The sequence below is a fragment of the Choloepus didactylus genome, chromosome 22, assembly GCF_015220235.1.
Source record: "Choloepus didactylus isolate mChoDid1 chromosome 22, mChoDid1.pri, whole genome shotgun sequence".
Classification (NCBI taxonomy): domain Eukaryota; kingdom Metazoa; phylum Chordata; class Mammalia; order Pilosa; family Megalonychidae; genus Choloepus; species Choloepus didactylus.
In genome coordinates, this window is record NC_051328.1 from 10,502,912 (window position 1) to 10,575,000 (window position 72,089).

Genomic DNA, 72,089 nt, shown 5'->3' on the forward strand with positions numbered 1-72,089 from the left:
GCCAGAAGCTAAACTCTTTGAAAGAAGAAAACAGAAGCCAGGCATCTACAATTTTTGCATGCAATATCTGACATTCAATAAAAAACTACCAGATATTCCAGAAGGGAGAACCAAGAGAATAGGAAAGAGAATAAGAAAGAACAAAGATACACACAGGTAATCCAGATATTGGAGTTCTCAGTTGTGGACTTTAAAATGACTGTGATTCATATGTTTAATGAAAATAGAGTCTAAAAATGAAGACATTAACCAAAGAACTAGCATCTAAATTTAATAAATCAAATGGAAATTCTAGATCTGAAAAATACAACTGAAATTAACAACTCATCAAATGAATTTAATAGAAGATTAGACACAACTAAAGAGAGGATTGAAGGTTTGGAAGAGGGTCTATAGAAAATATCCAATCTGAAAATATTCCAAAGGGAGGAGAGGGAAACAGATAAAAATCAATATTTGAAAAGATGATGGCTGAGAAGTTGCCAAACTAATTGAAGACATCAAACCACATATTCAAGACATGCTGTGGATCCAAGCAGAATTACATATAAAGAAAAACACACATTATAAAATAATTGCTGAAAACAAAAGGCAAAGAGAAAAGTTATAAAAGTATCTGGCTATCTATATATCAACAGCATCTAAATCAAACTCTAAGACAGTTATATTTAACATATTAAATGAGACACGAGGGTGCCTTTTCATATGTTTGATATTATGTGGCCAAGGGTCCACCAGCTAGTAAAGAGCCCTAGTATCCTGCCAACATTCAAATCCAGGTGAGTTAACCCTGAGTCCAGTGCTCTCTCTAGTACTTTGTGCTGCCTTCTGCAGGTCACTTGGCCTGACTGGTCCCTATTGCCTTATCTGTAAATTGCAAGCATGTATCCCACCCCAGACCACAAGATCATCATGAAGATCAAATGAAATACTACATATGAAATTGCTTTGTAAACTATAGTTTCAGCTTTAAAGATCAGGTTCCTCTTCTCCAGGAAGCCCTCCCTGATACTGACCCCTCCACTGAGCTCCCATCCTACCTGTTCTTACTAGTCCTATGGCTCTGTATTAAAATTATCTATTTCTTTCACCAACTTTCCATTAACAGAGAGGCCCTGGAGACAGAGTATGGTCTTAAGTCTACATTCCCAGTGTCCAGAACATAGTTCTCAATTTAAGTATGTGTTGACTTGTTACACTGTGATGGCCCTAAATAATTTACAATTATCTGGCATATCTGTGTGGTTACTATGTGCCAGGCACTGTGCTAAAAATTTGTGGACAGATTCTCATAGTACTGTAACAGTAGCCTAAAGGATGTGCTATTATTACACCCACTTTATGGATGAGGAAGCTGAGGCTCAGAAAAGTGAGATAAGATATCCACTATCTTGCTAGTAACAAGTGGAGGAGCGAAGATTATAGTCCATGACCATTTTTCACCATAGCCCCACTCTCAGCCATTCTGGTCTTCCACCTGTCATGGGTCTGTGGTCCCTGGGACCTCCTGCGAAAAAGTAAATATTGTCACATCTTCACCTGGAGATGAGTCCCTGAACCTGCTGAGAGCTGCACACAATTCAGATATCCTAGAGAGGGACTGACCAGGCCTCTCCTGGCAGTGAGCTGCCCTTGCTGCAAAAACTACAAAGGAACTCAGAACCTGAGGCATGGGAAACAAGTTCCTCTTATGCCAACCCAAGAAAGCGAAATCAAAGGCTGCCTCTTGTCTCTAAAGCCTGGGGTTAAATAAAAAACTCCCCATCCACAGGTAGTTAAGTGACTATAAACTGTAAAAATAAATCAGCCTGATATAATTGCTCCAAGGAAAAAGATGACCAACATATTTAAAATGCCCATGGTGCCCTCTTTCCCATCTCCATGTGGCATCCTCTAATTACCTTCACATTTCATTTCCATCAGCAAGATGACCTGTATTCCCTTTGAGAAGTGCCGGGGAGGGGCCTGGCTGAGGAGCAGAGCCCCTGGTGATAAATCAGGCTCACCATTAGGAGTGAAGTGCTCATCTCAGCAGCGCTAAATGCAGGATTTATAAAGATGTCTCCACCATCCAGCCCAATTGTGGACACCATAATAAATTCATGAGCGGGTGCCAGGGTAGCGCAGTTCATTATGTGTGAGGCTCCTGGCCATTAATCTAGCTGGGCGGCGGGCGGGATTCCTGGGGAAGGGAGACAAATTTATGCGGCCCAAACTTACTCATTCCATTATGGATTTAATCGGCCCAGGCCCCAGGCAGCACAGAGACAAGGGGACCGTTTTTTATACTTTGGATCAAGTGTTTGTAACTCCCCATTGTGTCTTATTTCTTCTACAATAATGCCCTAATTTTATCCTTTCCTGCTGCTCTCAGAGAAAGACTTCCAGAGACCTTCTTGCTGCCACTTACTCCAGATAAAATATTTATACAATCAATTGACAGAGAGCATTTCCCTTTAAATGTTCTATTAACATGGAAATGCTCAGATGCAAAATGGGCCCAGGAGGCTCTCTGAACCCTTAACCCTTTTCTTTACCACAGAAAAAGTTGGCAAAGGGCATAGGAAGGGAAAGAAACACAGGTTACAAAGTTGAAGGCATTTTTTTTAACATCACATTGTGTGTTGTACGTATGCATGTGTTTGTGCAAGTGTGTTTGTACAGGTACACTTAGTCATCTCAACTATGAGGGATTAAGAAATCATTAAGTCTCTCCTGGGAGCTAAACTCCAGAAATTGTCTGGAAGCTGCCAGGTCAATGCACACTCCCACAGTATCCTGCATTAAAATAGAAAATTTTCAGATTGCTAATGCCTACAGCAAGTCCAGCAAATACTTGGTACTTGGGTCACACTTTTCCCTCTTGTGCTCTTGACAGCATATTTTTTCTAGCTGACCCTCAGAATCTTTCTCAACACAAGTTGATAATCAATCATTCCACATAGATAACAATAATGATAATTGTATCACATATCATGCTTACCATGAGCTGACATTGTACCAAGTGCTTTGCGTGTAATAACTCTTTCAGTCTCCACCACAACCCTTCAAGGAAGGTACTACTATTACCCCCATGTTAGATAAAGAGATTGAGGAACAGGGAGGTGAGTAAATATGACCATGATCACACCAACAGTAAGCAACACCATTCTTAGCCCACTCAAACTCCAGAGTTGGCATTCAAGGCCTTCCGTGGCCTGACCTTTTAATTCCCTAGACTCTCTCCCAAGCACACCATTGATGCTTCCAAACTAACCACTGTAAGAGAAAAGTAGCAGCCCTTCACGTCAGCAGACCACTGACATGTACACAAAGGCCTGACCTTGTGAAATTTGTGATCCTTTGGCCAGAGACCTGTTCCTTGCACCTAAGTGATCAGAGACTTTGGCAGTTTAGTTAATTGCTAGATTTAACAGAAGTAACAGCAATACCTTCAAACAATAATTATGTGACCCACTTTGTGTTGGGTCCTGTGCCAAACCTGGGCTTTTGCCAGGAGTGGGGACACAAAAGTGCCAACCTTCATCAAGGGGAACTCACCATCTTCCAGGGAGATACACAACCTCTAAACAGAAGCAGAAATACACACTGCAACAGGCTCTATAAAACCTGTGCAAGTGTCACAGTGCACAGAGCTGGGGTGAAAATGTGAGAGCAAAGTTTAAGGAGAGAAAGTAATGACATTTAACTGGGCCTTGAAAGACAGGCAGGGCTGTTTCAAGTTTCCTGTGTGTTGGGCATGAGAGAGAAAGGCTTTTCAGGCACAGGGAACAGCAGAAGCAAAGGTATGGAGAAGTGAAATAGTGTAAGTGTTGGAATGGGGAACATAAAGATAGTCACAAAAGCAGCCTAGAACCTTCATTGATAGTAAAGAGTTGTGGTATTTTTAATAAAGAGACAGGAATGGAATTTGCCTTTTATTAGCTCATGTTTACTCCTCTTCAGAGGAAGTGTCTTCATTTATTCAACAAACAACTGTCTATGCATTTCCCCAGTCTTAGAATTTGGTGTCTGCTGCTGAAATGAAGCTTTGAATGTTGTATGGGAAGGATTTAGAAACAAGAAGAGTCCTGCAAACCATTCAGGCCGAGAGAGAGACTCAGACAGAGGGAGGAGAAAATGCCCACATCTGGGTTTCTCAGAACCATAGAGATGAAGTCAGCTAGAGGCTGTGATTTAGGCCTGGCCAGGCTAAAATCAGGCATATCAACATGTCCTTCAGCTTGGATCAGGAATTGGATTTAACTGTGTGCTTGTGAACAGAGAACTGGACAACAATATTCAACACCCCCTGTGTCTGGAGAGACCTTTCCTTAAAAACAGAACAAAAAAAGCCAACTTTCTGAATTATCAAAACCTACTGAGGAGAAGGGGAAAAGAAGAAAATCCTGAAGGTGCAGTGGACAAGCAGGACTTTGAAAGTGCAATCTACAAGAAAGAAATAACAATTATAGAGAACTGTTATGGTATTTTCAAGAGTATCCAATAAGATATGGTTTCTTTGAAACTAGAGCACAAAATTCTAGGAGAATATGAGTTAAGACTAACAGAGTAAGATGTAAATAAACATAAATGAGATCAAGAAGAATTGTAAGAAACTAAAAATGCAATAGCAGAGGTAAAATCCATATTTCAGATAAAAAAGAGCAGAATCAACAGTACAAAAATCAAGTCAGTGAGTGGAGGAGAGGCTTAAGAAACTCTCACAATAGAGAAGAAAAGGGAAAAGAGATGAAAACAAGGTAAGGAAGACGATAAATGTGGAGAAAAGAGAAGTAACTGAGATTGTCACTACTTTTTTGTCACAATTTGTTAGAGGGTTTACTAGTACAGTGTTGTCTGATCTAAAGAGTTTTTACCAAAAATATTTGTCTGGGTTTTATGATGCCCATAGTACTTAGACATAAGTCTGTGCAGGGTTGAGCTAGAAGAGAAAAGTTAGTGATTGTGACCACTCAGAATCACTTGCCCTCAAAATTTTGGGGATCAAAAATTTGGTGTCGGTAATTTAATGCTGTGTAACAAACTACCCCCAAAATAAGTGGTTTTTAAAAATCACTTAATTTTGCTCATATTTCTGTAGAAAGAAATTCAGGAAGGGTTCAGCTGGGCAGTTCACCTCTAATTCACAGTGTGTGCCAGGGCAGCTGGGGCTGGAGGACCCACTCCCAAGATGGCTTCTTGACTTGCACAGTAGTGCCTTGGTGATCTGGCTGGAAGACTTGGCTCTGTGGTGACCCTTTCCCTCTCCATGTAGTTTCAGGGTTTCTCCACCTAGAACAGAGAAGTCATACTTCTAACATGGCAGTTTAGGGAGCCAAGAATGAGTGTTCCAGGAGACAGGAAGTAGAAATAGCCAGTCTTTTAAGGCCTGAGTTCAGAAACTGACACAGTGAAATTTCCACTATATTCCATCGGCCAAGCAATCACAGAGCCCACTCAGGTTCAAGAAGAGAGAACACAGAACTTTAGTTCTCAATGGGAGGTATGTCAAAATTTGTAGGCCATCTTTTAATCTGCACAGCTCTTTGTAGATCACTCTCTCTCCCATTCTTGATTTTTTCCTAGGAGATTTTTCAATCCCTCATGAAAATAGATACCTGGAAGATACCTCCTTGAAACTTGCCAGACTTTTGTCTGAATCCGTGAGGAGTCTGTGGCTCAAACACAAGCTACAGCCCATTCTTACTATGGTAAAAACCTAAAGGACCTTTTTTAAAGAAGTAAACATTCCAAATAACAAGAAAAGAGAAAAGGCACACGAAAAAACCCATGGGGCTTATAACAAAAGATCAAAAAAGTGCAAAGATCATTTAAAACAGAAAGCACAAAATAAAATGAAGGAAATGAGAACATGCACGCTAGGTCTGAAAATGAACTCATATTTCCCCAGGCAACACCAACCTATAAAAGTGCAAATAGGGTGCTAGACATAGTAATTACCCATGCCCTTGCTTTTGTCCCCACTTGCAAGGTCGTAGGTCCAAGGAAAGTACCTCTGAAGCTGCCAAGTTTTTCTTGAAGTCCTCTGGGGTATCTCTTGTGGTCTCTCCAGTCAGTTGCTGGGCGATATCCCCTGGGCTCCAATGCTCCTCCTGAGAACCCACCAGGTCCAGGTGATGCTACTACTACCTCTCCTAGGAACTACCAAGGCACAGAGGCTTAAGGTGCTTGAGCCACATGGGGGTGGGGGTAGGGGTTGTGGCACAGTTGGGGAGAAGCTTTTCCTATTCTCCTGTGGTTCAGAATGTGCTAGAACAATTCCAAGACCATGCTGCCCGTAGCCTATGCCCTGCAGAGCTGTTAGTGTTGTTGGCTTTACATTCCTCTCTCTCTCTCCCTCTCCCTTCCCATTCCTTCTGTCTCAGACTTGGATGTGACCCGTAGTAGGTGTCTTAGTCTGCCTGAGCTGCTATCACAAACAGCACAAACCTCTTTGGCTTAAACAACAGGGACTTATCGGCTCATGGTTTTGGGGCTAGCAGAAGTCCAAAATCAAGCCATCGGCAAAGCAATGCTTTCTCTCCCAAGTCCGTAGCATTCTGGTGCTGGCTGCTGACAATCATTGGGGTCCCTTGGCTTGTATATCAGCTTCTTGTCACATGGCAGTGTCCTGTCTTTTCTGGCTTCTGTGACTTCCAGAGCCTCTTCGTAAGGCCTCCAGTAATCCAGATTAAAGCCCACCCTGATTCATTTGGGTCACATCTTAACTAAAAATAACATCTTCAAGAAGTCCTAGGTATGATGGGCTCGTAACCCAGAGAATGCAGATTAAGATGAAGAACGTGCTCTTTTGGGGGTACATGACTCAACCTACTACAGCGGGCTAAGGTGGGGATACATGTGAGTAAAGGGCATCATACTGTCCTAAATGAGAATCACGCCCCCTCCCCAAACTCTAAGACTTTGCCTATAGGTAAAGTTTTTCACGGCAGGGAGTGTGTCCCCAGAGCAAGGCCCCTGCAGGCTTCTGGAGAGCTTGCACCAGAGCCAGCTGTGCCCAGACCCAGCGACAGCCAGCCCCGCTCCCCGGTATACGAGAACAGCTTCACGTCCCTAGTAAAAGGCTCGTGCTTCAGAATATAAGTAAAATTTGACTATATTCTACTTCCATGAATTATACCTAAAAGAAAATGAGCCAGAGGAGCTAAAAATGATATTATTGAGAGTAATAAGTTCAAACAAAAAGAAAGAAAATCATAGTGTAAGCCATTAAATTAACAAGAGGGTCATTTTATAATGATAAAAATTAAATCCTCAAGGAAGATATAATAGACCTCATAAACCCTCAAAATATCTAAATTGTTTGGGAATGTAAGGAGAAATTGGTAAAGATGCAGTTGTTGTGAGAAGGTTAACAAACTTCAGCTTTCAGAACATCAAATAAACTGAGAAAAATTGAATAATATAAAAATAAGACTAGAGGCGGGGCAAGATGGCAGACTGGTGAGCTGTAAGTTTTAGTTACTCCTCCAGGAAAGTAGGTAAAAAGCCAGGAACTGCGTGGACTGGACACCACAGAGCAATCTGTCTTTCGGCATACTTCATACAACACTCATGAAAACGTGGAACTGCTGAGATCAGCGAAATCTGTAAGTTTCTGCGGCCAGGGGACCCGCGCCCCTCCCTGCCAGGCTCAGTCCCGGGGGAGGAGGGGCTGTCAGCTCTGGGAAGGAGAAGGGAGAACTGCAGTGGCTGCTCTTATCGAAAACTCATTCTACTGATTCAAACTCCAACCATAGATAGACTGAGACCAGACATCAGAGACTCTGAGAGCAGCCAGCCCAGCAGAGAGGAGACAGGCATAGAAAAAAAACAACACGATAAATTCCAAAATAAAAGCAGAGGATTTTTGGAGTTCTGGTGAACACAGAAAGGGGAAGGGCGGAGCTCAGGCCTTGAGGCGCATATGCAAATCCCGAAGCAAAGCTGATCTCTCTGCCCTGTGCACCTTTCCTTAATGGCCCTGGTTGCTTTGTCTATTAGCATTTCAATAACCCATTAGATCTCTGAGGAGGGCCGTTTTTTTTTTTTTTTTTTTTTTTAAATCCTTTTTGCTTTTTCTAAAACAATTACTCTAAGAAGCTCAATACAGAAAGCTTCAAAGAATTGCAATTTGGGCACGTCAAGTCAAGAGCAGAACTAAGAGAGCTCTGAGACAAAAGGCAATAATCCAGTGGCTGAGAAAATTCACTAAACAACACAACTTCCCAAGAAAAGGGGGGTGTCCGCTCACAGCCACCATCCTGGTGGACAGGAAACACTCCTGCCCATCGCCAGCCCCATAGCCCAGAGCTGCCCCAGACAACCCAGTGTGACGGAAGTGCTTCAAATAACAGGCACACACCACAAAACTGGGTGTGGACATTAGCCTTCCCTGCAACCTCAGCTGAATGTCCCAGAGCTGGGAAGGTGGAGCAGTGTGAATTAACAAAGCCCCATTCAGCCATCATTTGAGCAGACTGGGAGCCTCCCTACACAGCCCAGCAGCCCAGAACTGCCCTGGGGGGACGGAACTCACCTGTGACATAGCACAGTCATCCCTCAACAGAGGACCCGGGGTGCACAGCCTGGAAGAGGGGCCCACTTGCAAGTCTCAGGAGCCATACGCCAATACCAAAGACTTGTTGGTCAGTGGCAGAGACAAACTGTGGCAGGACTGAACTGAAGGATTAGACTATTGCAGCAGCTTTAAAACTCTAGGATCATCAGGGAGATTTGATTGTTAGGGCCACCCCCCCTCCCCGACTGCCCAGAAACATGCCCCACATACAGGGCAGGCAACACCAACTACACATGCAAGCTTGGTACACCAATTGGGCCCCACAAGACTCACTCCCCCACTCACCAAAAAGGCTAAGCAGGGGAGATCTGGCTTGTGGAGAACAGGTGGCTCGTGGACGCCACCTGCTGGTTAGTTAGAGAAAGTGTACTCCACGAAGCTGTAGATCTGATAAATTAGAGATAAGGACTTCAATAGGTCTACAAACCCTAAAAGAACCCTATCAAGTTCAGCAAATGCCAAGAGGCCAAAAACAACAGAAAATTATAAAGCATATGAAAAAACCAGACGATATGGATAACCCAAGCCCAAGCACCCAAATCAAAAGACCAGAAGAGACGCAGCACCTAGAGCAGCTACTCAAAGAACTAAAGATGAACAATGAGACCATAGTACGGGATATGAAGGAAATCAAGAAGACCCTAGAAGAGCATAAAGAAGACATTGCAAGACTAAATAAAAAAATGGATGATCTTATGGAAATTAAAGAAACTGTTGACCAAATTAAAAAGATTCTGGACACTCATAGTACAAGACTAGAGGAAGTTGAACAACGAATCAGTGACCTGGAAGATGACAGAATGGAAAATGAAAGCATAAAAGAAAGAATGGGGAAAAAAATTGAAAAACTCGAAATGGACCTCAGGGATATGATAGATAATATGAAACGTCCGAATATAAGACTCATTGGTGTCCCAGAAGGGGAAGAAAAGGGTAAAGGTCTAGGAAGAGTATTCAAAGAAATTGTTGGGGAAAACTTCCCAAATCTTCTAAACAACATAAATACACAAATCATAAATGCTCAGCGAACTCCAAATAGAATAAATCCAAAAAAACCCACTCCGAGACATATACTGATCACACTGTCAAACATAGAAGAGAAGGAGCAAGTTCTGAAAGCAGCAAGAGAAAAGCAATTCACCACATACAAAGGAAACAGCATAAGACTAAGTAGTGACTACTCAGCAGCCACCATGGAGGCAAGAAGGCAGTGGTACGATATATTTAAAATTCTGAGTGAGAGGAATTTCCAGCCAAGAATACTTTATCCAGCAAAGCTCTCCTTCAAATTTGAGGGAGAACTTAAATTTTTCACAGACAAACAAATGCTGAGAGAATTTGCTAACAAGAGACCTGCCCTACTGGAGATACTCAAGGGAGCCCTACAGACAGAGAAACAAAGAAAGGACAGAGAGACTTGGAGAAAGGTTCAGTACTAAAGAGATTCGGTATGGGTACAATAAAGGATATTAATAGAGAGAGGGAAAAATATGGCAAACATAATCCAAAGGATAAGATGGCTGATTCAAGAAATGCCTTCACGGTTTTAAACGTTGAATGTAAATGGATTAAACTCCCCAATTAAAAGATATAGATTCGCAGAATGGATCAAAAAAAATGAACCATCAATATGTTGCATACAAGAGACTCATCTTAGACACAGGGACACAAAGAAACTGAAAGTGAAAGGATGGAAAAAAATATTTCATGCAAGCTACAGCCAAAAGAAAGCAGGTGTAGCAATATTAATCTCAGATAAAATAGACTTCAAATGCAGGGATGTTTTGAGAGACAAAGAAGGCCACTACATACTAATAAAAGGGGCAATTCAGCAAGAAGAAATAACAATCGTAAATGTCTATGCACCCAATCAAGGTGCCACAAAATACATGAGAGAAACACTGGCAAAACTAAAGGAAGCAATTGATGTTTCCACAATAATTGTGGGAGACTTCAACACATCACTCTCTCCTATAGATAGATCAACCAGACAGAAGACCAATAAGGAAATTGAAAACCTAAACAATCTGATAAATGAATTAGATTTAACAGACATCTACAGGACATTACATCCCAAATCACCAGGATACACATACTTTTCTAGTGCTCATGGAACTTTCTCCAGAATAGATCATATGCTGGGACATAAAACAAGCCTCAATAAATTTAAAAAGATTGAAATTATTCAAAGCACATTCTCTGACCACAATGGAATACAATTAGAAGTCAATAACCATCAGAGACTTAGAAAATTCACAAATACCTGGAGGTTAAACAACACACTCCTAAACAATCAGTGGGTTAAAGAAGAAATAGCAAGAGAAATTGCTAAATATATAGAGACGAATGAAAATGAGAACACAACATACCAAAACCTATGGGATGCAGCAAAAGCAGTGCTAAGGGGGAAATTTATAGCACTAAATGCATATATTAAAAAGGAAGAAAGAGCCAAAATCAAAGAACTAATGGATCAACTGAAGAAGCTAGAAAATGAACAGCAAACCAATCCTAAACCAAGTACAAGAAAAGAAATAACAAGGATTAAAGCAGAAATAAATGACATAGAGGACAAAAAAACAATAGAGAGGATAAATATCACCAAAGTTGGTTCTTTGAGAAGATCAACAAGATTGACAAGCCCCTAGCTAGACTGACAAAATCAAAAAGAGAGAAGACCCATATAAACAAATAATGAATGAAAAAGGTGACATAACTGCAGATCCTGAAGAAATTAAAAAAATTATAAGAGGATATTATGAACAACTGTATGGCAACAAACTGGATAATGTAGAAGAAATGGACAATTTCCTGGAAACATATGAACAACCTAGACTGACCAGAGAAGAAATAGAAGACCTCAACCAACCCATCACAAGCAAAGAGATCCAATCAGTCATCAAAAATCTTCCCACAAATAAATGCCCAGGGCCAGATGGCTTCACAGGGGAATTCTACCAAACTTTCCAGAAAGAACTGACACCAATCTTACTCAAACTCTTTCAAAACATTGAAAAAAATGGAACACTACCTAATTCATTTTATGAAGCTAACATCAATCTAATACCAAAACCAGGCAAAGATGCTACAAAAAAGGAAAACTACCGGCCAATCTCCCTAATGAATATAGATGCAAAAATCCTCAACAAAATACTTGCAAATCGAATCCAAAGACACATTAAAAAAATCATACACCATGACCAAGTGGGGTTCATTCCAGGCATGCAAGGATGGTTCAACATAAGAAAAACAATCAATGTATTACAACACATTAAAAACTCGAAAGGGAAAAATCAATTGATCATCTCAATAGATGCTGAAAAAGCATTTGACAAAATCCAACATCCCTTTTTGATAAAAACACTTCAAATGGTAGGAATTGAAGGAAACTTCCTCAACATGATAAAGAGCATATATGAAAAACCCACAGCCAGCATAGTACTCAATGGTGAGAGACTGAAAGCCTTCCCTCTAAGATCAGGAACAAGACAAGGATGCCCGCTGTCACCACTGTTATTCAACATTGTGCTGGAAGTGCTAGCCAGGGCAATCCGGCAAGACAAAGAAATAAAAGGCATCCAAATTGGAAAAGAAGAAGTAAAACTGTCATTGTTTGCAGATGATATGATCTTATATCTAGAAAACCCTGAGAAATCAACGATACACCTACTAGAGCTAATAAACAAATTTAGCAAAGTAGCGGGATACAAGATTAATGCACATAAGTCAGTCATGTTTCTATATGCTAGAAATGAACAAACTGAAGAGACACTCAAGAAAAAGATACCATTTTCAATAGCAACTAAAAAAATCAAGTACCTAGGAATCAACTTAACCAAAGATGTAAAAGACCTATACAAAGAAAACTACATAACTCTACTAAAAGAAATAGAAGGGGACCTTAAAAGATGGAAAAATATTCCATGTTCATGGATAGGAAGGCTAAATGTCATTAAGATGTCAATTCTACCCAAACTCATCTACAGATTCAATGCAATCCCAATCAAAATTCCAACAACCTACTTTGCAGACTTGGAAAAGCTAGTTATCAAATTTATTTGGAAAGGGAAGATGCCTCGAATTGCTAAAGACACTCTAAAAAAGAAAAACGAAGTGGGAGGACTTACACTCCCTGACTTTGAAGCTTATTATAAAGCCACAGTTGCCAAAACAGCATGGTACTGGCACAAAGATAGACATATAGATCAATGGAATCGAATTGAGAATTCAGAGATAGACCCTCAGATCTATGGCCGACTGATCTTTGATAAGGCCCCCAAAGTCACCGAACTGAGCCATAATGGTCTTTTCAACAAATGGGGCTGGGAGAGTTGGATATCCATATCCAAAAGAATGAAAGAGGACCCCTACCTCACCCCCTACACAAAAATTAACTCAAAATGGACCAAAGATCTCAATATAAAAGAAAGTACCATAAAACTCCTAGAAGATAATGTAGGAAAACATCTTCAAGACCTTGTATTAGGAGGCCACTTCCTAGACTTTACACCCAAAGCACAAGCAACAAAAGAGAAAATAGATAAATGGGAACTCCTCAAGCTTAGAAGTTTCTGCACCTCAAAGGAATTTCTCAAAAAGGTAAAGAGGCAGCCAACTCAATGGGAAAAAATTTTTGGAAACCATGTATCTGACAAAAGACTGATATCTTGCATATACAAAGAAATCCTACAACTCAATGACAATAGTACAGACAGCCCAATTATAAAATGGGCAGAAGATATGAAAGGACAGTTCTCTGAAGAGGAAATACAAATGGCCAAGAAACACATGAAAAAATGTTCAGCTTCACTAGCTATTAGAGAGATGCAAATTAAGACCACAATGAGATACCATCTAACACCGGTTAGAATGGCTGCCATTAAACAAACAGGAAACTACAAATGCTGGAGGGGATGTGGAGAAATTGGAACTCTTATTCATTGCTGGTGGGACTGTATAATGGTTCAGCCACTCTGGAAGTCAGTCTGGCAGTTCCTTAGAAAACTAGATATAGAGCTACCATTCGATCCAGCGATTGCACTCCTCGGTATATACCCGGAAGATCGGAAAGCAGTGACACGAACAGATATCTGCACGCCAATGTTCATAGCAGCATTATTCACAATTGCCAAGAGATGGAAACAACCCAAATGTCCTTCAACAGATGAGTGGATAAATAAAATGTGGTATATACACACGATGGAATACTACGCGGCAGTAAGAAGGAACGATCTGGTGAAACATATGACAACATGGATGAACCTTGAAGACATAATGCTGAGCGAAATAAGCCAGGCACAAAAAGAGAAATATTATATGCTACCACTAATGTGAACTTTGAAAAATGTAAAACAAATGGTTTATAATGTAGAATGTAGGGGAACTAGCAGTAGAGAGCAATTAAGGAAGGGGGAACAATAATCCAAGAAGAACAGATAAGCTATTTAACGCTCTGGGGATGCCCAGAAATGACTATGGTCTGTTAATTTCTGATGGTTGTAGTAGGAACAAGTTCACTGAAATGTTGCTATATTATGTAACTTTCTTGGGGTAAAGTAGGAACATGTTGGAAGTTAAGCAGTTATTTTAGGTTAGTTGTCTTTTTCTTACTCCCTTGCTATGGTCTCTTTGAAATGCTCTTTTATTGTATGTTTGTTTTCTTTTTAACTTTTTTTTTCATACAGGTGATTTGAAAAAAGAAGGGAAAGTTAAAAAAAAAAAAAAAAAGAAAAAAGAAAAAAAGACAAACAAGGGAAAAAAAAAAAAAAAGATGTAGTGCCCCCTTGGGGAGCCTGTGGAGAATGCAGGGGTATTCGCCTGCCCCACCTCCATGGTTGCTAACATGACCACAGACGTGGGGGACTGGTGGTTTGATGGGTTGAGCCCTCTACCATAAGTTTTACCCTTGGGAAGACGGTTGCTGCAGGGGAGAGGCTAGGCCTCCCTGTATTTGTGCCTAAGAGTCTCCTCCTGAATGCCTCTTTGTTGCTCAGATGTGGCCCTCTCTCTCTGGCTAAGCCAACTTGAAAGGTGAAATCACTGCCCTCCCCCCTACGTGGGATCAGACACCCAGGGAAGTGAATCTCCCTGGCAACGTGGAATATGACTCCCGGGGAGGAACGTAGACCCGGCATCGTGGGATGGAGAACATCTTCTTGACCAAAAGGGGGATGTGAAAGGAAATGAAATAAGCTTCAGTGGCAGAGAGATTCCAAAACGAGCCGAGAGATCACTCTGGTGGGCACTCTTACGCACACTTTAGACAACCTTTTTTAGGTTCTAAAGAATTGGGGTAGCTGGTGGTGGATACCTGAAACTATTAAACTACAACCCAGAACCCATGAATCTCGAAGACAGTTGTATAAAAATGTAGCTTATGAGGGGTGACAGTGGGATTGGGAATGCCATAAGGACCAAACTCCACTTTGTCTAGTTTATGGATGGATGTGTAGAAAAGTAGGGGAAGGAAACAAACAGACAAAGGTACCCAGTGTTCTTTTTTACTTCAATTGCTCTTTTTCACTCTAATTATTATTCTTGTTATTTTTGTGTGTGTGCTAATGAAGGTGTCAGGGATTGATTTAGGTGATGAATGTACAACTATGTAATGGTACTGTAAACAATCGAAAGTACAATTTGTTTTGTATGAATGCGTGGTATGTGAATATATCTCAATAAAATGATGATTAAAAAAAAATATTCATGGCCAATTAAATAGATGAGGCATTTGAAGTCCCATATACACTGAATATACATGCACATCGAATATTTATGAAGTCTTAATTCAACCACTCATTGGTGAAAACTGTTCTGGCCCATATGTTTTCTGACCAAAACACAGAAACCCATAACTGAAATAAAACCTATAACTGTTCAGCAGGCTAATGGGCTCATTTCTACAGCAAGGCTTTTGCCCATTTTTACATTGGGTTGTTTGTCATTTTTGTTGATAAGAGCAGCTCACTCTGCCTCAACTGTTTGTACAAACAATGTGCTTTATGCTGAACACCTGCTTCCCTCCTGGGAGTCTAGAATTTTGTATGTACCTGAGTCACTAGCCCCAGTAAAACCCTGGGTGCTGAGTCTGTGATGAGCTTCCCTGACTGTTACAACTGGTTGCTGGGGGAAGTAAGCAGGTCCTGTGTTACTCCACTGGGAGAGGACCCTTAGAAGCTTGCACCTGGTTTCCCCCATAATATGCCCTATGTGCCTTTTCCCTTTCCTTGTTTTTCTTTGTAAACTTCCTCTGTAATAAATGGTAGCTGTGGATACGACTAAAAAAAAAAAAAAAAAAAAAAAATAAGACTAAAGACATACACAATATCCATCTTTGCTCCCTATAAATACTTTTTCAAGTGTTAGAAGGTTTTCAAAAGCTTATCATGTACTGCACTACCAAGAAAACCCCAAAAAAGAAGAAAAGTTTACAAGCCAAATTCCCCTAAAGAACTAAAACAAATGGAAACATTTCTAACAACTACAAAGAAAATGATAGAAACCTGGATAATAAATAAATAAATAAATATTTTCCCATAAATGGCTATCGAGTCACAAGGAAATGAAAACTCCAGTTACAGACTATTTAGAAAATAATAAAACAGAAACAAAACAACGCTTTGTTAAACCTCATGGGCTGCTGCCAAAGCTACACTTAGAGGGAAAAAAAAGTAAAGTAATAAATTGTTTCATTATTAAACAAGAAAGAATAAAAATAAATGAATAGAAACTGCGGTTCAAGAAGTTATCAAATGAACAACAAAATAAAGTTGGATAAAATGTAAATAGATTTTTTTAATGATTGACTTTAGAAGGAGACGCATAGTATAAAAGTGTGCGCTGACTCTTTAAAGCTATAAGAAAACAGACTTTACTCTGGCAAATCTAACAATAAAAAGGAAAGCAAGAGTAAACCCAAATAAAACTAGAAATGAGGAAGGAAAAGTAACAACAGTCAAGAGTTTTAAAATGAAATAATGAAGTCCTTTCTAGGTGTAAAAGGAAAAGAGGGAAGCATAAAGGTGAAATTAATAGTTAGACTACATGAACAAGGTAAATTTCTGTACTTCCAATGAGTTAAAAATCATAAGCGTATGAGAATATGGAAAAATATTTTCAATACATGTGGTTGAACAAAAAATCATCTAAATTAGCAAGAATAATATGAACACTCAGTAGAAAATGGGAAAAGAATATGAGTAGGTAACTCAGAGTATAAGAACTATAAATGACCAACATATACACGAAAAAATGTTTAATCCTTAATAGTAATGAAAAAATAAAAAAATACAACACTGAGACAGGCATTTGTAATAGCCAGAGTTGGTGAAAGTATAGGAACATTAGCCTTTCTATACACTGCTTGTAGGGCTGTAAATTGATTCCAATTTTCTAGAAGGAAATTTGGAAGTAGGCCCAAAATGTTCCATTTCTAAAATGTATGCTAAGGAAATAATCACATATTATACATATGTATGTTTATAAAGATACATATCCCAGCATTAGTCACAAGAAAAAATGGAAGTAATTCAAATGCTTGACAATAGGATATCTCTATCTCAGAGCATATAATACTTTAAAGTTACAAAAACCAATGACAGAAAATTTTTCATGTTTTATTAAGCAAAATGGAGATCTAGTGAATCAAATAGATATAAAGTTTATATACTGAAATGTTAAAAGGAATTTGAAATGCATGCAATTTTTATTTTTTTAATTTCCTTTTCGATATTTTTCTAATGTTCTAAAAATGAATACACATTTATCTTTGTAATAAAAACTACTTTTTTAAAAAAACTTAAATGTTAAGTAAAGTTGTCTGGAAAATCTCAATGAAATGGACAACTTCTAAGAAAATATAAATGATCAAAAATTGACTTTAGACATTTCAATTCAATCAAAAAGTTGCCTCTGTAAAAGTCTCCAGGGCTAAACTGATTTTCTGTGAACACTTTCAAACTTCCAGTGGCCAAATTATTTTCACACTGAATAAGCTTTCTGAAGTTAGAAAAAGCTAGAATGCTTCCTGATTTATTTTTCAGCATAGCAAAACTAGACAAATGTAACACCAAAAACTATAACCCAATCTCATTTTTAAATATAGATGCAAACTTAAAAAAAAAAAAAAAAACACCTAACAACTTGAAAACAGCATTATGTTAAAACATATCAAACAAATAAAGTTTCAATTATTATTTATTTTAGGAATTAAAGGAAGGGTCAATATTAGTTACAGCTATTAAGACAGACATAGCATATCAATAAATTAAAGGGTAAAACCATATGATCATTTCAATAGCTGCCAAAAGAAAATTTTATCAAACTTACACCTACTTCTTAGTAAACTGGAAAGAGAAGCGTCCTTCTTTAGCATCTTCAAGTCTTGTGTAGTGGTTAAAAGCATGTGTCCAGGAACCAAAGTTCACAGATATGGCTTTTCCACTCATCAGGACAAACAGCTTAATTAGGATTAAGCTGGAAGTTCTAGCTTCAGTCAGAACAGGGTTGGATGGGGATGGGTGGAGAAGTGCAGCACATCTTTTGCAAGAGACCAGATATTTACCTAGAAAATCCAAGAGAAGAATATAAATCACAGTTTTGAGGAAAGAGTGCTTGAAACCTGGGATAAGAAGTCAACTTACTTTTCATTATATATCTATTTCTACTGCTTGAAAAATAACCTTTTAATCATGGACAGGTATTATTTGCTCAATTAAAAAGAAGGGTGGAACCAAAATGAGGCAGCCAATACAAGTTCTCAGGGCAACGTGCACAATTTGGAAAATTAAAATTAAAAAGGAAAAAATTATAATTAAGATTAAAAGTTAGAGTATATGAAATAATTCGATCTTCTACGATTTGCTTCAGAATGATTCAAAAGAAAATTGTATGTGTGTTGAAATGGAGAGGGGATTGGGTAGGAGTAGAGAAGAAACAAGATTGATTACGAGTGTTGAAAATTTTGAAAGCTGGGAATGGGTGTATGAAACTTCAATTACTATTCTTTATTAACAGGTAAAAATAAAAGTATGGCCTTAGAGAAAACTTAATATTGTATAAATTATAGTTCCAAATTAGGAAATACAAAATATTTTATATCTTACTCAATTTATTCAAAGAAGAATATAAAATTTAAATTGGAAAAACAAAGACTTTGAAAATAAATCCAGAACAACCAACTGAAAAATTATTAGAAATAGAGTCCAGTAAGGTTGCTGAAATCAGAACAAACACATAATATAAAATATATTCTTAAAAGCCAGCAAGAACCAGTTAGAAATGACATTGATACAATGACTTCCTCACAAAACAATAATATCTAAGAATAATGTTTATTATAAATATATAGAATTCTATATAATAGTCTATGTAATAAAAAGAACATAGAAACAAAATGAAGAAAATGTCATGTTCTGAATGGTAAGATGAAATATAGAATTGATGTCAATTATTTCTGAATTTAATAATATATTCAGATGATGCAAATCAAATCCCATTGAGATTCATCTGGGAGTGCATGGAGAAGTAATACTTGACACGATGAATCAAAGGTTTCTCTGGAAGAACAGATGAGCAAAATTATTCAGAGTATTTTGGGGAAGGAGTGGGGAACAATGAGGACTAGCTGACTTGACCAGGCATCATAAGGCAACATAATTAAAATAGTAGCATATTGTTCAGTGAGGACACAGTGGTTTATGCTGCAGTAAACAAACAATAAAAAAATATAAGTGGCTTATAAACAAAGATTTCTTTATTGTTTGTGATGCATGGTCATTACAGGTTGACTTGGGACTCTGCTTCATATCTCCTTATTCCAGCTGATGGAGTCAGTGGCAGAGGAGAGCAGAGCTCTGGAAGGTCTCCCACTGGCAAATAAAGGCTCCAGCCCTGAAAAGAACCTCATCACTTCTGCTCAAAACTCACTGGCCAGCACTAGTCGCATGATGTCACACAACCAACAGTAAGGAGGCCCAGCAGAGCAAAACAACCACATGCCTGTAAATCAACATCAGAAATTTTGGTGATTTGCAGTAATGACTACTACAGATTTTACTGGCATAAAAAAGCAATGGAGAAGCTAAACCAGAAGCATAACCTACTAAACATAAGAATATTGTGTGTGATCACTACTCATCACAAGAAGAAGGCAAATTTGCCAAAAACGCCACTGGAAAAGCTGGTTAAATATTTGGAATGAAAAAAATAGTTCCTTATCACACCCCATAAACAAACTTCAGATGCTAAACATGCAAAAAACAGTCTTAAAAATGTGGAAGAAACTATGCACATACATATGTATATACTGAACACGTATATATACATACATATATAAATACATAAAAGTCAAACAGTAGACTGGGGAAAATATTTATCACAAATATACAAATCTTAGCAAAGACTAGTATAATCTAAAGAGCTTATACAAAAGAAAAGCGTAAACTATCCCTCGCCCCCAAATTGGATAAAGGACAGGAACAGATAACTCACAGTAGAGAAACATGCAAATAACTACAAACATTTTTTAAAAGTCAATTTCACTAATAACTAAAAATTTAAAAACAAGGTGCTATTCTTTTACTTTAAAAAAGAGAAATTATTTACAATTGTCGCTATTGATGAAAATTCAGAGAAACTGGCCCTCATGTTCATTCCTAATTGAAGTATAAACCAGAGTCATTTTTCTGAAAAAAAATCTGACAATATGCATCAATGACCTTGATAATTCTTAAAAATTTAAGTCAGTTATTATCCCACTTATAGAAATTAATTCTAGGGAAATAATAATCTAGGTACTAAATATTATGTACATGGTACTTATCATGACACGAAAGCAAAATGACTGAAAAAAACCCCAAGTTTTCAACTACAGAATATTTATTAAATAAAAGCACACATCCATTGTGAGACAAACCATTACAATCCTGAAACAATGATACTTAGAAAAATATTTAATGCCATAGATAACACTTTTTCATGTTAAAAAGATCAACAAATCATCATCATTCAATTTGTGGAAAATTTAGGAGAAGAATAGAATAAAAATCCAAAGGAAACTATCAAAATATACATTGTGGCTTTCTCTGGAATAAAGAAAATTTTTATTTCCTTTTCTTTATTTGTCTTGGTTTTCCATGATGAGGATATTGAAAGAAGCTTTTTGTTAAGCTTAACAAGATTATAAATAAATTTTAAATGTCCTTAAATGTGTTTGTCTATGGATGATTGGGGATAAGAAAAATAGTGAAGTGGGCGGATGGTAAATATGTTGCTCAAGTGCTACCACAGCTCTGTCTTGTGCCTGTGGCAGACATTGCAAATCAATCCCAGGCTCTTCCACACACAGCCCTGCCCCCAGGCTCGGATGCTCATAGACACAGTGCACTGGACAGCCACTACCGGTCAATCACTTTAAGTGATTTCCTAGCTCTGGTGTTGAAAATAGCTCTGCAATACTAATTAAGAGATAAAAATTCCGTCCCAAATGTGCCATCAACTCCAGTCAGTTGGTCCTCTCTCTGATTCTCATAACCCATCTCTGTAAACTGAAGATTATTGAAGACTGCCCCAACTGCATGAAGTTCTGAGCACCCAAACTCATGCCATTCCCCAAGTGGTCTTGTAACAATCATCAAATGCTCTGTGGAAATTGCTATGAGTTGCCTAATACCCAAGTATGCTTAGCTTCTCTCTTTCCTGAGATCTAGGTTTCTCAATAATGGCACTATGGACATTTGGGGATGGATAATCCTTTGTTGTGGAGGAACGTCCTGTGCATGCAGGATGTTTAGCAACATCCCTGGCCTCTACCCTCTAGCAGCCAGGGGCACCCCATCCCAGTCATGACAATCAAAGACATTTCCAGACATTGCCAAATGTCCCCTGGGAGGCAAAACCACCTCTGGTTGCAGACCACAGCTATAGATCCTCCTCTGAAGGAAGAGATTAGTTCCTTTAGATTCTGAGATTTGCTGAAGGCCACCCTCTCAGCAGAGTAGGGGTGGAAAGGGGATCTGAGAATACTTCCCACCTTTTAGTCAGACTTCTCTTTGTAAACAAGACATGTCCCTGGAGGCCTGGAGGGTAGACCCTGGGGATGCAACCTGCCGTGCCCTGCTCAGCCGCCAGGAGGACCAGACCCTTCTGTGAACGAGTGTAAATCACCGTCTGGGGCTGGCTGGGCACTTAGCTAAATGGAGTGATTGACAGGTGGATATTTATACTCAGCTGACTAAATGGACAAATCAATCAACTGGTGGCAGTACAGGAAGAGGATGATGGGAGGAATGAATGGAAAAGAATGAGCTGGCTCAAGGACCATGTGGTCACGCCTTGTGGGCACCAGGGAAGATTCTGGTAGGTTTTCATACAGATTCCTGCCAGATTCCCACTTTGAGGCATTTATAAGGCTCCCTTGCAGCTTCAAGGCTTTCTCATCTCTTCCCTTACAGAAAACCTGCCCCATGGACAAAGTGACCATTCCCCCATCTCCAGGGAAGAAAACCAAGGTGCAGAGAGGTGAAGGGTTGAAGACAACCACTGGTGACGAAGTCAGGCTCTCTGACTTATGCTCAAATGGTTTAGTTCTTCAAATTAAAAGGGGGGTGGATAAACCCTGTTTTATCATCATTTTGGGCTGAGGGGGATGTAACTCAATTAAAGACAGAAACATTAAATACACAGTAAAACCATCACATACTGAGGATTTATAGGGGTATTGATTAACACCATCAGTAAAGTATTTACCTTAATCAATAGGAAGAGGTGATTTAAATGTTTAGGTGTCTTCTGTACTTCTGTCAGCCAATGCTCCCATAAAAGCATTTTATGTGATCCACTCCTCGGTTTCCCTGTTGTACACCCCTTTGCAAAATTAACTACCATGGCTGAAGTTCCTGCCCACACACCTACTCCCACCCCCTACCACTCACTCACACTCCCACTCCCATCCCCAAGCCTTTGACTTCTGTCATGGGTTGGATTTTGCTAAGGGAATCACTGAGATGGAAACTGGGGTGTAAGATGTATTTAATGATCAGCACCTGTGAAGGGAATGAGGGCAAACAGGGTTGAGCACAGGAAGAAGGTGAACTCTGATGCAGCCTGACAAAGACACAGCCAACCCAGAAGGGCGCTCTGGAGGGCAGGTTGCCCCACAGCATCCCACATCAGGCCAAGATGGCCAGCCCCTTGTATTTCTCACTCTGTCCCTTATTGCTCACCACCCCATGAAGGGCATAACCTTGGATGAGGTGGCTCTCTCCAGCTCAGGCAGTCCCTAAGGGAGCTGACAGCTGGAGGGGATCTGCTGACCACACTCCCAACAGCTGGGCAACAAAGCCTTCCTGAAAGGGGTCTGGGTGGCACATTTCTGAACCTACCACAAGGTTCAAAGCATCATGAGAAAGTATCCATATGCCATTGTATGTTAAACCTTGGTCACTGGGGACTTTGTTCAAAAAGGAGGGTGAATCAAGAGACTGCAAGAGCAGGGCCACTGTAAACCAGTTTGAGATGTTAAAATAGGGCTTTTCTTTTCTTTTCCAAGACAGTCTGCATCCCACCTGGATTCTGCAGTGACAGGGTTGAGGAGTAGGAACTTTTCTAGTCATTTTGGTATACTGGAAAAGACTCTTGGCCAGGAAGGAGCTAGGTCACTTGAATTCTAGTCTCAGGTGGAAACTTCACTTTCTGGATGGCTTTTATCAAGCCACTTCCTCTTTCTGGGTAGCAGTTTTAATATCTAAAATAGGCATCTGTTACATTGGAAGAGTGTTTCCCAAATTCCCCAATCACTAGAATTTTCTTGTGGGGGCACTTATCCACAAGATTCCAGGGATCTACTCAAAATCTCCAGGGAGCAGCCTGGGAATCTGATTCCCCAACCCCACCCCAGAGTCACAGGTGACCCTCATGTTCCACTGAGTGTGAAACTAGAGTAGGACACCCTAAGCCAAACCAGCCACATCAGAATAACCTCGGAAAACTTGTAAAGTGGAGATTCTCCAGCCCCAGCCTGGAAGCTTCTGATTCGGTGGGTCTGAGATGGGGCCCCAAATTCTGTAGTTAAATATAAACAGTATTAATAACAATCAATTGTATTATTGACCCTAATTCTTCTAATTCTCTGTATCCAAGCTCATGTGATTTGTTGTTCAGTAGAAGAGGTGGAAGAAACTGAATATTGGTTCCCATCCTTGGCTTTGCATGTTTCCCCTCACTGTCTTAGACTCCTGCCTTGGTCCCAGGGGCAGGACAAGAGACACAGGAAGCAGAGCTGCCCCAGCTAGGGGGTCCCAGCCAAGCCCCGCCTGGAGTAGAACCTGGCAGACCGGCAGACACATGAGCGAGCCAGCCTAGACCAGCCAGCCTCCAGCCAGCCCCACGATGAATTTGAAATAAAGTATTGCAGTATGCCACTGAAGTTATGGGATTGTCATTTATCCAGCATTACCGTGGTTCTGGTTAATTGATATAATCAGTACAACAGTAACTAGTATATATTGAGCACTTCTAAATTGCCAGCTACTTTGTTAAATGTTATATCTGTCCGTATTAGGTGTTTCTTCCTCACAATAACCATAAGATGTGGGAATTATTATTAACCCCATTTTGCAGATGAGGAAACCAAGGTACAAATTCCTGAAGAAACTCACTAGGTACCACAAAGCCAGTTTGTTCTGAGCTCTAGGAACCTGAGAAGCCCTGGGATGGGGGGCGGTGTGTTGAGAGATCATCCACAGGGCTGAGAAGGGAAAACAAAGGAGGAGAGAAAGAAAAATGGGAAGTAGTTTTTTCTGCTATACATCTGAGTGCAGAGAGAAAAAGGAATTTTTTTATGATAATAATTATGCCATACTCTCATAAAAAGCACACCATTGGCAAAGTCCTTCTCTCATTGATGGAAAGACAAGGAAACCCAAAGCATCTATGGTTACAATGGAACAAAGCTCTTCCTGCTTTTTCCTTTTTTCAGGTAGAGATTGTGAAAACAGCAGGATGGAGCAGGATAGCTGGGGACAGCTGGGCCCTTCACTCACCTGCACCTGGAAAAATATAGCCAGAGGGTGAAGACAAACTCTCCCCACTAGCAAAATCAGAATGCAGCTTTGGAGAAGGAAGGTCAACAGACAGGAAATGTCAAGCATCAGTGCAAGGAGTTGGGATTCTGAAGTGCACCCCCATGACCATAGGGGGCCTTGGAAGTCTTCACATCCTTAGACCTCAAAGATCTGTACCTCCCACCCCCTAGCATTGCTCCTCTAACCCAGCTTCACAGAAGAGGCTGTGGTGTCATCTTGATCTCTCTTTTCTATAAAATCCATTCTCTCTATTTGAAATGGGTCTTTAATGTAAGCCACATCAAATCCTTTTGGGAAGTAGGAAGCATAGACATCATAAATAAACACATTTGGATTAACTGGGGAGCAGGCCAGGGAGAAGGCAGAATTACAGAATATTCTTTAAGTGGTTGCAGCTTTATTACTCTCAAGTATTTACAGTGAATCTTCTGGCACTGCCATTCTAAGAATCTAACTGCTGACAAATTATTTCTAAGTTGAGGTCCTACTGGGACTGCTTTGTTGACTAAATTAGAAGACAGGCTTTCTCACTAATTGTAGGCCAGCGGTTGCTGCTAATTACAAAGGAATCCTTGCCATTCATCATAAGTAGGTTGAAGCAGGACCGGTTCACACAGTGAGCGGAGAACGGGGCTCAGGGAACCCTGACTTCAAGGCTCTGCAAAGGCCCTTCTCAGCCGAGGCAGCCCCAGGAGCCTGGGCTCTGAACCCAGATTTGGCATCCGTGGCTGTAGTCAACACCCTGAGAGAGTGCCCTCTGCTCCTTTCCTCTTGTTTCTGAGAACTTCCCACCAGTGCAGGATGGGGAGGTGGGTGGAAAGTGGGGGTCTGAGCCATGCTGGACTATGTTCACTCAGCACTGAGCATTTCTGTTCAACAGTCATACTTGACTACTAGGCACTGGTTGACACTAAACAAAATAGACGAGGTCCTGAGTCCTTGTGGGGTTTACCTTCCATCGGGAGAGGACAAATAAAAGCAAGCATCCAGATAAGATGAATTCAGGTAGTGGCAAGTGCTGTGGAGAAAATGAGGCAGGACAATGAGATTGAAAGTGACGGGGAATGGGGGAGGATCACTGTGGACATCCAAAGAGAGGGGATGGGGACTTTGACACCGATGGAGGTGGGGTGGAGATGGGGAGAAGTGAATGGATTGGATTGATACTTTGGCTGTAGAATTTGCTGGATTTGGTGATGGGTTGGACAAAAGGTTGGGGGAAAAAGCAGGAACGTGGGTGATGGTGCCACTGACCAAGTCGGGGAAGAAGGAGAAAGAACAGGCTTAAGAGAAGAATCAAGATTCCTGTTGTGGGGCACAATTCCAGAGGCTGAGGCAGGCTAATCACTCATCTCTCCCAGGAATTTGAGGTTGAAACACCCCCTATGGGGACAGTTGATGTGGATGGCTGTGAAAAGCCAGGGTGACGTGCCAGCCCCTGGGCAAAGGCAGCAGGGAGAGAAAAGAATGAAGAAGATGCTTAGAGAGCTTTAGAGAGGTAAGAAACCATGTGGGCCACAGGGGACAGCAGCTGCCTGGGTTTACGATGCCTTCAGTTCTGCCTCCTGGTCCTCAGAGGCCCAATTCACTTTCCTACTTTGGGGTTCTAGGATCAGTCAATTGTATCAGTGGCCCCTCTCTGTGTTCACACCCTTTGCCAAGCAACTTTGTAGTGTCCCTCTATTCTGGGTGGGGGTTTCTGCCCCACCCCTTGGCTTCTGGGGTCAGTCATGAAACTGGTTTTGGCCAATGGATGGCAGCAAACATTGCACAGAAGGAACCTGGAAAAGCACTTGGATGTTTTGGCTCTGGTGATGCTTCTCAACTTTCACCATGAGGACACGCCCAGGCCAGTCTGCTGTAGGGTAAGACGCACGGAGCAGAGCTGGAGCCATCCCAGGCTCCCCTGCCCAGGCCCTCCTCCATCACCTGACCCCAGACACTGTAAGTGAGCTGAGCTGACACCAGAAGGACAGCCTGGCTGGACCTAAGCCTAAATCGCTAATCCACAGACCGACTCATCAGGCAAAATCACGCTTTTTGTTTTAAATTAAATAATGTTTTAGGTGGTGGCTTACTTTACAAATGCCATACACTGGTTGGCTGAAGAACAGGAATCTATTGTCTCTTGAGGTTCAAATTCAAGGCATCAGTAAAACCTTGTTTCTTCCAGAGACAGTAGCGTTCTCCTGCTGGCTTACTGCAACCCTTGGGGTCCCTGGGCTTGTATCTCTGCCTCTGTCACCTGTCGGTCTCTCTCCTTGTGTGTCTGCTCTTCTGGCTTTCTCTGACTTCTGGCTTCTCTGTGTAAGGCCTCCAGTAACACAGATTAAGGCCCACTCTGATTTGGTTTAGCCACACCTACATAGGCTCTTAGAAGATCCTATTCACAAACGAGTCCATGCCTTAACTAATAATACATTTTCAGAGTCCTATTTGCAAATGGTTCATACCCACAGGAATGCAGATTAAAGTTGAGAATGTGCCTTTTATTGGGGTACATGATTCAATCTACCACAGGTAGACTGAATTAGGCACCGTTATTGTGACAACCACTAATCCATAGAGGGTCCAGGAAACACCTCGCAGATGTCAGATTAACTCACTTTTTTTTTTTTTTTTTTTGCTTAAATTAGTGCTCTGGTTTGCCAACACTGCCATTATATAAAATACCAGAGATGGGTTGGCTTTTACAAGGGGATTTATTACATTACAAATTTACAGTTCTAAGGCCATAAAAGTGTCCAAACTAAGGCATCAATAAAAGGATACCTTCACTGAAGAAAGGCCAATGGCGCCTGGAACACCTCTGTCAGTTGGGAAGGCACGTGGTTGGTGTCTGCTGATCCTTTGCTCCTGGGTTGTGTTTCAAAATGGCTTTCTCCAAAATGTCTCTGGGCTTCTGTCTTAGCTTCTCTGTCTCAGCAACTGTGTGTCCTTGCTTGTTCTCCCAGGGCGTTTCTCTCTAAGCATCCGGGGGTCCTCTCTTAGCTTCTCTGGGGCAAACTCTGGGCTTCATCTCTTAGCTTAGCATCTCCAAATGTCCTTCTTTCTGCATCTCCAAGTGTCTCCAAGCAACTGGGTCTGTGTTGGCTCTTAGCTTCTTCCAGGGGCAAACTCTGGATCACATATCTTAGCTTCTCTCCAAAATGCCTCTCTCTCAGCTCTCTTAAGGTCTCCAGTGATCTAATTCAGACCCATCTTGAAGGGGCAGGGTCACACCTCCATGGAAACAACCTAATCAAAAGGTCCCACACACAAGTCCACAGGACTGGATTAAAAGAACATGGACTTTCCTGGGGTACATAACAGTTTCAAACCAGCACAATTAGTTTAAGTGGCTTTCTACTACTTGTAACCAAGCAATCCCTGCCTAAATGAATATAGACGTAGAGAAATGAGACTGTACCTCTCAGCCTGCTGGTGTCTGCAGATAGAGTAATGGCACTGGAAGGCTGTCAGTTGCCTGTCTTGTCTCAAACTGGGAAGAAAAAAATACGGGGTGGGGGGGCGGCTGTGTGCATGGGGAGGGCCTTCTAATCATTGTTCTTGAGGGAAATGAAATATTTAAACATTTTATGAACTTTCTCTTCTGTCTCATCATTTAAACAACAATAAATGGAACATATCAATTCACATTATGATCCTTTTATTACATTATAATCAGGTGCCAAGTGGTTCAAGATTTATGAAGAGTTATCATTGAAAAGGCACTAATGAGGATAGATGGCCTTGGGTGGAATCCTTCGGAGGTGAGGGGAGCCTTGGCAGAAGTCCCCAGGGGCCAAATGAAGTGTCCTGGAGACCTCACAGGCTAACGTGATGAAAAGCACACTTGGAAGCAACTGCGCTCGGGGCTAAGAGCAGTGAAGTTGGAGCAAGGGATTGGGCCCTGGCTCTGTCACCTTAGGTGTGTGATCTCAAGCAAATCACCTGACAACTCAGCCTCGGTGCCCTGAGCTCTAAAATGGGGACGGTACCCACTCCATGGGCTTCCCAGAGCTGGGTACCTTGAAATGCTTTTTCTCATTTGATGCTCCTGTAGCAACTCTGGGAGGAAGGCTGGATAGGAATTAGTGCCCCCAGTGTATAGATGGGCAAACTGAGCCTTAAGAGCTGCTGGCCTCTGCCCAAGACAGAGAGCTGAAGATTAACAGGACCAGGACTTGTATTTATGTTCTTGTACTATGCATTCCCTGCTCTTCCCAACTCAAAGCTAACACTTTCACATGCCAGGCATGGTGCAGCCTGGTGGAAAGAGTGTAGACTTGGCATTCAGACTGGATGGCTCAAGCCCCAGCACTGTGATCCAGATATGATTGTCCTTTGTGGTGCTGAAGTTTCCCCAAGGGGATGATGATGACACTTACCACCAAGGTATCATCCCTCTCGGTGGATGTCAAACCACATTGTGAGGAGTAAAAGAAACAATCCATGTAAAGTATTTACAGGATGAATACTCAAAGTTAGTGCTTATTATGATGATTTACTATTATTAAGTAGCACAGGCAGTACAGGCTCCTAAAGCCTCAGGCTTGGTAGGAAAAGAGCAGAGACAATTTTTTTTTTATGGGTGCTCACAAGGCTTGACAAAATCCACTTTTGTCCAAAAGATTTGATGTAGAAATTGAGTCCCCCAAACTGGGTTTTGATCAGTGTTGAAGAAGAGAAGACAGTCTGTAAATGTGGCCAGGAGGAGAGGGGTAGGGTGGGATATGGGAAGCCTGAGCTCCCAGAGGGAAGACAGAAATGTTTGCCAGTTGCCTCCATTGCTTTCCGTTAGGGCAGTGATTCTCAAGTGAGCATCATCGGAATCACCCAGGGGGTCCATTAAAACACACATTGCTGGGCCCCACCTCCAGATTTCTGGTTCTATAGGGTTGAGGAGGGGCCTGAGAATTTGCATTTCTCATAAGTTCTAAGTTCCTAGGTGTGATGCTGAGGCTGCTGGTGGGGTGGGGGTGGAGGGAGTTCAGCTTTGAGAACTGCTATTTTAGAGCTTACCCAGAGCACCCCTTTTTGGACATTAGAAATGGTCCTGAAAAGTTGTTGGAAATAATTTCTCCCTGACTTGCATTTTCAAATTTTAAGATAACATTTTGTGACTCGTGTATGATCTTTCAGTAGGTGCTAATGATTCTTAGAACTGGACGTTCATTCTTTTCTAACTCACCATGCTTAAAGGGGTGCACACACTTAGACTGCAGGAGAGAGAGTACCTGGGTGTCACGGTGTGTGTGTCCAGGTTCTTCTGGGTGGGTCTCCTTAAACCTAGCCTGGACTTGCTCAAATGGGGGCTCCCGCAGCTGCAAGTACAGTCTGTTCTCCTGCTCAATACACAGACCATCCTCTCCCATCAAGTCCAAGATCACCCTTTGGGCTTCCTCTAACTTTTCTGGAAACTCATCTCTGTGGTTGTTGGGGTTTTAAACAAGCTCTGAGGAACAGCTAATGATTACTGAGCTCATAGGAGATGCCGGGCTGTGCCAGGGACAAAGCATTTTGAGGTATTTTGTAAGCTGGAGAATGCTGGGTGACTGTAAGGGCTTGCTGTTCACAAGGTTACCCAAGACTGAGGTTGGCTGGCTGTCTTTGATGAAGGTGACATGCATATGGCTAGTGGCCATAATTACTCTCACAGAACTAAGAAGCAGAGAGCCCGGGTCTCCCGTTCTAAAATCACACCCACCAACTTTCCCTGTTCTGCCTATGGAGGGTGCTCCCCAGCTCCCCATGTGGAATTGTTTAATGAGATGGTGACCTTTTCCCTGGGGTGAGTCTGAGGGTTGTGTGTTATACTTTTTACTTGCAAAAGACAAGCCTGGGATAGGGTGGACTTCAGGCACGGTTTGATGCAGGCTCAAGCGATGTCAACAAGATCCATTTCTTGTTTCTGTTGTCCCTGGTTTGGCTCCATCCTCAAGTGTCTCTGGCAGTTTCAGGCTCATAGAGACCCAAAATTAGTTCAGAGGAAGAGAGGCCCCTCTTCTTATAGCTCAAACAAAAGCCCCAGGATTGAGTCAGATTGAACTCTGGCTCAGCTTGGGTAATGTGTCCATTCCTAAACCAAACACCATGGCAAAGGGAATAAAAAGAACTTATTGACTTAGCTTAGGTCCTAGGTTCCTCTCCTGGAAACTTTCTAAAGAAAAATCAGGTTAAGAAGAAGGCATAGAAAACAGCAGAAAATGGCAAATGATACCCCCAAGGCCTGATTCAAATCCTTCCCCATTAGCACTGTGGGCAGGTGATTTTGGCTGAGAAGGAAAGAATGGTCTCCTTCCAAAGCAATGCACACAGACTCAGGTTTCATTAGTGAGTGCCTCCCATGGGGAGGGTCAGAGCAGAACCTGAAAACGTGTGTGGGAAAGGCCTCCAGGAGCCCACAGAGGCAGCCAGAAAACAGGGTCCAGTGAGGGCCCCATGGCAACATGGTTAGATAGCGGCGGACGTGCTTCCTGGCCCCTCTGGAAGGTGGCATCGAGCAGGATAAACAGGGTCTGCTTTTTCTTATTGCTCTGTCACTGTAATCCAGAAACAAACACACCCTTAGATGCCCTCTCAGTATCTTTCCAAAGCAACTATCGGTGACTTTATCTCCTCCTTGGGATTTCCTGCTTCTTTTGCGTGTGTGTGTGTGTGTGTGTGTGTGTGTGTTTGAGTATTTTCTCTTGAGAGCTCATGACTATTCATCAGCACTTTCCAAAGTGTGGATTTGTGAGCTCCTGAGGTTACAGGCTAATTCAGGGCAGCGCACACATGAACATCTCTTAGTAGTTTGTGCCTATTTTTAAATGCACTACAAAATATTACCAGTGTTATAAAAGCCTCAAGCATTTACTGAGTGTTTTCTCTCAGCCAGGATATGTTCCAAATCCTTTCCATATACCAACTCATTTAACCCTCATAACAGCTCTATGGGGAAAGTACTCCTATTAACCTCATTTTACAGATAAGGAACAGAGGCACAGAGAGGCTAAGTAAATTGCTCAAGGTCACACAGCTAATACATAGTGGAGCCAGGATTTCCACCCAAGCTGTCTGGTTCCAGAGCCAAGCTCTGAACTACTACACCAAGCCTGTGATTTCACAGATACCATGGTAGTCATATAAAGTGACCTTTCCCAATAAACTTAAATATGATCAAGGGAGTATATTTAAAGAAAATATTAAGTAAGGAACAAGAAAAACAGATGGTATTGGGATATGGCAAGACTTTTCCAGGTGGTTCATGAGTGACTGGCATTTGGGAAAACCTGAAACACTGTACAACTGCCCTCATTATGCTGAAGTCCAGGGATCTCTTATGCACATACCAGCAGCCTTTAGGGGAGTCTGTGAACCCCTAAAATAATGCACAAGGTAGTATGAATATTTGCATTTTTCTGGGGAAGAATGTGCTGTTATCAGCTGTTCCAACAAGCGTCGCTGATAACCTCCATTGTACCTTTCAGAAATTTAGAAAAAGGCACCCCTGTTGGGAGACCAGATTAGAAGAAGGTGCCACTTCCTTTGAGCTGGCAGGGCCCTGACACAGCTTGGAAAGCAGACCACAGGCTGGTTTCAGCCCCTGCTGGCACTCGTCCCAAGCTCCTGTGCTGGGCAGAAATTTCATAATCATTTTCATGGAGCTCCTCATGATCAGAAATGGTTAAGAACCACTGCTGATGTTGAAGCTAGCCAGGGATTTCCAGAAGGGAAAACGAAGGCCCTTGGATGTCAGGGGTTCCTGTGGGAAATGGGCCTGAGATCTGGCAGGGGCCCAGGGCTGAGTGTTGTGGTATTTGGGTTTGGTCTCCATGCTACCAGCTTGCATGTCACCTTCCCATTTGAACAACAGTTTCCTCCTCTATAAGAAGAGGACAGCATTGGCACCTCCCCTGCCCCTTCTGAGGGGTGTTGTGAGGGTCTACTGAGATCAGATAATCCGAGGAAACGTGATGGTCTGGAACATTAAAAGGGCTGTGTCATTAGGGTCCAATTAGGAAAACAGGGCCCCATCCAGGGAATCTAGTCAACGGAATTTAATGAAGAGAATTAGACACCAAGGCGATGGCCAGCTGAAGCCAAGCAGGGGAAGGTGAGTAGCTCAAAGACGGCAGCAGCCGGGAGCTGCTACTATCTCTAGGGCTGAAGGGGCAGAGGCAGAGTGACCAGAGCTGGCCTCAGCAGTTGCCCAAAGGCACAAAAGGAGGGCCTCTGTGGGGGGTGCTGGGGCCACAAAGGGGCTGCTAAAGAAGCTATCCAGAGCAGGGGTGGGGGAGACAAGTACCCTGGCTCTCTCTTTCTCCTGTAAGGATTGTCTCCACCAATGTCCCATTGCCTCACCCCAACCATAAGCCAGTTGGCAAGGAAGCCCAGAAAATGTAGTTTGCAGGGGGAAGGGCAGGGAGTAGATCTGAAGACAAGGAGGCAAATGATGATCCTGCCCCTGCTCAAATGTCTTAAGCCTGGGCTATGTTTTTAGTTGCCTAACTACATATGGAACTGAATTCCTGGTAGTTGATGTTGCTGCTGCAAAGCAGCTGGTTAGAATAAATCTTACAGAAGTGGGTTCTTCTTCCAACAAACATTGGCTGAAGGCCTACTATGTACAAGGCCAAACCCTAAACTCTAAGGTCTACAAATGCCTTTCCCCCCTCTGCCTGAGGATGTGTAGGCTGCCTTCTAAGATGCCCTCCAAGGATCCCTGCATTTTATCATTTACACTGTGCATAATCCCACCCTCTGGAGTGTGAGCTGGACCTAGTAACTTGCTTGTAACAAAAAGTATAAAAACTTGATAGGATATTACTCAATATTAAGTTTTAAAAGACTACAGCATCATTTTGCTTACCCTCTCTGGTTCTTCTCACTTGCTCCCTCTGATGAAGGTGGCTGCCATGTCACAAGCTGCCCTGCGGAAAGACCCAAGTGGCAAGGCCCCAGGTTACAAGGAATTGCATCCTGCCAACATGACATGATGAGCTTGGAAGTGGATCCTTCCCCAGCTGAGCCTTCGGATGAGACCACTTGGTGGCAGCCTTATGAGAGACCCTGAGACAGGACCCAATTTGAGCCAGGCCAGGACTCCTGACCCTCAGAAACAGTGAGATAATATATGTTTGTGGCTTTAAGCCACTAAATTTGGGGGCAATTTGTTAGGAAGTAGTATATATTGAAAACAAGGGGATTACCAGTACTACACAGTAGAATTTTATCAGTGCAAAGAACATACATTGAACTCTTCACTTTACAGTTTACAAAGCATCTTAATAGATACTCTCATTTCAACCTCCTGTCCACATTACACAGTCCCATTTCTCAGATGAATGAGGATCAGGGAAGTTAAGGGACTTTCTAAAGAGGTGAAGTCACACAGCTAATAAGTATGGAGCTAGGAAACAAATCCAGGTCTGTCTGAACCCTAAAGGCAAGGGTTCTTTCCATTAAACAATGTCACCTTAGAGTGTTACCGAGGACAATGGTTGCCTAGGCAAATGAGGCTTAGGGAAAGCAATGTGGGGACACCAAATTTTTTGTTTTTGAAAAACGTTGATATTTCAAAGATGCAATGAGTACCAAGACAATTCAATGAGGGAAAGAACAGTCTTTTCAGTAAGTGATGCTGGTACAACTGGATATCCACATGAAAAAGAATGAAGTTGGACTCCTTCCTTACACTGTACATTAAAATTAACTCAGAATGGATCATATATCAGTTCAGCTAAAACTATAAAAATTTTTGGAAGTCACAAAAGTAATCTCTGTGGCCTTAGATTAGCAATGGTTTCTAAGATATGACACCAAAAGCACAAGTTAAAAAATAAATAAACTGGACACATCAAAATTAAAAACTTTTGTCCTGCAAATGATACCATCAATAAAGTGAAAAGGCCACCCATAGAATGGGAAAATGTTTGCAAATCATATATCTGATAAGGTACTGGTATCCAGGCTATATACACAACTCTTACAACTCAACAACAAAAAGACAAATAACCCACTTTTCTTAAATAAGCAAAGTATTTGAATAGATATTTTTCCAAAAAAAAGATACACAAATGACCAATAAAAATATGGAAATATGTTCAAATTATAAGTCATCAGGAAAATTCAAATCAAAACTGTGATAAAATCCCACTTCACACGCACTAGGAGGACTAGATTAAAAAGACAGGTGGTAAAAACAAACAAGGACGTGAAGAATCCAGAAAGCTTCTATACTTCTGGTAGGAATGTAAAAGGATGAAACTGCTTTGGAAAACAGTTTGGCAGTTCCTCAAATTCCCTCTCCTAGGAATATACCCAGAAGAAATGAAAACAAAAATCCACAAAAGAATGTGTACACAAATGTTCATAGTGGCATTATTCTCATAATAGCCAAAATCAGAATGTCCAATCCCAATGTCCATTAACAGATGAATGGATAAATAAACTGTCGCATGCCCACACAATGGAATATTACTTGGCAATAAAAAGGAATGAAGTATTGATACATGCTACAACATGGATAAACCTTGAAAACATTATGCTAAAAAATACCATATGTTTGTGATTCCATTTATATGCAGTGTCCAGAACAAGAAAGTCTATAGCAACCAAAAGTAGATCAGTGGTTGCCTGGGGTTGTAGGGTTGGGGAAAATGGGGAGTGACTGTTAATGGGTATAAGATTTCATTTGGAGGGTGATGAAATGTTCTAAACTTAGTGGTGCTGTTTGCATGATTCTGTGAATATACCAAAACCACTGGTTTGTAGGCTTTAAGGGGGTGAATTTTGGGATATGTGACTATATCTCAATAAAGATGCTTTTAAAATGCATTGAAGAATACACATAGATCCTGCCTCCCTCTAAGAGGTGGCACTTAATTCTCCTCCCCTTGAATGTGAGCTGAACTTAATGAATCACTTCCAAAGAATAGAGTATGGAAAGGGGAAAGGAGCAATTTCAGAGCAAAGAAACCTGGCGGACACCTTCTTAACCGAGTGATGAAGTGCACATCCCCAGTGACGGCATCCTGGTTTCCTACACCCCCTAAGGCCATGTGATGAGGGGGCACGACGCCTCTGTGGTGGTCTCCCCCAAACCCATAACCTAACTATGAAAAAAAAAAAATCAGACAAACCCAAATGGAGGGACATTCTACAAAATACCTGACCAGCACACCTCAAAAATGACAAGGTCATAAAAAACAAGGAAAGCCTGAGAAAGTGTCACAGACGAGAACAGATATAAGAGTGCAATGCAGAATCCCGGATGGGACCCTGGGACAGGAAAAGGACATTAATGTGAAAATGGCGTCTTTCAAATAAAGCCTGGAGTTTAATAAATAGTAATATACAACTGTTGGTTCCTTAGTTGTGACAACTGTACCCTGGTCATGTAAGATGTTACCATTAGGGAGAACCGGGTGAAGGGTACACAGGAACTCTCTGTACTATCTTGGCAACTTTACTACAAATCTAACATTAATCCAAAAGAAAAAGTTTTTTAAAAAATGCATGTCATTAGTCACCATGGGGAAAAACCAAAACTTTTAGACTTCCTTATACTTAGTTCATAGTATAATACACGTGTATATAATGTATGTATGTAATGTGTGTGTGTGTGTGTATAATCCTTTTACTTCTAATGAGGTGCAAAGGTAAACTTTCCTCTTTCTGGACCTTCAGGATGGAGGGCTGAGTCAATTTCATCTCTTGGTTCATGACACATCACCATCATAGGTCTGAGCAAGGCCCCCTTCATTGTACTAAATTGGTTATCCACTTATTCCCATTAAATCCCATTTCCCTCTCATTTCCATCCCATTTCCCTCCTCCCCCATAGATATAACACGTGTCTTCATGGCTGCCTGCATATTACAAAATATGACTTGTTTTTCTGAACGTATATCTAATTTACATGAATGGTGTCATATTACATGTCTCATCTGCCTCTTGCCCTTTTAACATTCACCATGCATTGAAACTCCAGCAGCGCAGCTCTCCATGGTGGGCATTTGCAACTTCCCCAGCGATGGACCCCCAGATTGTCTCCAAACCCTCTTCCCACCACCAGAGAAAATGATGCAAAGAATAGCCTCTTCATATCCCCTTACGGAACCATGTGAGCATTTCTTCAGGGTGTTATACCAGGGGCAGAATGGCTGGGCCTTGGGTTGCATAAATGTATGCATAATTTGACCAAGTACTGCCACGTTGCTTCCAGAATCATCTCACCACCAAGGCGGGAGGGCTTTGGTATCCCAGGTCCCCATCACCATCACACTTTCAATGCTTGGTGGCTCTGCAGGTGGATTCCTGGCCTGATTCAGGAGCGGGAGGGGTGAGAATGGGACACAGCATCTGAATAATTGCTAAGATGTGTTGAGCACTTGCTGTGGACCAAGCACCATCTTAAGCTTTATTTGTCGGAGTTCATTTAATTCTTACAACAGTCTTTGCAGGTAAGTACTCTTATCTGCCAATTACAGATGAGGGAATGGAGGCACAGAGAGGTGAGGTGACTTGCCCAAGGTCATTCAGATATAACCACTGGGCTCTGCAGCTCCAAACCACCTGCCAGCCGCCCCTTCCTCTGCTCTCCCAGCTCAGCCCTGCAGACTGGGCACAGTGCGTGCCCAGCAACAGCCCAAACTCCATTCCTCTGCTACCCCAGCCACATGGGCTGGAGAGCCATGAGCAGCATTTGTGCTAATCTGGAGCCTTAGTGAAAACGTAAACCACACTTAGAATAGTATTCATAACGTGTCTCTTTTCTGCTGATAAGGGTGACGTGCTGGATCCTGGAGGGGTCAGAAAGTTTTCTGGGGTCCTGGAAACAGGTAGATGCTTAACCCTAACCCTAAGCCTCACCTTTGACCCAATTTGGAATGTGTGGAAGTTGGACGACAGGAAAAGGTTGCTCTGGAAATCCCAGGGGCAGGACCCACTCCCCACGCCAGCCACCGCCGCACCGAGTGCCCATCAGTAGCGCTTTATTAGGAGGCGGCGTAATCGCTGGGCCACAGGCAGCCCCAGCCAATGAGGCTTATCGGCCGACCGAGAGGGGCAGGAAGCCTTCTCTTCCTCCTGGTTGTTTCCTGCTCCATGGAAGAAGCCGGGTTCCCATTTTTTATCTCTGGATTCCCACCAAGCCATCTCAGAGGGGAGGGAGCTCTGACAGAAAGCAGGGTTGAGCTATCTCACTCCCCTTGAGCCAGGGGTCAGGCCAGACAGCCCTTCAGGCCAGGCTTGCAATCGGCTGGAAACAGCCCTTCCATGAGGTTCTTGGCAAGGAGGACGCGTCAGCAGGCAGGCCAGGCCAGCACCAGCACCTCTTTCTTCTTTATCCCCTTCATCCTCCCTACAGATTTAAGAAATTTCCCACTAGGCTCCTTAAGTGTCTCCCCAGGCAGACAGGGCTGGGGGCAGGGGGAACTAGCTCCAGTTGGGGCAGTTGGAAATATCGGTTTCACGGCAAAAGGCAGCCCGCGTCGGCAGGGCTCTAACATTTAACTGAGACTAATTGTACACTGGAAAATAGTGTATTTATCAACTGCATCTACCTTTGCCCCTGCCTTCTCCTTCCAAAGAGATAAATTACTGGGGAAGATAAGGATCCAGCTTTCAGGGTGATCAAATTAATGCCAGAAGTCCTCAAGATAGAAATGGTTTGTGAAACCCAGCTCCTGACCACTGAATGAGCCAACTCAGAGGGTGCCCCCTGCCAAGAATGTCAGGGCCGCAACAGCAGGGGAATTTGCTTTTTTAAAGGATCTTTTGCAGCCTCTTCAAATCAATCACTCAGCAATTCCTGTGCTTGTTGTGGTGTTGATCGTTGGTGAAAGGATGGCCTGGTTTCAGGTTGAATTTTCCACAAGTTGCAGCCTGCTAGTAATGGGTGAACCACAAACAGGGGAAAACAAGATGGCGGCCTCCAGGCCAATCACCACATGATGTCGCCTTGAGGCAGCACAGATCCTCCCTGTCCTTGGCCAGGATTTCATAATAGACTTCTAGAGCAACCACATGGACTCCCCAGTTCATGACTGAGAACCCCAGATTCAGAACCAGTTTTCAGAGGTTCCTGTTAGCGAATTATATTTAATGGTGCATAACCTAAAGGCCCTCAATGCAAGATTTTCAGACACAAAAAACAGAGCTTTAATTAAAGTCATCCCATCCTCAGGGAACCAGGAGGGTTTCTGGATCTCCATTCAGTACTGTCAGCCTGTGTTCAGGGAAGAGCCATCTAAAATGTCTCAAGGGACAGAGTATCTAATACTTCCTGTTTGAGGTTCTACCCTAGTTGAAATGCAAAGCCTCATCGGTCAGGCCTCTCTGATACTCGTCCTAAAGTATCTTCTTTTTAAATAGGTCATATTGATTCTTAATTCACCCATGTCCCAGTGCATAAATATTCCCCTTTTTCTTTGCCAGCCATCCCTTTTGCAGAATAGAAGGCAGTTTTCAAATCATGCCCCCTCTCGGCACCCCACCCCAGTCACCACTGAGCCAAACTACATACATGTATATAGACTTGGCCCTTTTAATCTTTTTTTTCTCATAAGGTTCTAATTTTACATTTTCCAGGGTATTTTGTATTTGGCAGAAGAACCTTCATCTGTGGAGAGTAGAACTTAATTATCAAAAGCTGAACTGGAGTGAGCAATCCATCACTGGGTGACACATCCTTGCCTGTGTTCATTTGAAAAGCATTTTTATGTGTGTGGCTCTTGAAAAAAAAGAAAAGAAAAGAAAACTGTCAGAACAAGGAGGGGGGAAGAGAGGGAGGGAGAAAGAGGGAGAGAGAGAGAGAAAAGAAGAAGAAGAAGAAAAAAAAACATCCTGACATTCATCATACCACAACACAGCACACAACATATCAAAATATCACAATCTGGGGGACTGAGAGTTGAGAATGTTCATTTGGTTTCTCTCTCGCCTTTTCTTCTTCTTTTGAAATGTCTCCTAGCATATGAAAGTTAGTTATGTAAAATGCCTTCTAGAGTAAACATCACCTTTTTGACAGAGTTCGTGTTATAACTAAAGCCCGCCTGAGGAGTTAGCCCACTGACACGTTTCCACTGTTTTCCTTAAGAGGGAGGGTTTTTTAACAGCCAGATAAATGCTCACGGTGACCCAGCCCAGTGGCACGGCGCCACCGTGTGGCCATGTGAGGTCATGGACTTACGTCGGGGCCACACAGGACTTGACTCAGGACGGGCCCCAGGGAACGAGATTTGCCCTAAGGGTGGCCGGCCTGGGGCAGGAGCGCCTTCCCCGTGTTGATGTACGCGCGATATGGCAGGCAAAAGTGCCTAGCAGAAGAGCTGGCCGTGGTGTGTTCTCACCGACCATGACGCCATTCTGAATCCCACATCAGGAACTCCTCTCAGCCTGGTCTCCACCTCACCAACACTGGGGACAAATCCAATCCCTCACCTGGAAGTTTCCGGAAACCTGTGGACAGTGGATTCAAATACTTCATCTTTAAGCACAAATACGGTTTTTGCCAGTTGATTTGAATTCCAGCCACTCTATTCCAGCCAAATAATCTACTGATGAAATAAAGATCTTAGTAGTAAATAAAACTTGCAGATCCTCACCCCATAGCTTGTCAGTCTGTCACCACTTTTACCCATTATCTGTGGAGTTAAATCCAACAAGATGGGGTGGCACATTTATTCCTTCAGGCAGCACTGCTTAATAATGTCTCTACATTAGTGGTTTGCAGCTTCGGCTGGTGTTTTCCAGAAACATATATTTTGTCATCTCACTCCTCTAAGTTATTCCAAGTTCCTTCAAAATGTATGAATTTAAATCACTTTGGTCAAATAGGTCCCCCCCCCCCCGTTTTCTAGTTTATTATACTTATTGGGCATAACCAAAAGAAATTTCCCTCTGGCACACTCAGGCCTGCTGTTTTCTCAACTGCCCTGGTTGTTTCCACTCTGAGCTGACTGAGTCCCAAGGCCGCATCCCAGATGCCAGCTGCAGAAATGGGAGAGAAAGGGGCAGCTTGTTTCTAATGGGTTCAGCTCAGTGAAAGACTAACTCCAAAAGCATTAAACAAACACTTAGAGAAGATGCACAATGATGGTGACAAAATTAAAATGCCCAAACTACCATCTTGAACAAATAGGCCAGAATTATTTCCTGCATCTCGTGTGTTGAATACCTTTTACGCAGAGCAGGGTCTTCAGAGCCACCCCTCAAATCCTAAAGCACAAGAACAGAAAAGAGACTAATGCAAATAATGATGATAATGATTGAAATTACCTAACTTTTATCGAGTGTCCACCTTCTGCCCAGTACTATTTAAAAATGTTACATTATTAATTTTCACAATAATGCTATGAGATGGAACTGTTATCATCCCTGCTTTAAAGATTAGCAAACGGAGGCACAGAAAGGTTAATTCTTTAGCTGAAGGTCATACGCTTACTAGGGAGCAGAGCTGGGTCCCTAATCAGGCAGGTGACCCCAGAGGCTCCCTGCTCTACAGACTCACGGCACTGCCTCAGAAGGTCAGCTGGTGCAGAGATCCATTTTAAACCTGGGGAGACTGGGAGAAAGGGTGTAGAAGGTGACAGCCTATGGTCACATGAACCATGGGAAGGAAAAGGGCCCGACAAGGCCAGCTCTCAGGGTAGTGTAGTTGACCCAGCCATCCAGCTGCTGGCCAGAATATCATCCAGATCATGGGAACTTCACCTTGGCAGCAAATATCTAAATCCCTGTTGTCTGGTCTTGGAGAGTCGTTCTCATTAGATCCTCAGGAAGGTTTCAAAACCCTCTTCTTTCCCTTTCTCTGGGTCTCATTATGGCCACAAATGAAAAATAATTAAAATGTTAAAGATCAGCACTTGGTTTATTAAATTGTACACAACCAGAGTCTCAGAGAAGCCTGGGCAAGTGGAAGACAAAAGTGCTCAGTTTCGTGATAAGGCAATTGGGGAATATTCCACTTGGAATCAATTCAAGAGTGACCTGGAGTTGGTGGCCCTGACAATCACAGGGATGTCCTCGATTCTCTCCTCACCTCCACGTGGTTTCAGCCCCTCAGACCCATCTCTTCTGGTCCCATGGGCCACCTAGTACTTTCCCTGCATACACCCCTTCTCACCCTTGAAAACATTAGTCTGTGTTACACGCTGCTCCCCACTGAGTCTTTCCAAGCACTGCTCACATCTTTTCATCCAAAACTTTCAATGGCTCCCCACTGTTTGCAGAACAGTCTTAGCTTCCTGGACCCAACCTCAACTTTTCACCCCCTTTCAAGCCCTTCCAATAACCTTATGCTCCAGGCAAACCTAATGCAAACTGTCCTGCTCCTGAGCCTTTGCTCGTGGCTTTCCCTCCACCTGCAGGGCTGTCTCATTGCACACCAGGAGCCCATTCTCATCAGAGGCAATGTGACTAGCACCCCCTGGAGTTGTTCAGTGCACAACCTGCACAGCTATACCTGGCAACTTGTTCAGCTGACTCATATCTACCACTATACCCATTTCCCTTCATCAAAAGCAGGGTTTCTCAACAGCAACACTGTTAATATTGCAGACCATATCATTCTTTGTTGTGGGGGCTCTCCTATGCATTGCAGGACATTTAGCTGCATTCCTGGCACTCCCATCCCCATTTGTGACAACCAAACATGTCTCCAGACATTGTCAAGTGTCCTATGGAGGGGAAAGTGTGTGCAAAACTGCCTTTGGTTGAGAGTCATTGCTCTAAGTCATACCCAAACTTGAAGCTTCGCCCTCAAAGCCACTTATTCCACAAAGTCACTTGCCAGGGAATACCCCCAAGACTTTGCCTATTGGGTCTCCATTAAGGCACTGAGCCCTTTCTGCTCCAAATTATATCTATAAGTCTTCTACCAAAATGCAGGCTCCTAGTCACGCTTTGCAACTGCATATCCCTTGAGGACTTACATTTATCAGTTGGCCTAGAGCAAAGGACAAAATAACTTTTTTGTGCATCCTTCCCAGTAGGAAAGCAGGTTTCAAATATGCTTTGCAATGGCCAATGTATCAATCATGTAACAGTACAGCCTGTTGCTTGGTTAGTTGTAATAGAAAACGAATGCTTTACCTGAAACCCTGATTTATGTGTAACCACCATGCTCCTTACTAAACCAGAGCTTGTTTTAGCAAATGGGTCCAGGTTTAGTCCATTAACTTAGGATAAGTGAAAAACTCTAAGGTTTGGTGAAATCGCACAATAAAATATCATTAATCCCTGCAGCCTGTCAAGGCAGACGGCAGGTTGGTGTTGAAAGTCAGAAGAATGTCTGAAGAGAAGCAAACTGCAAGATGGGTAGGCAGGCGCAGCTGGCTTTCATATGGGGGAGGTCATCGGCAGACAGTCGCGGCTGTGATGTAAACGAGGAGCAGAGGCCCCAACAATTTAACTGTCATCGGTGTAAGTGCTCGGACTGGCATGGGCATGAGCTCCGGCCTGAGCTCCATCTGGGCAGCTCCCGGCCCGCATTGCCGGATGGGGCCACGGGACTGGAGATGAGAGAGCCAGGTCAGCCCCCCTGGAAGCTGGAAATGTCCTCCCGTGTGCCAGGCTGAGGGCTGCCGGGCAGCTGGTGTCCCCGGGATGCGATGGGGGTCACCACCTCTTCTGAGGGGCCCTGGATGCTCAGATCCAGAAAGTGCAGCAGGGTGAATTCCACTCTCTCCCCTCTCTCCTCTCCCTGCCTCAGTGGGTCTCCCCATCTCTCTTCCCCTACTTCTCTGTGTCTCCGTTTCACTCTCTGTGTGTGTATCCTTCTCTCCCTCTGGAGAGCTGGCTCTCTAGGTGCATTTCTCTGTCTCTGCATCTGCCTCACCCTCTCTGAGCCTGTCTCTGTATCTCTTTGTTTCTATCTCTCTCCACCTCCATCTCTTTCTCCTCCACGTCTCCCTGACTCTTTGCCTCTTCCCTCTTTCTCTTTCTTTCAGTTTCTGTCTCCCTGTCTCCTATTTGCTTGTCTATCTGTCCTCCTCAGCCTCATGCTTTTGCTATTTCTCTGTCTCTGTCTTTGTCTCTCTTACCTTAAGAGAATTGACCTAAACTGGACTGTTTCCCTGGCACATCCCAGCACACTCCTCGAGCTGCTCGCAGCACTGTGGCATCAGAACTCTGGGTTGGGGCTCACAACATCCAGCTGTTGGCATTTACACACTCTGCTGTCTCTCCACCTCACTCCTTCTCTCTGTGAATTTTCTTTCATTACAAAGCTGAATCTGTGCAGGCAGTGACTTTAAGTGTCTTCCCTGCTAGAGTCGGGAGAAGAGCCAAACTCATGCAGAAGTAGCCCAGCCCTGGCCATTCTGGAATAATAACGGCAGCCATTTTGAGTATGTGAGACAGTGCCATGTGGTTGACATATGTTGCTTCCTGCAATCTTCTTGATCTATTATTAGCCCCATTCTCCAAATTTAAGAACCGAGGTTTAGAGAGAAGAAACAACTTTCTCAAGGTCACCTGGCCAGCAAGTCTCCTAACTGGGATGTAACCCAACCCTGCACACCTAATGGAGCTGTCCTTCCTCTCATTTCAGCAAAGTCTCTCATCACTTCCATTTATTGAGCATAAACCACATTCCACAAGCCGGGGCTAGGCACTTTATATGCTTCGTCTTGTTTCAAATTCACATCCCATAAGGTAACTACTATACCTGTCACCTTCCATTGTGCAGGTGAGGAAAGTAAAGACCAGAGAGGTTAATTCACCTGCCCAAGGCCACACAGCCAGTTAAGCAGCAGAGCCAGGGTGATGGGCAGCAAGCAAATTAATAGACTCCAACTGGCGTCTCTAAATTTATATTTCCGCCTCCGTCAAGGTCCCCACCACTGCAAGTAATCCTGAAAATTCGTCATGAAGCTTTCAAAACAATTTATGCAAACAAACCTCAAGTGGGGCTATTTGTATTGGCAGCCCATTTCACTTAACCACCCACAACAAGGACCAGATGGCCGAGCGCTGGAGCCGCCTGCCAAGAAGCCAGGAGGGGCCAAGACATCAGAAGTCGCCTGCCTTCCCCTACGCCAGCCCGACTTCGCGATGATTACAGGCTTGTTCTTGTTTATATCTTTGATTCCGTTGTTATTTTATGTACTTGTGAAACCGACCCAGCATTTCATGAGACAAGTTCGTTCAAAGACCATTTGCCAACCACCTTGGTTACCAGGAGCCTGGCTTTCGACACCGAACTTGGAGCCCTTTCCTGGTGGAACCTTCTGCAAAGGGGCAAAACAGGAAGTACAAACAGCCTGCAAGTGTTGGATTAGGCATGGGTGAAAACTTTTAAGATAAAGATTTTTATAGTTGTGTTTATCTGCCTTTTTTTCACCTTTGTTTCAACTTGGCATTTGCCACATTATGTTAGGGAGGGCTCTGGACTGGGAGACAGATCCTGAGTTCCAATCTATCCTTTGCCAGTGGCGTGAACATTAGACAAGATGTCTGACCTCTCTGGGGTCTCAGTGAACACATCGATGAAGAGGCTGCCACTGCCTCCTTGGCTTTGTTATTGTGACACGTGAATGATGGATCTGTATATAGATGTAGATATCTGTGACTTTTTTTTATAGTAAAACGCTATTCAACTCTATTAACCCCAAATAACCATGGGTCTGTCTCCATCACAAATCAATGACCAAAAAGAAACAAATATTACAGAGAACGTATTACTTTCGAGATTCTGTGTGAAGGATCTGGAAGAGGTTCACAGAGGAATGGGGCATGTTCTCCATTTCTGGAGGGAAAGTTTCTACTGCCTACGTCTGTGCAGTCTGTAATTCCAAAGATTCCCCAACATCTCTTCCTGCAACGTGTCTCTGATGCTCCTCCCACCAAGAAGTAAGGTTCTGAGGCTGCCACGCTGGGAGAAGCCTGGATTGTGGGGGAGAACCTTTGTGGGTTTCTAGCCCACAGTCAGCACCCAGTGGCAGACACAAGAGTAAGGACCTCTCTAGATGATTCCTGCCCCAGCCATCAACTTGCCCCCAGCCCCAGAATGTTCCCAGCAGAAACCCCAGGCTTTGTGGGGCAGAGCCAAGCTGTCCCGGCAATACCCTTTCCTAATTCCTGACCCACAAAATCCACAAACATAATAAATGGTTGCTTTAAGCCACTAATTTTTGCAGCCATAGATACCTGAAACAAGAAGGCAAAAAGCGATGTATACACATGAAAACAATCATTTGAAATATATATTGAAATGTATCACAGGGAGTCATCAGGACAGGTGTTGAGAGAAAGGAAGAAACGTGTGTGAGCTTGAGGCCAGGAAATATTTTTTGAGGCAGTCAGGCAAAAGTTGAACCTTCATTAAATGGGTATTATTTGGATGGGGGAGCACGAGGTGAAGGGAGTTCACTTATTAATAAAAGAACCCATAATTTGAAGTGTCTTGAATGATTATAGTAATAGCTAGTGATGTGGGGTGATATTTGTAAATATTTACCAATTATTGTTTTTCTCTGGTATTTCCAGTTACCCCATGACCCCTTCTTATCTTTTAGGCAGCTCCACCATTTGGCATCCATTGCCTCAGTGAAGGGATGTTAAAGCCAAAGCAGTCGTTACAGACCTCCTGAGGAAAGACAGGATGAAGTGGAGAAGATCTCCTGTCCCTGAGATTGGATAAATTGTCCCCGGGGGGTGGAGGAAATCCAGAGGAGCATTTAGATCCCCCTGGGTCTGGGTGATGGGGCCTTAAAACTTGACCCACCCATCCCACCCAGGGGGTGTGTTTGTGTTGAAGGAATTCACACTTGAAGATGCCAGTGTCCCTGTTCCCACTGAAGCAGCAAGACCCCAGCGTGGTGTGAGAGCAGAAGAAAGTGGGGTGTCCACCCAGGGGGCCCAGGCCTCACCGGGTCTCTTGCCACCAGCCGTGGGAAGCAGATCCCTCTGTTTCTGCAGGGATCGTCCAGAGGAGCCCAGAGAGGGAGGGAGACGTGGAATGTGTCCTGAGAGGCCCAGCTGCAGCCTGGGGAGCTGACAAGTCCAGGAGGCCAGATGGGAATGAAGACGGCTCAGCAGGTGTCTGCTGAGATGGACGATACCTCCCCCTTGTCCCCCAGTGCCCTGATGCACAGACACCTCCCCAGGGAAAATGAACAAACTAAGTTGGCTGGTTCCTAACTCTTGGCTTAAAATAGAGACTGAACTATTTGAAAAAAGTGAGGAAAATTGTACTTGTTGCACTTTGGGAATGTTTCACTCTGACTGCATCAATATGTGTTCAGTGTTTTACTAAATGGGAGGCATCCTGCTAGGCTCTTTATATGTTCTCACTCACCCCCTAGAGCATCCCGACAACATAGGTCCTAGCCCCATAATTAGAGAAGGAAAATGAGGCCCAGAGATGTTAAGTAACTTGTCCCAAGTCACCCAGCCTGCCAGTGGGACAGCAGGGATTCAAACCCAGGGCTGCCTAACTTAATGTATGTTCCTTATGACTACTCTATGTGTCTGGTGTCCCCACTGAGACTCGTTTCCATTCAAGTTCTTAAATCAATATAAGCACTTGTGTTCCAAAATAACCATGTGTTGTAAGCAGGGTAGGCTAGGCTACAGCGCAGTAACAAACAAGCAAAGTCTCAGCACCTTAACACAACAAAGGGCTACTTCTTGTTTACCCTGCATATCCATCGCACCCCAGCTGGGGGTTCTGTCCATCCAGCTCCAAGCTCCTCCAGGACCCCGGCTGCCGAGGCCCCTTCTATCTGGAGTGTCGCCGGCTGCAGTGACAGGGAGGGAGTGAGGCAAATTGCACATCAACTGTTAAAATTTCTGCCCCACAATGACACGGGTCACTTGCACTCACATTTCATGGTCCAAAGCAAGCCCATGGCCACGCTGTCAGGAGGGGAGGAAATGTGGTTCTACTATGTGCCCATATGGAGGGCTTGAAAATATTGGTGACATTTCTAATGGCCACCACATGTGACAACTCCATTTACCATGAAATTTCATTTAACAACATAGAGGAGAGGAGGCCTCTGATGAACCCAGCTCCCCAGCAGTTAGTCAACCAACAGGGCCACCAACCATTGTGACTAATTTTAAAACCTTCTCTCTCTGACTTCTCACAAAATGTCAGAGTTACAAGGAGCAGGGAGATTTAAATAACTAAGGTCCAGGTGATAATTGATAATTCTGGGGTCCTGAGATGGAAAAGGATTGCAAAGAAAGATCCATCTCCTTCTTCCTTCCGCAGAGCCCCCTTCAACATACTGCAAAGCCGGCTCCACCCTGGAGTGGGCCCCAGGCTCCTCCTTAACCATTCCAAAGCCAGATACATCTCAATATCACACACGTTTCAGAGTGGGGTGCATATTTCCCATTGATGCCCCACATTTGCCACTTGTCCCTTTGATTCTGCTACACGCAGAGGGTCAGGGACTCTGCAGCAATAACATGGTGGAAGCAAAGAGCATTTCCAAGGCAGTGGCTTCCTGCATTCCCATCACCCCTTACAGCCAGTGAGGTTATCACCTGGCCAGCAAGGCTGGGGCAGGGGAAAGAAGGAGAGCTTCCGCTCAGAGATTACAGCTTCTCAGGGGATTTCCGCTGCATCTTTAACACCAAACAGTAATTAGTTCTCTGAAAGGTCTCAGATGTTAATCCCCTAGGAGATGTTAATTAACCCTTATTAGGATTATACTGGATCTGAAACTTGGGAAAAAACAACAGACACATCTAAGTGACACTGAGTTGTGAATGGATTGTCTTTCATACAAAGGTTTTGCCACCTGGTTTAGCCTTTCATCCATTCATTCATTAATCCATAATTATCCACAATAAGAAAAAGCAGACATGGTACCTGCCCTCATGGAAGTTACATTCTGATGGGAAGGGGGGGAGGGTGGATATCCATCATAAAATCAAACAAATTTGTAATTCCAAACTGTCATAGAAAAGGAAGGTGCCTGTTGATATGAAAGCAATAAGGGAACTCGGTCTGGTTAACCCATATCTTGTTCCCTTCTCCTGCCTGAGTATCCAGAAGATGAACTTCCAGGCCTTGGAGTTAAGTGGGGGTCATGTGACTGGTTCTGGTCAATGAAATGTGAGCAAAAGTGACCCATGTATCTCCATCACCCTCCAGCCTCTTCTTTCCCTTTGAGACAAATGTGTTGAGAAGGTGGAGTCACACGAATTCACTACTCTACGAGTCACTTGACTAGGGCAAAACATTTTGAATAGTAGTTGCTGCCCATTAGGCTTAACTTTGCCCTTTGAAATCTCAGAGATGGAGTGTACTTTCCCATCTATACTCCACTAGTAAGGATAGAGTGCTAGGAGAAGTAACCGGAGCCAGAGCTGGTAGGTCAGGCCAGATTTTAGTCTCATGTAATGGGACACCATGAGAATGTTGAAAGAGAACAGTGACCTCATCAGCTTTGGATTTTTTAATATAATTAATTTCTTTTTAAATGTGGTAAAATATACATCATGTAAAAATCACTTTAGCCATTTTAAGGGGACAATTCTCTGACATAAAGTACATTGACAATACTATGTAACTTTCACCACTATCTATTTCCAGACTATTTTCATCACCCCAAACCAAATCTCAAACCCATTTAGTAATAACTCCCCATTCCCCTTTTCCCCTACCCCTAGCTAGTAACCATTATTCTGCTTTCTGTCTTCATGCATTTGCTTATTCAAAGTTCTTCATATAAGAGAAATCATACAGTATTTGTTCTTTTCTGGCTGTCTTTTTTCACTCAACATGATGTCTTCAAGTTTCATCCATGTTGTAGCATGTACCAGCCCTTTACTTCTTTTCACGGCTGGAAAATTTACCATCACATGTATATAGCACATTCTGTTTGTCCATCTATCTTTTGATAGACACTTGGTTGTTTCCACCTCTTGGCTATTGTGAATAACGCTGTGATGAACACTACTGTGCAAATATCCGTTTGAGTCCCTGCTTTCATTTCTTTTGGGTCCATACCTAAGAGTGCAGTTGATGGGCCATATGGTAATTCTGTGCTTAGCTTTCCGAGGAACCACCAAACTGTCTGCCACAGTGGATGCACTATGTTACAGTCCCACCAACAGTGTACAAGGGTGCCTGTTCCTCTGCTTCCATGCCAACAACTATCTTCAGTTTTTTAAAAAACAGCCATCCTAGTGGGTGTGAAGCGGTATCTCATTGTATTTTAATTTGCATTTCTTTAATAGCTAATGATGATGAGCATCTTTTCATTACCAGTTCCCCATCTGAATATCTTCGTTGGAGAAATGTCTATGCATATCCTTAGCTCATTTTTTAATTGGTTTGTTTGTCTGTTTGTTGATGAATTGTAGGACTTCTTTATACAATCTGGATATTAAACCCTTGTCAGATATATGGTTTCCAAATATTTTCTCCATTCTGTAGTTGTCTTTTCACTTTCTTGATGATGCCCTTTGATGCACAAACATTTTTAATTTTGATGAAGTCCATTATATATATATATTTTATTTTGTTGTCCATGCTTTTGGTATAAACTCCAAAAATTCAGTTCCTACCACAAGGTCCTGAAGATATTTCCCTATATTTTCTTGTAAGTGTTTTATAATATTGGCTTTTATATTTAGGTTGTTGATCTATTTTTAATTAATTTTTGTATTTGGTGAGAGGTAGGGGTCCACATTCATTCTTTTACGTTTGGATTTCCATTTGTTCCAGCACCAATTGTTGAAAAAACTGTTTTTCCCTCACTGAATGATCGTGGCACCCTTGTTGACAATCAGCTAGCCACAGAGTTGTGGATTTATCTCTGGACTCTCAATTCTATTCCATTGGTCTATTTGTCTATCTTTATGCTAGTACCTCACTGTTTTAACTACTGTATCGCTGTAGCAAGTTCTTTTTTCAAGATTGTTTTGGCTATTTGGGGACCCTTGTAATTCCACATGAATTTGAGGATCAAATTTTACATTTCTGCAAAAAAAAAAAAAAAAAGGCCGCTGGATTTTTCATAGGGATTGCATTGAATTTGTATATTGTTTTAGGCAGTATTGACATCTAAACAATAAGTCTTCCAATACGTAAACATGGGATGTCTTTCTATTTATTTAGATCTTCTTTAATTTCTTTCAACAGCGTTTTGTAGTTTTCAGTGCAGAGATCTTTCAGCTCCTTTCTTAAATTTATTCCTAAGTATTTTATTCTTTTAGAGGCTATTGTAAACAGGATTTTCTCAATTTCCTTTTCAGATCATTCTTTACCTGTGTATAGAAACTCAACTAATTTCTACATGTTTATCTTGTATCCTACAACTTTGCTAAATTCACTTATTAGTTCTGTTAGCTTTGTTGTGAATTCTTTGGGATTTTCTATAAATAAGATCATGTCATATGCAAATAGGGATAACTTGAGCTTTTCCTTTCAAATTTGATGCCTTTTATTTCTTTCTCTTGTCTGATTGCTTTGGCTAATGCTTCAAGCACAAGGTTGAATAACAGAAGAGTCTTCAATACTGCCCTGCCCCTTTTTCCTTGGAGAAAGGGGGAGGGTTGGAACAACAGCTGCCCTCAGAGCTGGCCCCCCTCCCCTCTGTCCCCACCCCAGCTATCTGAAGTAGCTGATCAAAAGCTGTGATCAGCGATCAGAGCATGCACCCCAGGTTTTTGGAGGACTGTGTCCTTTTAGCCTACTCTGGTACCAGCAAGCTGCACCAAGAGCTCAGTCTGCAGTCCTCACTGCTGCCTCTCTTGCAGTTGGGAGATGGTGGATAGTAGCTGTGGCACAGAGGGTGAAATTCACTGATATTTATCACAATTTATCAGCCTCTTCCTCCAGCTCTTTCCTGGATGCTACACAATATTCCACAAGACTCCAGAGTTTCAAAATAGTTGTTTCAGACAGTTCCTGCCAGTTCAATAGTTGCTTTGGTGGAGGGACTAATTCCTGGACCTTTCTCCTCTGCCATCTTCCCACAGTTCTGTCCCATCAGCTTTGTATTTTAAAAGATTTCTTTTAGCAGCTCTGTTGAGGATGAACTGCAGGGAAGCAAGGAAGAAAGCAGAGAGAACAGGTGCTCAATTACTGTTCATTAATTAATAGTGAATACATGGGAAAGACTTGCCTGCAGCAACAGCCAGTGATAAAAAGATGCTTCACAGTAGGATTCCCCCAGCCTCTGGGCTTACTTCTCTCAAAGCTTTAATCACACGGTGCTATAATATTATTACCTGCTTACTTGTCTGTATCCTCAGAAAGAGTTCCCTAGAGGCAATGGCTATATCTTTTCCATCATTGCAACTCACCTCCCACCTTATATCCAGATTAGTACCTGGTGCGTGATAAACACTTAAATGCTAGTTGCTCTACGGGGTGGTTGTGATTAATAAGGACCATGAGAGCAGGCTTTCATTGCAGCCAGAAGGATATAAGTTAAAGATGAGCAACCATTCCCAACAGTGAGAATGTGTTGGCAGTTCAAAGTCAACCTGCTCCAAAGTTAGAGGTGACAATACCATTTACCATCTAAACTGGGACACTTGTATCAAGAACAAAGGCTAAACCAGGTGCGACACCTGGACAACAGGTGTGGACAGGAGCTTCCTGGGCAAACCAGGATGCTGGTCACCCTACTGAAGGCTTTCCCAATATTTTCTGCCCCTAAAACTACTTTCTCTGCTTGAAATAATTTTGTTAATGGCACCACAAAACTTCATCACCAACCCTCTGACTCTATAACTCAGGCTCAAAATTGTTTATCTCCTCTGACTGCCTTCATCAATCATGTGGCAAGATCTGTCCCCTTGCCTCGCTCTTTTCCCCAGATGATGCCTTCTTCCTGGTTCTCCCAATCTGGACCTCCCACATTTGGCCTTGTGATGGTTGGAAGCTATATGTACCCCAGAGTAGATCATGTTCTTAGATTTAGTCCATTCTTGTGGGTGTGGACCCATTGTAAGTGGGTTCATTTGGTGAGTAGGACCTTAAAGTGAGATGTGACCCACCTCATTCAGGGTGGGTCCTTAACCCCTTCTGGGGTCCTTTATTATAAGAGGATAAAAGACAGAGAGAAGACACAGAAAAAAGACACACAGAAGCTAAAAGAAAGAAACATGCAAAAGCTCACAGAGGAAGCCATGAAGCCAGAAGCTAGAAGCAAAGAAACCAAGGAGAGAAGGACCAGCAGACGTCACCTTGTGCCTTCCTTCTCATGTGGCAGAGGAATCGTGGATAACCAGCCACCTGTCTTAAGGAAGAAGATATAATCCTGATGATGCCATGATTTGCACGTTTTCATGGCCTCAGAATTGTAAACTTGTAAGTTAATAAATCCCCTTCATAAAAGCCAGTCCATTTCTGGTATATTGCATTTCATCAACTTTAGCAAACTAAAACAGGCCTCTACTACCTTTCTCTCAAGACAACCATGGCAAACAATTAACTAAACAGTTGTGCTCATACCTGTAGTTTAGTGCCTGGCAGAACGCGCAGGACTTGCACTCAGTTAATGCTTTTAGACACTTTTGAGGTTCTAACTCTTGAAAAGATAATGGAGTCCCCAGTGCTCTATATGTAATTCAAAATAAAAAGAATAGTAAAACACAAAATAAAACATGCATGTATGCTGAAATGAAAAATGCTTATTTCTAGATTTTTGGATTACAAAATTCAAGAAAAGTTTATTGAAGCTGAACTTGCTGATTCCCCAAGCACATGCTTTAGTCTACAATGCAGTGCCCTGCATATAAGAATGACTGAATGAGCACATAAATGTCTTGGGTAATAAAGGGAAATTGACCTGTAAATTGCACTTTATTGTTCTCTCACCTTTCTTAATTTCAGCATGAACCCACGTACAGTGGGGGCTATTTTTCTTTTTTTGGAGGGGGTGGGGTGTAGTACTGGTTACTTGAAATTCACCCTTTGATTCCTGTGACACACAGCAGTTTCATCTAATTAGCTTCTGGCTATGACTCCTTACCAGCTCACCATCTGACCCTGAAACTCGAGTAGCTGCTCAGCCCCTCTCCACGGTCCAGTGCAGACCCGCAAGGCCGCCTCTCAGCACTCTCACTTGGAAACAGGGACATCACGTCCTTTTAAAGATGCTTGGAAAGAGCCCCCTCTTTCCTGCCCCAAATCAGCCTCTGGCTTTGCCATCCATCTCCTAGTTCCAGCTAAGCCTTTGTCCCTCCAGGAGAGCCACAAATTGAGTTTTCTTGGGAGTTATCCCTCACACTCCTGGCGGAGCCAGAGAAGAAAGCATGGGATTTCCCAGCCACATCACTATGCCACCTGCCTCCATAGGTCACCTCCTCTGCACCAGCCACAGTGGACCCTCCTCCAGAGAACTGGGGCTGATGTTGGCACGTGTATTTATTTTTGCCCTTTGGGAGCATTTATAATTGTAGAAGACAGAAACCTCTGGGTCACTCAGCTGTTAAAACAAAAAAAAAAGTTTGGAGCTGAAACCAGACCAGACCAACCCCAGAGAGAAGCAAAAGAGAAACTCTTCCCAGAGAGGCCACTGAGTAGGACACCCCGGGCTGTGGAATGGGTGGAGCTTCCCCAGGTTATTTTGATTTTTGTTATCTGGGTCTTTTCCTACAATGTTCTGAGCAGGCAGATCCTATGAGGGAGAGGTTAGGAACTGCACCAGACTGTCCTGGCTCAACTCCAACATTTGCTAGTTGTACAACCTTTAGTAAGTTCCTTACCTTCTCCAAGCCTCAGTTTCTCCATCTGTAAAATGGGATTATGATAAATAGTGACCTACCAATGGGGTTGTTGTGAGGACTAAATCGCTTGATTCAAGCCACGTGATGAGAACAGGGTCTGGCCTCTACCGAGAAGTCAATAGGCCTAAGCGCCAAATCTGCCCATTTGATCTGCAAGGCAAGAGAGGAGGCCCAGGGAGGATGGGTCCATTTCCCTAGGCCACAAAATCAGGAAGCAAAAGAATCCAGAGTCAACCACAGATCTGTCCAGCATCAGAAGCCAAGCTCATGACCTCTGTGACTCCATGATTTAAAAACACAGAGGGAGCCTTTAGGCGACTTCAGTTCTGCTAGATCAAAAGAGAATAACAGGGGAAGAAGATGGCAGAAGCTAGTTGTCCCCCTTGAACAACTAATAAACAACCAGGAACAACTAGTAAATAATCTGGAATAACTGTGGGGGGACAAGCGTGACTGTCCACTCACCATACACCAACCTGAATTGAGAGGAATGCTCAAGATCACAGCGTAAAATCTGTAAGTAAATCTGCGGATCCAAGCTGGGAGTCCCCTCCCCCGACAGCCCGAACAAAGCCTTGCTGTGCTAGAGAGCAGCACTCTCTGAACAAGCGAATATAGCTCAGCTGAGCTCCAACTGGGGTTTTAATTAACAAACATGGGCTGCTCAATACAAGCTACAAATCCCAACAAGTAGACAGAGGCTTTTGGTGATGACTGACCTTGGAGAGCCGGAAGGTGGGTGCAGATTGGCCCTTAAGGGGGCTTTCCATCCCTTTTTTTTGGCTCAGTGGAGAAAGCCTCAGTATTTTCAGTTCCCAGTGCTCTGACTCAGACAAGGGTGGAGATAGCACAGGCAGAGAGACTATTAAATGTAAATGAAGATACTCCTTAGGGGGTGTATCTTCTCTAACAGAAAGAAAGTGGTGCCAAGCTCTACTACCTGCCTTCCATTCAGAACCAGACCCCAGAGACTGGGGGAAAACAGCCACAGGCCACACCTCTTTACAACAGTCTGGAGTGACAGGCTAACAGGCACCACCTGTTGGGCAGAAAAGCACAGTAACTTGAAGCCTCACAGGGTGTATCAATCTTCTAAGACACACCCTCAGGGAGAACTGATACTGAATATTGCCCCCTTCTGAGTTCTGAGCCTGTTCTGGTCTGGGAAAACCTGGTTGGGGTAACCAAGGAAACCAGATGCCTAGACAACAGATAACAACAACCTACACTAAGAAACACAAAGTTATGGCCCAGTCAAAGAAACAAACTTACACTTCAACTGAAATACAGGAATTTAAACAACTAATACTAAATCAATTCAAAAAGTTTAGGGAAGATATGGCAAAAGAGATGAAGCATATAATGAAAACACTGGGCATACATAAGGTAGAAATTGAAAATCCAAAAACACAACTGGCAGAATCTTTGGAAATGAAAGGCACAACACAAGAGATGAAAGACACAATGTAAACATACAACAGCAGATCTCAAGAGGCAGAAGAAAACACTCAGGAACTGGAGAACAAGGCAACTGAAAGCCTACACACAAAAGTACAGATAGAGAAAAGAATGGAAAAATACGAGCAACATCTCCGGGAACTTAAGGACAAAACTAAATGCAGGAATGTACATGTCATTGGTGTCCTAGAAAGAGAAGAGAAGGGAAAATGGGCAGAAGCAATAATAGAGGAAATAATCAATGAAAATTTCCCATCTTTTATGAAAGACATAAAATTACAGATCCAAGAAGCTCAGTGTACCCGAAACAGAATATATCTGAATAGGCCTATGCCAAGTCACTTAATAATCAGATTATCAAACAGCAAAGATAAAGAGAGAATCCTGAAAGCAGCAAGAGAAAAGCAATCCATCACATATAAAGGAAGCTTGATAAAACTATGTGCGGCTTTCTCAATAGAAACTATGGAGGTAAGAAGGAAGTGGGTTGATATATTTAAGATATGGAAAGAGAAAAACCACCAACCAAGAATCCTATATCTGGCAACACTGTCCTTCAAATATGAGGGACAGCTTAAAATATTCTCTGACAAATGGACAATGACAGAACTTGTGAATAACATACCTGCTTTACAGGGAACACTAAAGGAAGCACTGCAACAGAAAGGAAAAGACAGGAGTGAGAGGTTTGGAAATCAATTTGGGGAGATAGTAGCACAGCAATGTAAGTACACTGAACAAAGATGACTGTGAGTATGGTTGAAGGAGAAAAGTTAGGAGCATATGGGAGAGCAGAAGAAAAGAGGAAAGAGAAAGACTAGGATTGTACAACTCAGTGAAACCTACAGTGCTCAACAATTGTAATAAAAGGTACAAATATGTTTTTACATGAGGTAGAACAAATGAATGTCAACATTGCAAGGTGTTAAAAATAGGGTGGGATTGGGAGGAAAATACAATCAATGCAAACTAGAGACTGTAATTCACAGAAACATTGTATTATGCTTTCTCTAATATAACAAAGGCAACATACCAAAGCTAAATGCATAGGGGGTGGGGGTGGGGGGACTCAGGGGAAAGGTATGGGACTCCTGGCATTGTTGATGTTGTCTGAGTCTGTATTCTACTTTAGGTTAATGCTATCTTTCCTTTTGTTGCTTTCTAGCTGTCGTGGGGTTTTTTTTTCCTCTCTCTCTCTTTCATTTTTCTTTTTCTTTTGTCTCTACCTTCTTTGACTCTTCCTCCTCCTCCTTTGAGGAAGAAATGGAGATGTCCTTATATAGATAGTGGTGATGGTGGTGAATACATAAATACATGACTATCCAGGAACCATCGATTGTTGACTTAGGACAGAATGTATGGTGTGTGAACAAAACCATCTTAAAAAAAATGGGTTGATGAAGAAAATTTGAGGGCACTATATTGAGTGAAATAAGACAGACACATAAGGACAAATATTGCAGGTTCTCACTGATATGAACTAATTATAATACATAAACTCATAGACATTACATATAAGTTACCAGGATATAGAACGAGGCTAAAGAATGGGGAGCGGTAGCTTATTGTAAGCAGAATGTTCAACTGGGGTGAACTTAAATGTTTGGAAATGGACAGAAGTGATGATAGCACATTGTGAGAATAACTAACAGTGCTGAATGGTGTGTAAAGGTGGTGGAAAGAGGAAGCTCAGAGTCCAGTGTCACCAGAAGGAAAGTTGGAGGTTAAAAGATGGGAACGTATAAAACAGTGAATCTTGTGGTGGACAATGTCTGTGATTAACTATACAAATATTAGAAATCTCTCTCATGAACTAGAACAAATGTATGACACTATAACTAGAAGTTAATAATGGAGGGACATATAGGAAAAATAAATATACCTATTGCAAACTATATACTACAAGTTAGTAGTATTTTAACATTCTTTCATCAACAGTAATAAATGTACTATACCAAAACTATGAATCAATAATGGAGGGGAGGTGGTTAGGAGTATGGGAGGATTTGAGTTTCTTTTTTTTTTTTTTTCTTTTTTGTCTTTATTTCTTTTCTGGAGTAATGAAAAATATTCTAAAAATTGAAAAAAAAATTGTGGTGATGGATGCACAGCTGTATGATGGCACCATGAGCAATTGATTGTACACTTTGGATCTTTGGATAGTTGTATAGTATGTGAACAATCTCAATTTAAAAAAAAAGGGAATAACAGATCTAACATGTCGCAGCATTAGACTCATCTGACAGGACCTTTCCACATGACTGAAGTTTGCCAGAACCTAATATTCTTCCAAGAGTTTGCCCCTTGATTTCAAAAATTCCTTCTCCAGGTGTTTCTGTTTGTTTTTCCACCATGTGTGACTTAAGCCTCATATTTCTACTTGTCCTTTTTTCAATATAAAGTTATGCATCACCTCAGTTACCTGGGATCTCACACATGTTAGGGCTGGAAGAGATCTGGCTGCACCGTCAGTTCACGCATGGCGGGGACTGAGGCCCATGGAAGGCAAAGGGCTTGCTCAAGAGCATGCCTTCAGGGTTGGGTCTTGAACCCAGGATATGGGTCTGAGCCCAGGTGGACTCTCAGTGCTGAGATGCTGGAGATACACTTGCAGCTTAATTTCATCCACAAGGTCCACATGGTTGTCGGAGGCCCAGCAGAGCCTGCACTGCCAAACATGACAGGCAGAGACAGCTGGGGGAGCTGTCAGTGGTTACCCCAATAATGCCGAGCAACCAAGAAACACAACTTGTCACAGGCAAGCCGCAATAAGAATGCACTTCCCATCTGTAGTGGTTTGAAGCTGTCTGCACCTCCAGAAAAAGCCTGTTCTTACATTTAATCCATCCCTGTGGCTGTGAGCCCATTGTAAGTAGGACATTTTGATGAGGCTACTTTAGTTAAGGCATGACCCACCCCAACCAGGATGGGTCTTAACCCTATTACTGGGGTCCTTTATACGAGAACAAAATTCAAACAGAGAAAGAGAAAGCCACAGGAAGCAAGAAACTAAAATGGAACCTGGAAGGGAAGGAAGAGACCAGGAGATGCTGCCATGTGCATCACCAGGTGACAAGCGAAGGACCAAGAATCGCCAGCAGCCAGCCCCGGAAAGGCCACAGTCTTCAGGAAGAAAACATCGCCTTGATGATGCCTTGATTTGGATTTTCTTTTAGCCTCAAAACTAAGCTCACAAATTCCCATTGTTTAAGTTGACACATTTCAGAGTATAGGCTTGAGCAGCCTGGGAAACTAAAACACCCTGTGACTGCAGATCTGCTGGGGATCAGCTAATATTGCTGGACTCAGCTGGGCAACCCGGCTCTGAGCTGTGGGTCAGGCTCAGATCTGCTCCTCATGCATGTATTCTGGGGTGCAGGCCAAAGGACAGCAACTCCCTGGGAAAACTCTTCTTGTCATGCTGGCAAAGTGCAAAAAGGGTAAGTGCAGGCACTGCAGACGTTGCCTTAAACTGGCTCATCAGTATTGTCACTCCCATTCCACTGGCCAAAGCCAGTCACGTGGCAGAAGCCAAAGTCAAGGGCCAGTACATTATGCCACCAGTGGGAGCTGCTACAAAGTTTCGTGACAAAAGGCTTGGGTCCTGGAAGGGGTGAAGAATTGGGGCCAATGGTTTAATCTGCCGTTACATGCAAGAGAAGACGGAACATAGCATTCAGCACGTGGACCCTGTTGGACAATCTTGAGTTCAAGTGTCAGTCCTATCGTTTATCATCTGTGTACTTTGAGCAATTCACTCCATTGCCTCATCTTCAAAATGAACACAAAAATAGTACTTGCCTCATAGACTTCATAGAGTACTTGGGGTGGGGGGGGATAACAAGATACTGCATGGTGTTGCTCAGAAACTACCAGCCATGGTGGTGGTTTCTATCATGGAACTAGTCACTCAGGAGAGAAATACTCGGTGCTTAGTAAGTGTTGCCAGAAGGAAGAAAGAAGTGACTGTGGAAAGCCTTGGAGCAGCCCGGATATAAATTTCTACCCGTTCCTCCCAATGTCAGTTAAAAGACATTTGGCCACGAGTGCTAAAAGCAGCTTATGTAACACAATTTTCTTACATGGGGTTGGGACAAGAGCTCAAAACCATCACAAAGAATCCAATTCCTTTCTATTTTCCCCTCGGACATCTTCAGCTGGCTTTTTGTCCTGATCTTCTTTACTTCATGGTCTCAAGATGGTGGCTCAGCCTGAAGAGTAAGAGAGGGGAGAAGAGGGCAGAAGTGGGCAGAGTGGGGTAGGTCACCCACAGGAAAGGCTCTCAGTCTCTGAGAAACATGGCCCAGACTCGAGGGACCCAAGATGGCACCCTGAAAACAAGGCTGCCCATATGGAGCTAGGAATGGACTCTAGGAACCAGACCCTGTGTTATTCTTTGAGGCCCTGCCCTCCCTATCCCCAAGGCCTTCTCCCACAGCCCCCAGCCCAGGTAGACTCCATTGCCAGCAAAATCCTCCATTCTGTGCTCAATCCCACCAGAAATCACCAGAGACCCTCATTCACACTAATGTGTGATGGACTACCTAATGCTTCCCTGTCCGGTAGGTGTGCCTTTTTAATAAGAGACAATGTCCAAAAGGGAGTGAGCTCCGACATTAAAATGTCAAGTGCTCCACAGACCCAGATCGCAGAGTCAAGGAGGCAGGTATGTGTGACTGGGTGATACAAAAATTTCGTGCGATCTGGTGACATACCCTTGATGTTACTGCACTATTTCAATTTCAGGATCTACCTGAAAACTGAGAAAGCAACAGTCTTGGGCCAGAAGCAAAGAGGACTGGATCTCATTTCAGCAATGGTATGGGTTGTGTGACCTCAGGCAATTTCCTTCCCCCTCGGTCTTGATTTCCCATTTTATAAAATGAGAGACATAAACTGTAGAGAAGAAAACTACAGAATGGGGTCCTTTCTACCTTTTCTCGCTTGTTAGTTAAGGAACAAAGGGCCAGAGGTCCATTTCTTGTGATTCAGACTGAATCGTAAGTGGATGTGAGTGGGCAGAGCTTTTGTGTTTGGGCAAACTCATTCACTCGCCAACAAATATGCACTGCACCCTTCCTGGGTGTCAGGAATTATGCCAGGCACCAGGACACAGAGAGGCTCCATAGAGACTGTTCTCAAAAGGAGAAACTCAGTCTCTGTCTTCCCTGGGTTTGTGGTCAAGGGATTGGTCATGGTTAAGTGCTAACATTACATACCCTTACCAACTTACTTGAACTTGCTGTTATACTTACTAACACTTCTATTGCACTGTGCCTCTTTGAAGCATCTGTGAGTTGCCCGTTTTCCTTACTTTGTAGGTGGTGAGGCCAAGAGACCAAGGCCACCCAGCTAGAAAGTGAGCAAAGTGGAACTTGAACCCAGACAGTTTGGTTTCAGACTCTGTGCTGAACGACCCCACCACTGCACTTCTTAGAATGTCACTGTCAGGTGACAGGGCTGTGATGGTGGAGGGGGTCTCGGGGGGCTGTGGGATTACCTGTGAGACACTGGGTCAGGGAAGGCTTCCTGCAGGGGTGACTCTAAGCTCTTGCATGGAGTAGGAGTCACCCAGGAGACGCAAGTGGGGAAGAGGGTTCCAGGAGGGGGGATCAGCATGAGCCAAGGACTAGAGTCGGGGTGGGGAGGGGGGACCTGGTGTCATTGAGGACCAGAAAGTAGCTTGCAGGTGCAAGGGCCTGGGGAGTGACGGATCCATACACCTAGATCAGGTTCAAAGGGAGGAGCCAAACCTTCCTCCAGAGGCACAGGCTGAGGAGCAGCAGCTGGAGGAGATGACAAGGCTGGCCCACACTTGTCCTTGGGGCAAGTGGAGAAGCCACAACTCACACTGAGCCGAAACCCAGTGGTAAATGGGGAGCATTTGTCTCTGACACTCCCTGCCTCTGCTTTCTAGAAGCTGCCTCCTCCTCCTCTTTCCTCTTCCATTCCAAAGGGCAGTGTTGTAGGGTGGCTGTGATCCTTGGTTCTGGGCCCCCACAACATATATCTCAGCTCTGCTACTTTCTAGCCTGGGGACCTTGGGCACATTACTGAACCTCCGTTGGCCTCAGTTTCCTCATATAAAATGAATACTACAAACAATAGTGTCTACATCATGAGGTCATTTGGCGGACAAAATGATGTAATACATATAAAGGCTTAGAAGACATCCTGATACACAGTAGCTCACACAGGAGACCAGTTAGTGTTAGTATTTCCCCAGGGGACCTGGGTTCCCCTTTTATCCCGTTGACATTGCTCTTGACTGCAGCCAAGAGAATCTGAAAATTTACAATGTCTGTGATTTAAAATAGTCCTTCTACTAGAGACATTTGTATAGAAAAATCTTTCACAAATAGAGAGCAATCCTTAAACCCCCAGAGCAACTTGCTAACAGTGGAATTTCAAGCATCAAATATTAATCTGTTGAGGAGTTTGTGTGTGTGTGTGTTTGGGGGTAGGGTACACGTTCCATTTCCTTTTACCTCCAGAGCTACAATATATGGGCACATACCTCCTCTGATTAAACACAAAGATGGCTTTTTCCAGGATGGTCAGAGAGGCAAGGAAGTTCTTAACAAAGGGCCAAGCATGACTTTGAGGAGACATGTGTTATGTCCAAGAACCCCGAGAGAAGGAAACGATGTGCTCAGCAGCAGCAGCCCCCAGGAATCTCTGCTTGAGGTGGAAGGAAGAGGCGGGCTCCGTCCTGCTACGTGGGTCAGCCATGCTCGATCGTGGCGTAGAGCAACCTGGCTGCTCACGCCGTGCTCCTCAGACCCGCTTCTTGTTAGAAACGCAGAATCCCGCCTCCCCGGGGCCTCTTGACTCAGAATCTGCCTTTTAACAAGCTCCCTGGTGATTCGTAAGCACATTACAGTGTGAGAAGCCCTGGTTTAGAAAGTTGGGCCAGGTCAAATGTGCCAGCCGTGTCGCTTTAAAAGGAGTCAGTGTGTGTCCGAAGGTTGCACAGAGTTTCACAAAGATGGCAGCGTTAAGGGTTTAATAAAGCAATGGAAGAACGCTGGAAAGGCCCCTTTCTGGGATGATGTGAACGCAAAGGGAGGATGTGAGGGATCAGGAAGCTGTGACGCTCCCTTGAGGTGGGAAAGTCACCTCCCTGGGATTCCCAGCAACCTCGCTTCCCTCCTGCAGTCACCACTTTCTTTTAGCTTCTTTCAAACCTCACCAAGCAGAGTGTCTTCCTCCAGCAACACGGTGGGGCGAGCCTGAGAAACTACACAATGAAGACCCTCAGCAACCCTGTGCAGGGCAGGCAAGGGGGCCTCACCCCACAGGCAAAGCCCAAAGGACTGGGAAACTCCTGGGGAAATGCATCTACCTCTAAGACACAGGAGCAGACTGGTCCTGGCTGGGCTGCTTTCTGTCGGTCAGGCTTATGACAGCCTCTCTGAGCTGATTTCTGCACCTGTACTTCATGCTCGGGATTCTCGTGAAGGTCAACTGAGGAACTTGGCAGGAGCCATGGAAACATTAAAAGTGCATCCACCCTGTCTCTCAGCCGCACTTCTAGGAAACCGACCTTGTGCTCAGGAGCACACATTCACTAGAATCTCCCGAATGCCCATAAACAGGGAAGCTGGTGCATCAGTTATGGGTCATCCGCACCACAGGAGAGTCACGTGAGGAGGGAACAAACAAGCTGCAGAGCACAGAGCATCTTTGTTGCAAAATACAGCAACTAGAAATCATTTGCAAGGGTCTGGAAGGACACACACAGAACAAAATGCTAACTTGGGAGCAGGATTAGACCAGAGTTTCCCAATCACTTTTTAAATTTCCCCTCCCCTCAGGAGCATTTTTAAACAGTTTTTCCCTAATGGCCCTACCCATGAAATTTTAAAACCATAGATACACTGTACATCTGTTAATGTACTTTATGTATATCTGTGCTTTATACATGAAAAAGAATAAGATATTTTGCCTCCCCAGAACCAATTTTCAGCCCCTTGGGGGGCTTTTGCCCCTATTGAGAATGCATGGATCAGAGTGAGAGGATACAGGTGTCACTTTTCCCTTTTGACCATTATTTGCTTCTCTATTACTTGAGATTTTATTTTTTTAAAAAAATAGTAGCAAATACTTATATAGCATTCAGCACATGCCAAGTGCTAATTTAAGCACTTCACACATTTTAAATAATTTAATCCTCATGACAGCCTGTCAGGTAGGGCTGTGTTGTCTCCATTTTACAGATAAGGAAACTGAGGTTCAGAGAGGATAAGCAACCTGCCCAAGGTCACACAGCCAGTAAGTGACGGAGCCAACATTCAAACCATGGCAGCCTGGCTCACGATTGGTGTTCTTAATGAAATACAACTGTGTAACATATTCTCAATTAAAACAACAACAAAAATAAAGGGCGGGATGGGGGTTGGTTTTCTGTCATTCAGTAGGTTAATGTAGGTGGAAGCACATTATGTGGTTCATAAACACAAGGACTATATTCATTATTATGATTAATGTGTGAATGCTACCACTACTTTTAAATTAATAAAAACAAGTCCAAGTAAAACCAGAGACAACAAGCCATGGCCAAATCTGGGGATTTAATATCAAGTTGCAGGGGGGAGATTGTCAGTGAACCTATAAAAAGCCAGAGGCAGAATGAGGGAGCCCCTTTAATTAGGATGAACCTGAGCGTGGGCAGCTGGAGGTAAATATTTAGGCAGCTGCAGGGTGTTCGGATGGCAGCCCCCGCGCTGGACGCCTCCCAGCCTGCTCCTCCTTGCTCAGCTCCCCAGGGAGTGCTGTGGCCAGGTGGATCCAGCTACAGGCAGGCGGATCCCAGCTGGGGGTAGGGGTGGGGTTCAGGTCTCTATAGCAGCACACTTTGGCCCAGGCATAAGTAAGGACAAGGGAGGTCACTCTGGTGGAAATGAGGAAGGGGGCCCAGGAGCCCACAGACTCAGCTGCACCCATCCCCAGGCATCACCTCTGAATCTTTGGGATCCAAAGGAACACAGCTCAGAAACCACTCATCTAGACCAAAACCCTTATTTTACAGATGAGGAAACTGAGTCTCAGAGAGGAGACATCATTTGCCTAAGGTCTTACTGCAAATTGGCAAAAAGATTGGCACTGAGGCTGCACTTCCTGGCTCTCTGGCCGCCGACAATGACTGCCCAGTACAACTCTCCCATGTTGTGGAAAGATTCATCAGTGTCCCTCCTCTGGGCCTTGGTGGAATGGATTATCTCTCCAGGTTATGCTAAAATGGTTTGCTCCCTCCAGGGCCTCTGACCACATCATCTCAGTTTTTTTCTTAAGTCTTTGGCTGGATCAGACTGACCTGGTTAAAATCCAGTTGGAACCTGTTCTCAGTGTCAAATTCACTAGTGTTTTGTTTTGTTTTGTTTTCTCATCAAGTTCTTTTAGCATAACCCAGAATAAAAAGGATAATGACAACCTGGTATGAATCTCCAGGCCATTTGGTATCTTTGAAATTAAAACTTCTAATTCAACGGTCGACATGAGATGGATTGACCCCCCAGGGGCCAGTCTCTGAGGTCCCTCTCAGCCGGCTGCATTTGCAGCTCTAGTTCTGAAGCCATCTGCTCATGGCGAGGCTTACAGACGCCAGAGCACCTCTGGCTGCCGCGGCAGTCATTCCAGTGCAAGTCCCTTCCCTCCCTTCCTGTGTCTGGCAGACACCATTAATTGACTCTGGCTTTCTTTCCTGCAGATCCGTGACCCTGCCTCAGAATCTTTCTCCACACGGTGCTCTAAGAAGCCTTGCCCAACCTGTCAGTGTTGCCTTTCAAGATGGAACCCACTTGGATTCTTGATCTTGTCCAACACTCCCATTTGACAGATGAAGAAATAAAGCTCAAGGAAGGTGGTTCTCCTAAGTGACTGTTGGCTTTTAAAAATCCCCACAGATTAGTAAAGGCCAGTATGGAACCGCAAGGTCTTTTCCTCTTCTCACTTATTCCTGACCTATCTGGGGTCACTCTATCAATACTGATACAGAGCAGAGCCTGTATCACCCAACTCTCGGTATTGGCGTTTGACTCTGTATTAGTTAGGCAAGCTAGGTGGTGGTAACAGATTCAAAAGCATGATGCCTTGAACACAATCAACATGCATGCTTGTGTAACCCCCCATGTAATAATAAAGGGACCTCAACTCCTGCCACATGACTCCACCACCTCCTGGGGTCTGGTCCCTGTCTGCCTCCAGCCAGAGAGAAGGGAAAGAGCAGGGAGGGGCATTCGACTTCCATGCACCCCTGACCAAAAATGGCATGTGTCCTTCTTCTCACACTCCCTTTCCATGGCCAAAACTCGTCACACAGCCAGACCTGAGCAAGGGGGTCTAGCTCAGTGCCCAGGAAGAAAAAGGAAGAGAAGGAGGAGAAAGAGGATAAAGGAAAAGAAAGAATAAAAGGAAGAAGAAAGAAGAGAAAGAAAAGTGGATTTTGGTGAGCAGTGAGCTCTCTCCACCAGAGTCTCGGCTTTCCCTAATGGCTGCGGTGACACAGCCCTCTGTCCTTCCTGGGGCCGGACACCCCAAGCCCGGTTTCAGTTCTCAGAACCTCACCCCCGCTCTAAAGCCAATGTCCACCCACAACTAAGAGAACCCTTTGCCCAAGTTCACACAGCAAGATGTGCCAGTATCATGGCTCCAAGACCACATGTCCAAAATTTAATTGAAGAAGCATGTTTTTAGGAGTAATGTCTCCAATACTTAGAATACTACAAAAAAGGCCCACAATAGCCTGCGTTTATATGAGGGAGAATTTTTCACAATTCTCTATGTCACCTTCAAATTCATTTTGTATAGCCGTTCAGTCTTTGGATGGCATCATGGATGACTCAGAAAGACTCATTAGAAAAGGAAAAAACAAAACTGGAAACGGGAGACAGAAGGCAAGCACAGTGGGTCTCAGTAAAACTATATTTTTTAATTTGGATTGAAATTAAGATTGCATCTGTCTAAACCTATGTGCCAGGGGCAGAAAAAAAAAAGAGTTTTTCTTGTGCTTTGTTTTAAGTACCTCCTAGTTTTCTCATTTCTAAAGCCATCTTCTTCCATTATAGGAAATTTAGAAAACATAGATAAACAAGAGGAAGAAATTGAAAATCTGTCATAACCTCGCCACCCAGGTATGGCCACTTTTAACGTGTTGATGGGCAACCCGCCAAATTTCATACACATAATACTTAATAAAAACGTGATGTGGGGCTTTTAAGAGATTTTATGTAATTAAGTAAAAGTGACCGAGTCCCACCCTGTTTCTCGGGAACCCACTGCTGTTTTGCAAGCCACGCTTGATGAAATCTTTGAGCACCGGGTAAACGCGTGACCTGCATATATTCTTAATATGCTAATTTTTGTTTTGGTTTCTGAACAAAACCCGTCTTTTAAAGAAAAATTTAACAGATTTGAAACCAGAAACCCTGTCCTCCCTGGAGGCATTAAAAAATGCAAACTGAAGGCTTCCCATGTGTGGAGGTTATTACTGATTTCCTTCCAAAAACAGGAGACGCGTTGCCCCGGCCGTAACGCTTGAGGTCCCCAAGCCAGAAACTGTTTGCTTTCTGCGCACTCATTAACCATGGTGTGGGATCCAATAACTGCTCTAATTTCCTACTTTAAATGTTTTTCTTTCCCCCGCTTTTCAAAAATGTCTTTTTATGTTGTACATTTACATACTTGTATTCAGCCACTTACGCTGATAGGCTGGTCGCTGTCAGACACAATAAAAAGAGACAGAAACCACTGAGAAGTACAGTAGCATTAGTGTTGAAAATGGAAATTTAATTTCCAGAAATGAACCTCAGCAATAAAAGCTCCCTTTGTTGCTGCTCAGATCAGAAATGGATCAGGTCTGAAAGGAAGCTAGCGTGCAATTAAAAACATCTCAAAGAGGTATTTGTTATGTGTCAGAACAGATGCGTTGGAATCGTGCTTTGAACACAGGGGGCCCCCAATAAATGTTTTTTGATGAGAATGCAGATAATAGTAATGCCTTACATGTGCATAGCGCTTTTAGGTTTACAAAGTGCTTTTGCTTCATAACATATGTGGACTTTCAGAGGGAGCCCGGGAAAAGGGCAGGGTAGGTGTAGAAACTGAGACTCAAAGAGGGGCAGTCTTACTCTCTCACCAAGGTGACCACTTCCAGTCCAGATATAACCAAGACTGGAACAAGACCTTCAGTGATCTGCTTAACACACTAAGAGCGATGGAAATATCGCGAGCTTCTGACCAGCATTTCTTGAGTGCCGTCTTACTGGGCACAATGGTGTGATGAAGCTCTACTTTGGAATATTGACCAGGGCCTCCTTGGTCAGTATTTCCTGCCCCCGCTGCACTCTGACAGTAGCTACCAGCATCCTACCTGCCCTCAGGGAGCAGAAGGGAAAGAGGAGGAGAACACTCTCAGCTTCCAAGTTTCAAAATAGATTCTAGAAACCCAAGGTTTAATAGAAAAGGTTTCATAAGTCTCCAAAATCCTGAGGTTTGGGGGATTGGATCTTAAAAGGTGCAGCCCTAAATTTCATGAACAAGAGGTTTAAGAGAAAACAAGATCAGCCAGGCCATTGCTAAACAGGGCAAGACAAGACCCTCGGGGGACATTAGAACCCCCAGAGAGCACTGGGGACCCCAGAGGAGAACCCTGTGGCCCTGGCCCTGCATTGTTACCAGGGAGGTTGCAAGTCATTTATTGTTTCTTGGGAAAAACACGAATTGACGAAATTTACCCTCAGTTGATTACATGCTGCCACCACATCTCTAATCAGCACAGAAACAATGGTCTATTCGATATGTGAAGTTGGAACACAACCACCGGAGGAAAAAATGAAGTTGGTCCATACCTCACATGTGGAAAAATTAAAAATTGATAGAATATTTAAATATTTAAATTGAATCCCTAAAAGACAAAAAGTTATTTCAATTTTACAGACTACCTAGGAATATATAAGAAAAAAACTAGACAGTCAGTAGAACAGTAGACATGGGAAATAAAAATGATTCTTATTGAAAGTGCACTGAGCTACTGTTTTTCACCTATCAGATTGGCAAAAATCCAAAAGTTTCTTTTGTCAGGAAAGATGGGTAATAGACATGCTTCATACATTAATGGTGTGAAAATAAATTGCACAACCCTCACGGAAGGTAAATTGGCAATATTATCAGAATTACGGATGCAGATACCCCTCAACCCAGCAATTGTAATTCTGAGAACTTCTCCTACAAATATAATTTCATGGAAGAAATGGCCTCAACCCAAGGCTATCTATTGCAGCATAGTTCATAATAGCAAAAGATTAGAAACCACCCAAATCCCCATGAATCACAAAGGAGATATATGCAGTTGTAAAAAAATAAACTAAGAAATTGTCCTAAGTATGGTTATAGAAATATCAAAATATATTACGTGAGAAAGATCAAGGTGCATAACAGCTTGTTTTTTATTTTGTCAATTATATAAAAAGGCTGTGGGGGAATAGGAAAATAAATTCATAATTACTTAAGTGTGCAACAAGACATTTGGGGGGACACACAATAATTAAATAAAAGTGGATATCTGAAGGGATGATGGAAACTGGGCAAAGGGAGACAGGGTGAGATAAAAACTTTTTACTGTATTTTTAAAATTTTTATACTGTATGAATGTATCGTATATTCCAGTGCATTAAAAATGATCGAAAAAATTTTTAGGGAAAAACAAAATTTTAACTCATTAAGTGGATGGGGTCTCAAGGCATAAATTATATTAAGTTACAGAAGACATTTAAAAAGGTACATTTTTGCACAACCTGAGTTTGTAGCCAGGGAAATTTGTATCTTTTACAGTATTATGGGAAAGAAAAACAAAAGGGTCCTGTAGACAACATAGTCAGAAGTTATTGGATTAAGTAAAATGAGGCTTCATTAGACAAAACTTTTCAGAACCCTAAATAGGTTAATGGGCATTGTGATTCTCTAAAAGGAACATAGAGAATGTACCATTGCCCAGGTATATGTAACCAAGAAACACTTTTTCACAATATACTTTGTAGAAATGTTGCTTTATTATGAATCGGGGATCCAAACTTGTGTAGTTTGGGATAGAGATGGTCCCTTTCTTTAAGAGCACATGTCACTTGTCTTTAAAGAATATTTGAGGCTTCCATTTATGGCTGCAGCAAAATAACAAGTACCAGACCTGCCTTCCACTATAAACTTCCAGAAGATGGAAAAAAGCAGGCAGTGCAGAATTATGATCCCCGAGGAGCACTACCATATTTAGCAAATAAAAATAGAGGATACTCAGGTAAATATGAATTTCAGATAAACAATGAATAATTATTAGTATGAATATGTCCCAAGCAATACTTTTACTACAAAAAGTATTCATTATTCGTCTGGAATTCAAATTTAAGTGGGTGTTCTGTATTTTACCTGGCAAATTTATCTCCAGGAGAAGAGAAACATAGGAGGTGAGCCCACCCCAACTTTCTGCCTGGAGGCACTTTCTGACCACAGGGCAGGAAGGGGAAATGAATCAATAACAAAAAATCCCCAAATATATGGAAATTAAACAACACATTCCTAAATAGCCTATGAGTCAAAGAAGAAATTAGGAGGAAAATTAGAAAATAGTTTGAACTAAATGTCAGTGAGCATATAACACATAAAAATTGTGATTTGCAGATAAAGCAGTGTTTAGAGGAAAACGTCCAGCTTTATGCTTATATTAGAAAAGGACAAAGGTCTAAAGCTTACACCATAAGATGCTAAAAGAAAAATAAGACATCAAACCAAAAGTTTAATAGAAAGAAGGAAATTAAGATAAAAGTGGATATCAATGAAATAGAAAGTATGCAAGCAAAAAAAGAAAATTCATGAAAGCAAAAGTTTTTTCTTTGAAAAATTCAATTACATTGATAAATTCAAGCTAGACTGTTCAATGAGATGGGTGGATGGGGATGGGAAGTGAGATAGACAGGGAGAAGAGGAAGAATACAAATTAGTAATATGGGGAACGACAAAGGGTGTGTTACCACAGTCCCTACAAACATTAAAAGGATAATAATAAAATATTAAAATTAATTTAATAATTTTATACTAACACTTTTGACAATTGAAATAGGCAAATTCTTTGAAAATAGCACTTAATAAACTGACAGAAGATGAAACAGAATATCTGAATAGCCCTAAATCTATGAAATAAACTGAATTTGTAATTTAAAGACTTCCCATAAAGCAACTTCAGGCCCAACTGGCTTCACTGACAAATTCTCTAAAACATCTAAGGAGGAAATAATACCAATTCTACACAAACACTTTAAAAAAATAATACAGAAAGGAATATTTCATAACTCGTTTTATGAGGTCAGCATTACCTTGATACTAAAGCCATTCAAAAACATTCAAGAAAAGATAACTACATAACCAGAACCCTTTACTAGCATGAACACATGTTCATGAACATGTTCTACCTTGGGTAGAGAAGCAAGCAAAGCCAGGTAGATGACTGAATACAAACACCTAGGGCAAAAGATTGGGGTTGAGACAGAGCACAGTGCCTGGGGTCTGGGAAGAGAAGCTGGGGAGTGAATCACATTTTTTGAAGGGTAAACTAGGATATCCAGCAACACTGGAGAATTCTTGAAAGCTACTGTACACACCCAGGAATAGGCTCATGGTCAGAAAGAACTGAGAAGCACCTAACTGTTCACTGCAGGGTAATACATAGGTTCAGTACCAACTGAGTTATGCATTGAAGGAGAGTCTCAACACAGAGCCAAAATACACTAAAACCCTGAGGAAAGGGTGAATCTGACTACCAGAGTTAAAATAACAAAATATTCAAACATCCAGACTTCAACAAGAACAAAAAAAAATCACAAGGCATACAAAGAAACAGGAAGAGAGTGCCATTCAAGGGTAAAAAATAAAGTAATGGAAACTATCCTGAGGAAGCCCAAACATTGGAAAACTAATTAAAGGTGTTTAGACAACTCTCCTAAATAAGTTCAATGAGCTAACAGAAAAATTTGGACAAAGAACTAAAGGGAATCAGGGAAATGATGCATGAACTAAAGATGGAATCAGAAATTTTTAAAAGGAACCAAACATAAATTTAGAGAGGTAAAGCAAATTAACTGAAACAAAAATATACAAGGAGAGTTCAACAGTAGATTTGAAAAGGCAGAAGAAAGAATCAGCATACTGGAAGATAGGATAATTGAAATTATTCAGTCTGAGGAGCAGGAAGTAAAAATAATGAAAAAAACATAAGTGAGCAAAGCCTAAGGAACCTATGGGATGTCATGAAGCAAGTCAATATATGC